Source organism: Cryptomeria japonica, chromosome 9 (assembly GCF_030272615.1).
Source record: "Cryptomeria japonica chromosome 9, Sugi_1.0, whole genome shotgun sequence".
Taxonomy (NCBI): domain Eukaryota; kingdom Viridiplantae; phylum Streptophyta; class Pinopsida; order Cupressales; family Cupressaceae; genus Cryptomeria; species Cryptomeria japonica.
In genome coordinates this window covers 619,189,587-619,261,675 of record NC_081413.1, presented here as the reverse complement: position 1 = coordinate 619,261,675, position 72,089 = coordinate 619,189,587, and the positions used below count along the sequence as shown (strand labels likewise).

The window sequence follows — 72,089 nt, the reverse complement described above, 5'->3', positions numbered from 1 at the left end:
TCCCCTAGAAGGATCACTCCTCCAAGAAAGCCTCCTAAAAATAAAAAATAAGATCACTTATCTATAATCACTCATGGGTAATTTTGAGATCCAAGCAAAGATCATACATAAGTGATCTTGGGAATGAAAATACACTTGTTCATTTTAAGTCCAAATCCAAATGTGTGTGGTTGATTTTAATCCCAATTTCAATATCTCAAAGACACACCAAGCAAGTTGATCTAAAGAAATAAATGATTTTATGATATATGAAAAAAATTATTGATCAATTTTTGAATGGAAATGAAAAGATTTAGAGCAAGTGCACCTTGATTTTAATGCTTCTTCTTTATTTGAAATCCTTTGATCCAATGTTGAGCTCCAAGCTAGTTTTTTATCACCCTCAAATCTGTGTGTGTTAAAACATGCCAAAAATGATAAACCTAAGCAAATAAATGGTATGCATGTGTTGATTCATTATGGTATTAGAATTGTTTAAAAAAAAAAAAAACATTTCAAGCATGATAAAGTAATCTTATGATGCAACTAAAACATAGGCTTATCACAAGATTATAATTTATTTATTTATTTCTTTTTTACTTTTATCTACTTAGATAAGACTCATTAGACCAAATAAATGATAAAAAATTTAAATAGTAAATGTAAGTGGTTATCTTTATGCTTGATGTAGAATATGACTTTCATAGATGTCCCAAATAGAATTGTTAATGTTGTAGAAAATTACGGCTTATTAGACAAACACATTAGAATTTGTATCACTTCTACTTTTATATTAAGTTCATTTTCATGACTATGGGATCAATCCCATGAACTTTAGAAATTCACTTTTAGCATGACTTGAAGTTTTTAATTTGATCTTTGTATACACATGACAAGGAAATAACTCAAGTGTGTCAAACCTTAGTAAGGATACAAAGTCAATGAATTTTAAACAAGATCAATGATAACATTTGTAGTTGTGCATAATGTCTTAGGATGCTAATTGGATATTATGAGATGTTTTCTTTAATGATTTGTGATGTGTGCTAGAAATTGTTCAATCTATGTATTTGTTAGATGTTTAAATGAATTAAGATTTGTCTTTAAATACAACATCTTAGTGTGGAATTCGACTACCCAACCCCTCATGCCCACTCAAATTATTTCATCTTAAAAAATATGTATACATAAAAATAATACTAAAATTTTCCTACGAAAATCACCATCCTTACACACTAGATATTACATTAAAAACAGAATAATTAAAGTGTACCACTGAAAAAGAAAAAGGAAAAAAGAAGGTTCGTAGTTTTCACCATTACGTAAAGATGTATTCACATAAAAAAAAATGAACTAAAGATGCCCATAATGCTTTAATCATTCTCAATATCTTTACATTTTTCATCATTCAATACATTTACATATATTTAATATTTTTACTTCCTATATTATAGGAAACCTCTTCTTAGTAGAAAATAAAAAATAACATAAAAATATCATAGAAAATATGAGTAACTTGTGTATACATCCTTAAATAAGAGGTATATAAAAATTGAAAATGTTATTGGAAGAGACATCAATAATAAAATATTAGGAGGTAGAAATATAAATAGATGTATTGTTTAGTACTTATAAACAAATGTAGTAAGTCATATGTATATATACTTGAATCCTTGTACCATCACCATTTTTTTATGTATATAAACTAGTGCTAAAACTCAATTATTAGACATGGTTAGAGTTTTGACTTTTTTTGTTACGCTATAGTGGTAATGGGAGAGTTGTAAAAAAATTCAATGACGATAGCTAGATTAATATGTAAAATTATTGAAATTTGATTGTCAATTATAATGTTGATAAATTACTTGAATTTTGGTACTTTGGTTCATGACAAGAATTGAATTTAGTATTTTGTAAATAACTCAAAATAATAGTTTGTGAAAATGATCAAAATAGGTAGTTCATATATATGGTGAAAAAAATTGTGTAAAAATTTTAATTCGAAAGAGCTAAAAATTAAAATAGCATTAAAATAAGGAGTATTTAAACTTTGAAAATGTTATTGGAAAATACATCATTAATAAAATCTTGAGAGGTAGATATAGATGTATTATTTTGTAACTTATAAACAAATGTAGTAGGTCATAGGTATACATAGTGAATACACAAGTCATCTATTTTAATTTCAACTATTAGTTTATTAATTCATGTTGTCATTTCATTACGAGTAATCTTATTAAAATAGATCACTATATTAGATATTTTACATAATTTGTTAGGACTATTTTTACAACCTTATATATTGATTATGCAATCATTAAAATTAATTTCACAAATTCAAATCCAATAAAACAATTTATCATATGAAATAATGTCTCATTTAATAATATGTATATCTACTATAATACCTCACTGTAAAATAATTCATATACTTTGAAACAATTTAATTAAATTACAAATATTTTATTAATTTAGTGGGAAACAAATATTGCTTGTCATATTGTAAATATATTATATTAAATAATTAGTTGATATTGTCTCTTAAATGTTAAAATACAAGTTAAATATTGTGCAGTTTTAAAAAATAAAAATTTAAAGATCTTGAAGCTAGCAATTTAAACTTGTATTTGTATAGTAGACTTTAAAAAATAATACTACAATTATCATCTATTTGTATATTTTTCTAAATTTTTTATTGATGTTTAATTATTCTCTAGTTTTAATTTAAACATGTTTAATTTTTTATATTGGGTTGTTGTAGTGGATATCATTGAGGAAACCAAAACTCTTGTGAGTAAACTTCTACATAAGGAAAGTAAATATATTAAGGTGGTGGTTATTTATGGACAAGGTGGGATAGGGAAGACAACTTTAGCAAATGTAGTTTTTAACAATTTCAACCTCAAAAATTACAAATATTCCAGAGTCGATATGAAACAAAATTGTTGAGAGGTTGATCTTACATTGCTGCAACAACAAATTTTAGAAGACCTTTATGACCGAAAAATTCAGTTGAGGATTTTGAATGAAGGTTGGGTACAATTGTCCAAGGATTTTAAAGAGTGCTCCTCTAAACCTATCTTCTTTTTTGTTGGCAATGCACTCAAGCAAAGTGGCTTGGAAAAGCTTCTACCTATAACTGACGTAGCATCACTTCCAACACAAAGAAAAATTCTTATAAAAACCAGAAATCTAAATGAGACTCATATAATTTTACAAAAAGGAGTTGAACGTTGTAATTATCTGGTAGCTTCTCTTCTACAAGAAGAGGCATGGAAAATTTTGTGTGAATTGGCTTTAGGCAATGCCCAAGTAAGTTCTGACCTAATTGTAGATATTAATGGCCTCCAAATATGTCCGAGAATTCCACTGGTACTCAAAATGGTGGGACCAAGATTACGTGAGCATTCTCAAAGCATGACAACTTGTAGAGATGTATTTGAAAGTCTTGTTTTTTATCAATAAAGGTAGAGACGAATCCATATATTCATTTTGGAGAATCACAGAGTATACATACATGAGTGAGGAAGGATCATAAACCTAATGTATGCGAATAAAACTATTCTCTGAATTTTTTGGAAGAGAGTAAAAATTTCAAAGCATAGAAAAATATCCTATACATTATCTTCATTCATTCCAAAAAACTATCATAGTTTATGGCAACGAAGATCAAAATTATCTTTCAAATATAAGTTTTAGTAGAGGATTATAATCAGTAGGTTTAGCAGAGATTATCTGAAATATCTTATAGACAAAAAACATTAACAAAAACCAAAAGCCAACTATAGGCTTCGAAATGTCAACAAAAAGAACCAGAATAATAAAACCTATCTTTCAATTTTCTTCAAGAGGCTCGACAAAGGGAATCGAATTTCAAACTCTTCCTTGGCCTCTGCATGGAGGCTGGCCTTGGCCGCAACCAGACCCACGACCCACTCCTCTGCCAACTCCTCTCCTACCCCATTCAGCCTGGGGTTCCTCTTCTTCAACTTTTGGTGGTAGGATTCCATTTAACCTTGCAAATAAGAGGAGTTCCTCCTCCCTACTCAGATCTTCTGGATTCTCGCCCATGAAACGCCACTTAAGGTATCTAAGCCCCATCCAAGAAAATGCTTTGTGTTTGTCCAGGTCCTTGCCTTTCAGGTCTATCACTTGGTCGAGGGGCTCCTGAGTCATGGAGCACCTTGTTGAGAATTTGTTGCAATTCTTGCAAGATTTTATCTGGGAATAACTTCTTTATAAGGTTCCAAATAGATTGTTTGGCTAGTTTCAAATCCAACAGAGAGGTGAAAACCTGGATGATATGTTTGTATTGTCGCGAGGATATTCCTCCCTGTTCAAATGTCTGCTACCCAGGATCATTTTTACCACCAAGATGATCATTGGCTCTAGGTGAAGTAATAGTCACTTCAATCTTAAATATGTTATTCTTCTGAAAGATACTTGATGTGTAGAGGCCGAGAGGGAAATAGGAGTGTCTAATCTGAAGCATGAGATAGGCCTTGGATAGACGCTCATGATAAACCCATATGGTTCCTCACCAGACATGATTGATGATTCCAGAGGCTTCGGTCAGGAGAAAGGTATGAATCAAGTTGATCTTCAATGATTCTTTTTGCAGATTAGGAAAATTTAAAGGCTTTAAGTGTACGTGAAGCAGAACCTAGATGACACTTTTTTTATTGCCTATTAATGAGGGTTGCTTGCATTAAATTCACCTACAAAGGTGGCGAAGGATATTTGTCCCAGAACATGCCAAATCTTCGTGACTCTAAAATGTTGTCTAACTTGTTGACAATGCATGCCTTGAGCTAGAAATGATGGCTATCACTAGCTGGTTTTTTGGAAGTAGAAAAGGTAAGGCTTGTTTTGAAATAGCAATTGAGTGACGTCACTGAAACCGGTCCCTCTTTATTGCCGAAAAAAGGTTAATATTTGAATTCAAAAAAGAAGAGTCGTTCCCCAAATTGAGCACCATAGTTGAACCTTAAAATTAATTAAGGAAAGAAGAATCAATAAGAACTGCTCGCTTGCTATGGGGGCTCTACCTTGCGCTCATCAAGCCCAAGGGATGCCTTTCTACAATTTTAACCTGTCCTAATTAGCCTTGCTACTTGACTCCTTGATCCCACCAATGAATAAAAGTGCCATGTGCTGTTGTTTTTGAGAGGCCATTTGCTACTGTGTTCGCCTCTCTGAAGATATGTTTTACTTCATATTGCTCCAATTTTGCCAAGCTTTCTCATATACTGTCTAGAATTGCCTGTAGCCGCCAATTTGGGGTTTTTTTCCTTTTGATTGCATTGATTGCTATCTCCGAGTCTCCCTCCACTGTGATGTTTCTTAATCCATGCTTAATGCAATCTATCAATCCTAGTTGTAACGCTTTAAATTCTTCTTTAAATTCTGCTATATTGTTAGTGTCTGGTGGCATTGGCTTTGCCATTTTCCCTATGATTGATCCTGAGTGATCTCTAATCACATATCATATGTCTGAAGGACCTAGGTTGCCTTTGGAAGCACCATCAAAATTTAATTTCAACTAGTCGAGCTTTGGAGGGGTCTAGATAGCTTCCTTTCTAGACTTGGATTTTTGCTGAAAAGAGGGAGGAATCTTGATTCCCTGCCAATTTTTCTTTATGCTTTCATCCCAAGAAGAGAAAATTTTGGGCGATTCCATTGAGAAAGCTATTTTGCAATTTGCTGAATTCACAATTATCGTTTCTATTGATTTTAGGATTGATTCAAACCTTTTGGCTTTGTTTTCAAAGAGCCTACGATTCCTTTATTTTCAAATTTCCCAAACAAGGCATGATGGAGACACTTCCATAATTTGGCTCAAAGTGTTTTCCTTCAAAGGGAGTGGCCAACATTTAAAAAGAGAAATTATGTCATTAGGCAGAATTGTGATCCACCCCAATTTAGCATAGAGCCATCGCTAGCATTTTGAAGCAAAGGAGCAATTCAAGAGGAGATGATCCACTCTCTCTACCTAAGCTTTACACATAATGTACCTAGATGGTCCTTCATAGCCCATTTTGGCAAACTTTTCTGTAGTTAAGATTTTTTTTTGAAAGGCTAACCATGCAAAAATCCCTACTTTTGGAAAAATCTTACTGCTCCAGAACAACTTAATTGGAATGTCCTATTTTTCTTGGTTTGAAGCACTGACAAGGACCCTGTAGCCATCTTTAGAATTATACTGCCCTGTTTTGGAGGAGGCCCAAATTAGAGTATCTTTCCCTCTTCTAAGATTGATATTTCTTTCTTTTACCTGGTCTAAGAGTTGTTCTAATTCTTCCCTTGGGATAGGCAATCCAACCATAGGTTTCCACCTCCAACTTTGAATATTGAAAGTGCTTTCCACTGCTATGTAGTCACTAACTCTGACTCCCCATTGTTATTTAAACCAATTCTCTATTATTGGAATGTTGAGAGAATTTGCAATGGAGGGATATCCTCCCCATGAGTCATCCCAGAAAAGGCTAGAAGCTCCATCATGGATATCCCAAGAGATGGAGTCTAAAATTAGTTTTCTGCAAGAGATAACGAAGTTCGAAGTTCTAGATCCCTTCAAATGATCATTTGTTCTTAGAAGATTATGAGGATCCTGATCTGGTAAATATTTAGTTGCCAGCATCCTGACCCATGTTGTATTGGGCTTTTTTATAAACTTCCAAGCTAGTTTTGCCCCTAGGGATTTGCTTTGCAGTTTTAGATCTTTGATGCCTAAACCCCCCATTGTCTTGGGTTTGATTATTTTATCCTAAGTAACTAAGGCAATTCTATGCTTTTCCTCAGTGTTTTACCAAAAAAAGTTTCTCATCTTGTTGATTATGTAGTAATTTGCACTAGTTGTTAGAGATAAGATGGATAATAAGTAAATAGGTAGGGCTGAAATCACTGCTTGAATCATTACTAGCCTTCTAGCCCATGACAGTTGCTTCCCCTTCCAGGAGTTTAACTTTTGCTCCATCTTTATCTTTGGAGGATCCCAAAATTTTCTATTCCTTAGTCCTCGATCTATTGGAATGCCCAGATGAATACATGGAAGAGTTCCTTCTCTGCATTTGAGGATTCTTAGAATCTTAGCCTGTAAGAGGTTTGGAGTGGGAAACAAGAAAACTTTGGATGTTTCTTTGTTACTTATTTTTCCTGAGGCCTTTCCCAAGGATTATAATAGTAGGTTTAGTTGAGTTTCTTCCTTGACTTTTGTTTCACCCAAGAGGAGATTGTCATCTTCAAATTGCTAATGTGTGACAACAAAATTTGAGGTTACTTTGATTCACTCTAGAAGGTTATTAGTTTATCTTGTTTTAATTACCCTCCCTAAAGCTTCCCCCATTATGATGTAGAGGAATGGAGATATAGGATCTCCTTGCCGAATGCCCCTTGAGGAAGAAAAGAAGCTTGCTAGCTTTCCATTTATTAGAATTGAAAATTTTAGTGTAGAAATGCATTCATAGACCCAGTTGATCCATTGTTTGGCAAATCCAAAGGCTTGCATAATTTTACAAAGGAAACTCCAATCTACATTATCATAAGCTATTGAAATGTCTAACTTAATTATCATACCTAGTCTATTTGTGCTTTGAAGAGTATGGATTGCTTCTTGTGCCACAATGACCCCATCAAGAATTAAGCAACTAGTAACAAAACTAGTCTGTTCTTCTGATATAATGCTATCCATGAGAGTATTTATTATGTTCTTCTGATATAATGCTATCCATGAGAGTCTTCATTCTTTTCTTCTAATATAATGCTATCCATGAGACTTTTGAAAGGATTTTATAAACTGTGTTGCATAGAGAGATGGGTCTAAAGTCTCCTAGATTTGATGCTTTCTCCTTTCTTGGAATGAGAGAAATAAATGTATTATTGATTTCTCTAAGTAGTTTACCTGATCTTCTTGTGAATTCTAAAGCTTCTGTAAGTTCTTGACCTGATATATTCCAACACTTCTTGAAAAAATCTGCAGGGAAGCCATTCGGACCGGGAGCCTTTCCAGAGGGAAGCTGATTTAGAGTTTGAGATACTCCTTCCAGATTGAGTTTCTCATTTAGTTTATGATTCTTCTCATCTGATATGATCTTAGGGATCACATCCAAAAAAAAATTATCTTCAGTCAAGTGAGAGCCTTCAGCATTGTTTAAGAGGTTGAAATAGTAAGTGATGATCTTTTTATTAATCTCTTCAGGGTCCTCTATGGTTTGATTTTTCTTTGTCTCCAATTTAGAAATCCAATTCTTTCTCTTGCGAAGCTTTATAACATTATGGAAGAACTTGGTGTTTTTGTCCCCCATTCCGAGCCAATTCTCTCTAGACTTTTGCTTCCTAAAGATTTCTTCTTTTGAAAGGATATCCTCATATTCTATAAGCAGGTTATTTTCTTGTTCAAAGGATTCTTGATCCATACCCACCGAGATAATCTTGTCATTTAGAGCTACCAATTTCTCTTCTACTGATTTTTTGGTTGAAAAAATATTTTTAAAATGTTGAGCATTCCATTGTAGCAATTTTTGCTTTACTAATTTCAACTTTGAAATAAAGCAAAAAAAAATTGATCCTTCAAATGATTCTTCCTTCCACCAATTTTCAATCATGGCCAAAAAATTTGGATCTTTCATCCACATATTCTCGAATCTAAATGGAGATCTAGAGGTATCTTGGATTCCTTGGAGCGAAAGCATCATGGGAAAGTGGTCTAAACCTGAGAAGGGGAGGACAAAATAGTCAAAGTCAAATGGAAAGGATCTAAAGTCACCTTGCCAGAAGAATCTATCAATTTTTTTTGAAATATTGCTAAAGCCTTTTCTTCTATTTGTCCATGTGAAGGAATCCCTTGAGTCTATTTATAATAATCCATTCCTTTCAGTCCAATCATTGAAATCCTGTTGAGATCCACCTAAGCGGATTATGCCTCCCCTTTTGTCTGATGCTTTCCTAATGGCATTGAAGTCACCACCTACGATGAGTTATTTATTGGCCAATTGAGATATGACTCCATCTAAAGAAAGCCATAAAAGTCAATTTTTGAGTGGGGACACTGGGCCATAAGTATTGATAACAAAAAAGGAAGAGTTTGATTGAAGATGACTGATTTTAGCTAGCAGCCAAATTCTGCTAGATGCAATACCCTCAACTTGGACTTGAGAAAGATTATCATTAGACCCCCAGATGCCCCTTCTGAGACCACTGTCATTTGCAGGGATGCATGGAACAAGGAACTAATTCCAATACCAAATGACACTCCTTGCTGACAATCCAATTTAGTTTCTTGCAGGAGGATGATGTTTGCACTAACCAAAATAATCCTTCTTTTGATCACCCTCTGTTTGTTAGGGGCATTGAGTCCCCTAACATTCCAGGATAGGATTTTCATTGTTGCTCAGGAAGGGGGTTTCCCTTCCCTACTTTTCAAAGGTCTATTAATTTTGATTGATTCTCCACAGCCCCATCTTGAGCACTAGCTTCAATGAGTGATTTGTGGCCCTTCTTACAGGGGGAAGATCCAAAGTCCTATTTCTCCATACCCTCTAGGTTCTGTTGAAGCCCTAGTTTCCTTTCCTCCTTAATCTAAGAATACAATACTACTAGAGGAGTATCTAGGACTGAGTCCAAATATTCATCATCTTTCATGAATTCCTAGAAGATTTTTTGGGCATTTTGATCCATAGACATATCCAGACCTTATGGAATTAATGAGGGTGACAACAGAAGTGGATAAGGGATCTATACCAAAAGATTAAAAAATTGCTTTGTTGGTAAGAGTTCTGAAGAAGGGAGAATCTCACCTTCAGATAAGTGTGGGTCATCTACCTCCTTCATATCATCTTTGATGTCTTTTGCAATAACATCCTCTTCCTGTAAGATATTGGCAAGATGCATGGGTTTACCTTTGCTAGATTCTATAAGTGTTACAGGACCCCTTGGTCGCTTTCACCTAAGTTTATTATTCCTTTTGGAGACCTTTACAAGATGTTGGGAGAAAATGTTGAAGGCACCTCTACTCAGAGAAGGGGTTTTATTTTGACCAAACAAGCTCCTAGTTGTCTTATGAGGTTGGATCTTAACAATCAGAGATAAAATGAGAAGGGGGCAGCTAAAAGGATGGAGCGGGAGGGACTGAGATCCCCAAACTAAAAGAGACTGAATTGAATTACCTGACTTCTCACCTGGATGTCATTTTGTTCTTGGGGTTTGGAGGTGCTGGGAGTCTACAAGAACAAGAGATACAGGCGGAAGAGCCAAGCCTCTGTTTTCCATCTGCAGAGTAGCATCCTTATTTGCAAGAGAAACATCTAATACGGGTAAGTCTGATAGGATTTCCATTCCGAAGTCCACCCTCTGAAGATCGAGTTCATCAATGCTTGGATCTATTGTTGGTTGTAGTGGATTCAGAGCTCCTCTAGTTGTTGCCAATGAACAATTTTTAACTATTTGGTTTCAGAGGATAAATTTTCCAGGAGTTTCCTTTCCCAATCTCAACACTTTCTATTTCTATCTACCCAGTTCTGAAATAATTTCTATTTCACTATAAAAACCTTGTTTTAGGTCAATCTCAACGTATATGTTGGCTACATCCCCTTTGAGACCATTCAAGAAATCCTCTGCAATCCCCACTAAAGATCCTAATGGATCATTAATCTTCAACAGAGCCTCCGAGCACCAGAACACAGATGGGAGACCCACTAAAGAAAGCCATACTGGAGACTTCTCAAATCTATGGTTCACCAGATCAAAGCCTGGTTTCCAGTCCAGGAAATGAAAGGTCAAGCCTTGAAAGAATAATGGACTGCCATTAATGATTACATTTTTTAGTGTTGAGTCCACACATTCTAGGAAGAAGAAATCATTTTGTCATGGTCTGGCTGAGATCAATCCTAGAAAGGAAGAAGTCCACCAGGATATTATCTCTTTGCTATTCCCTCCACAACCACACCATTGTGCAAAAAAGGCATTTTCTTTAAAGCGAGCAATTGTAGGATTTAAAGAGTTTGAAGGTAGCACAAACAGCTTACTCCCCATGGATTTTGTGTTCCATTTTTCAGGCTTATGATCAAACGGAGGGATTTTCTAGGGGGGAAAAGGGCTTTTTGAATCCCGAAGCCCTCTGATCCCTGAAGAAGGGTAGCGATCTTGAAGCTGGAAGGCGAGCTTGCAAGGCTTGATGCTGAGTATGTTGTTGATATGAAGAAGCTTGTTTGGGTGGAGTGAAGTTCAGTTTCCTTGACAGAATAGGGATGCTATTTGATCTTATTCCTAATTTTCTAGCCCAAGCATCTAAGCTTTGATACTTAGAAATCTCATTAATCATACGATTTTGATTACAGACTTGTTGGTTAACATCAGAGCAACAAGGAGAGACTGAACTTATTTATGGGAGACGTGAAGGGAATCCAGCCCAGTAATGGCTCTGATTATTCTGATTCTTATGAAACCCTAAAACTCTGTATTGGTTCTGTAAGTGCACGGTTTTCTGGAAACTCGTCCGATTATTCTGATTCCTATGAAACCCCTGGACTATGTGTTGGTTCTGGAAGCACGCGGATTTCTAAAAACTTTGGTTTCTCTGAATTTTCTAAAATCTTGAGTTTCTTTGAAGTGTCCACTTACTCTGAATCCTCTGGTTTGTACAGTGGAATGCATCTGACATAACTGGAGACCTCTCATACCTCTCCATTAAATTATCAAAATTTTGATGTAGTTGAAAGTCTTAAGTTAGAGCTGTTGCAAGGAAAAGAAGAGGAATTAAGTGAGCGTATGATGGATTTGTATATAATTACTCGAAAGCCTCATGTAAAGAAATGCTATTTATTTTATACTCGCATAATTGTGTTCTTATGATCATGCTTGTAAAAAATTTATGTGCATGACTAGAGGATTTTAGATTAAATGCCTATATTTATTTGAGTTACATGTGTGATCTGTTAGAGTATTTGTTTTTAAAAAATATCTCTATTTCTTAGTTAGTTAGTTAATTTCTCTATGGTATTTTAGTAGGCATTACATGTTTGAATTTTTTGCAAATTTTTCACCCAATCTCTTGACGGGGCATGTCATCTTCCTTATCAGGGGCAACCTATCATAACAATTTATTATTTTTCTTTAAAACAATGTGACAAGATGCATTGTCTTAAAGAGGGGCGAAATGTAGACACCTAAAATTGTCCTAACCTAGTTAAATAAATGTTTTATTTAATTAATTATTTTATCCTAAGATTTCTAATAATTAAATAAGTTTTTATTTGTTTAATTAGTTCACTTATCCTCTTCTAGCCTTTCCCCATTTAAATAAATATTTATATTTATTTAAATTATCATTTCCCCAAATTAAATAAATATTTTATTTACTTAATTGGCCCCACCTCTTCTATTAATTAAAAAATTCTTTTTTATTTAATTAATTCATTAGCTTTTTCATCTAATGACAAGTGTTATTCATCTCTTAATTTACCTTTAACCACCTCTCTAATATTTTCTTATACCTAGACCCTCTAATCTGAGATGACCATTTATCCTTCTACCTCTTAATCCTAGACCTCCATTTATAGGGTGCTCAAAAAAGAGATCTCTTCCTCTCTCTTTCCATATGAAGAAAGTGATCAATTACCCAAACTCTGTTGAATTGCATACACAACAACCATCTATTCACCACTGAGCTCTTGTGCAGACATGAAATCCCAAAGCAACTACATCAAACAAGATCAATGGAGATAGACGGACAATGAATACAAGCCCTTAGAGCATGTGAATGGTATAATCTTTCTTTATTTGATGTTTTGCATGTTACTTGGTTCTTCATTGGTTTTATGTTGGATTGTATTGTAGGACTAGGGTTTTAGTGGTTGATCCTCTTAGGTTTTACAATAACTTTAGCTTCCAAATCTAGCCTAAACAATAAGGTATTGAATGAGTTTTTTGAGCTTATATAAATTACTAGCTTTATGTCCAATATTCCTATTGTATTCACAAAATTCATTATCATTCCATTATGAGGGTTTGATTCTAGGTTCAAAAGGTCCACCCTTAGGAATTGTGATTAACTTAGATGGGACAAAAAATTTGAAGGAATATTTTATAGGTTCACCCAAAGGTGTGAATTTTCTCTATGAGTAAACCATAGGTTTTGATTTTGTCCTTCAAGTATTGACTCAGTTGTTTAAATTTCTAGTTACACGTATGGATTGATGATTGGGTAGAATGTTGTTTGGGGAAAACAATTTTGATGTGTGACTTAGGGATTTGGTCTAGATGATTTAACATCCATAACCATGTTTTCATACCAATCCTTAAAGTTTAGGTATGGGTTGTATGTATTTGTGGAGAAGGTGTTTTCTTGTTGTTGGGGTATGTAGTTTGGTTAAAGGTTTGAGACATGTGTGATATGGACTGATATGTTGGTTGGAGATAAAATGGTAAGTTCTCATATGGTTTCTCAATTGGAGGGATAAATTCTTCATGTTCTCTACTAATCTGTAATGCCACTCCATGATTTTTGATTCAATTTTCTTGGTTTTTTAAATTTTAATGCCCTTTTGGGTTTTATGATTTTTTTTTTTTGATTAAATATAAAACACATAAAAAATAAATGCAAAAGAAAAAATCTTATGGCTTAATTTGGATGGTGTACCCTTTTGATTTCAAGTGGGGAAGGTGGTCTAAACATTCAAACACATAAAACACACCAACAAGCCTACTAGGTGTATCAATCCTTGCATACACAAGAAATGTTGGCCAAAAATTTTAACTATAGGCTTCACAAGATCAACTAGGGGTATCGCTATATACCACAACGGTATGTGAGGTGGGCCTAGATTTATGAAATGAAAGAGAAATACTATCAAACAATCGAGAGGAGAGGGTAACCCTCTCTCCACCTTCACTTCTCTAACATATAAAGTTCTTAGAGGCTTAGCCCAGATTGATAATATTTCACTTCCAAGAGGTGTGTCTTTCAATTTACCCACACTATTTATACTATGTTGGAATATGATTGTTGAGGTCGTCCCCTAGAGTGATCACTCCTCTAGGAAAGCCTCCTAAAAATAAAAACAAGATCACTTATTTATAATCACTCAAGGGTATTTATGAGATCCAAGAGGAGATCATACATAAGTGATCTTGGGGATGAAAATACACTTGTTCATTTTAAGTCCAAATCCAAATGTGTGTGGTTGATTTTAATCCCAATTTCAATATGTCGAAGACACACCAAGCAAGGTGATCTAAAGAAATAAATGATTTTATGATATATGAAAAAGATTATTGATCAATTTTAGAATGGAAATGAAAAGTTTTAGAACAAGTGCACCTTGATTTTAATGCTTCCCCTTTAGTTGGAATCTTTTGATCCAATGATGAGCTCCAAGATAGTTTTTTATCACCCTCAAATCTATGTGTGTTAAAATATGCCAAAAATGATAAACCCAAGCAAAGAAATGGTATGCATGAGTTTATTCATTATGATATTAGAATTGTTTTTAAAAAAATAAAAAATTTCAAGCATGATAAAGTAATCTGATGATGCAACTAAAACATAAGCTCATCACAAGATTATAATTTTTATTTTTTTTTAATCTACTTAGATAAGACTCATTAGACCAAATAAATGATCAAAAATTTAAATAGTAAATGTAAGTGCTTAGCTTTATGCTTGATGTAGAATATGACTTTCATAAATGTCCCAAATAGAATTGTTAATGTTGTAGAAAATTACAGCTTATTAGACAAACACATTAGAATTTATATCGCTTTTACTTTTATATTAAGTTCATTTTCATGACTATGGGATCAATTCAATGAGCTTGGATCTACACCAAGCTTATTGATTTGATCTATACTAATATTTAGAAATTCACTTTTAGTGAGCCATGAAGTTTTTAATTTAATCTTTATATACACATGACAATGATATAACTCAAATTTGTCAAACCTTAGTAAGGATACAAAGTCACCAAATTTTAAACAAGATCAATGATAACACTTGTAGTATTATGAGACGGTTCTTTTTATAATTTGTGATGTGTGCTAGATATTGTTCAATTTATGTATTTGTTAGATTTTTAATTAAATTAAGATTTATCTTTAAATACAACATCTTTATGTGGAATTCAATTATCGTACTCACAATAATCACTTGGAAGAAAACAACTTACCAATTTTTGTTTTTGTTTTTAATATTTTAAAATCATTTTCATGAATATAAAAATCTAGATCAACTACAAATTTGACTGAATACAAAATAAATAATCTAAAAAATCAAATTATCTCATCTTTGAAAATATGTATAAATAAAAATAATACTAAAATTTTCCTACAAAAATCACCATCCTTGCACACTAAATATTACATTAAAAACAGATAAATTGAAGTGTACCGCTGAAAAAGAAAAAGGGAAAGGAAGGTTCGCAGTTTTCACATTACGTAAAGATGTATTCTCATGAAAAAATGAAGTAACTAAAGATGCCCATAATGCTTTAATCATTCTCAATGTCTTCGACTGGACCTGACTTCTATTAAAGGTATTCCATGCGGGGCCAAAAATATAATAATAAGAAAATAATCTTTTGCCTCAATAAAATCCCAATCGTAGTGGTGAACCGTCCTGAATGGGTTTTTGTCATTTAATTTTTATACAAGCCAACAGTCCAAATTCCTCTCTTTGGATGGAATTCATAATATTTAGTTTCAATTTCTTTCTGTTTTGATTTGGGATGTCCATGTTTTGTTAGAATTATTTTTTATTTATTAATTAAATTAAAATTCAAAATATATAGTTATATTATGATTTTTAGTTTAATTAATAAATATAAAATAATTGTCTTGTTACTACATTTTGATTTCTTTTAGTTTCTGTATAGACAATTCTTTGGTAAAATCATTTTTATTCTATAATTGTCTTTCAATTAAAAAATCAGAAAAAATAATTTATTTAATATTTGATCATTGTATTTTATATTATTTATTATATTATATATACACCCATGCATATAAGATTAAATACTTGGCATTCATATTAAATTGTATTAGAAAATAGTTTAAATATATCAAAATATTTAATACAATGATCTATTTTGAGAGACTATTATTAACTCTTTTAATTCATTGTAACAAATTAATTATAACAAATTAAGAAACACCATCACAACCATAATGTTCACAATTACCACATTGAAAATTAGTATATGTATAATGTTTTGTCACGTGATCAATTTCAACTTCCATACACATTATCATTCATTAAATATATTGAAGATTAAAAATGAACAGCTACAACAATAATTAAAAAAAATCATTATAACCAAATTGTTTACAGTAATCACATTCAACATTCCTAAATAATCTTTTATTAATCCTTTTAGTATTACCACTCACAAGTTTTTCAAAAGAGTATAATAATATATTATATCTATCCAAAACCATCATGTAAAATTTAATATAGCAACTTGCATCAAACATCTAAAAATATAATATATGGTCCCTTATAAATAGATGGTACATACAATCCTATACTACATAATATATGCTTTTTAGTATCATATGGACTTAGTCAAATGGTAGACTCAAAGTTGTTATCTTGCATACCTTACTAGATAATTAACTTTATACATATTAGGGTATGACCTCTTTGCATAAGATTTATAGAGATGGTATGATGAGGAGCATATTACGTGAACACTCACCACGAAAGATTCAGCAATGGGTAATATAGATAACTTAGATTTAATTACCTTTCAAAATCACATTGGTTATAGCACTGCTATCAAGAAGTTGACGAGTACAAAATAAAAATGATGTGCTAGGTTTGGATTGGGGTGATCTACACGGATGTTAAGGAGTGAGTGTAATATGAACTCCAAAAAAATTACTTATTCACGTTTGCTTTTATAGAAAAAAATTTAAACTTTTATTTGCATGGTAGACTTTCATGTAGATGTGTAATATTGTATTTCCATGGACAACTTTTATGTAGATGTGTAATTATTCTATATATTTTATTTAAACATGTTTTCTCAGGAGGGGATAGAGAACATCGACCCCAATGAGGATAATGATAGTTTAGACTTTGGTGCTAAAGCTAAAAAGAAGGGAAGGCCTCTCGGGGCTAAAAATAAGAAGAAGATTGCGGGCACCCCAGGTACCCCGGTTAGTAACCCAAACCCATGCAGGCCTTAGGCTGTTCACTATGTCTTATCCTAATACTGTTCTCCATGAAGTGCATTTCGTGGAATGTTACAGGGGTGGAATCACCCAATAGGAAGTTCATCATCAAGAGATTTCTTGATATGCATAGAGATGTTGACTTATTGCTATTGCAAGAGCTTAAGGCCACTGGGTTCACTCTTGACACCACCCTTGACTTTATCTGGAGAGATGCAGTTAAACTCTGCTCTAATCACCATAAAGGCAGAGGTGGTGTTGGACTCCTCATCAATCCTAAATGGACTAATCTAATTGCCAACAAGGGAGTATCCCCTTGCAATCATGTTGTCTGGATCTCAATTAAGGTAAATGACATCCAATTTGGGGTATGTGCAATCTATGCTCCTAACAATTACAGAGACAGAAGTATGCTTTGGGAATGGCTCAAATCTCTCCCAGAAATCCCTTGGATCCTTGCCAAAGACTTTAACATGATTGAAAATGAAGGGGATAAAATCGGTGGATTACCATTTGAATGGCATCAAACTGAAAGGACATATTGGAACAAGTTGAAAACAACCAAGTCCATGTTTGATCCTCTTGAGGGAGACAGAACTCCCCCCATAAAATCTGGCACACTTGGTGCAACTACCAAAAAGATTCCAATAGGATATACTCAAGGCTTGACTGGTTTTACGCCAACAAGGATTGCTTTTCCTTCCTCCCTAACAACCAAGGAATTTTTATCACTGTCTAGCCGACAACACTATCTGACCATCACCCTATTATTGCTAATATTAGTATTAGGAATGCGGTCTCTAGACAAACTGATAGGACTGAAAAATTTATGCTAAATACCTCCCTACTTAAAGATCAAGAGGTTTGATGGCTATGAATCTTATTAGAATTATTAATCTGCAGAATAAACTCCTCCCCTCACATATTGATAGATGGAGTTACAATATCAACTCCTAGCAGAAACTACTCCAGACCACTGGCCAAAAAAATGCTAGAGACTTTCGATTTACTGAAAAAGCCCTCTCCAATCGACTACATGTCCTTGAAGAGGACATCCAAAATAATCCCGGTAATACTCAAATTGCTATCCAACTTGTACAGGCCAAGGAAGTCCTCAGGAAACATCAACAGGTTAAAATCCACGGGCCATGATCAGAGCACGATCACATTGGCTCTAGTTTGGGGAAAAAGGGTCGAAATTCTTTTTTAATCTACTGAAACATAAACAGGCCAAAGAGAAGATTGATTTCTATCCTCTCTTTGTTAGCAAGGAAAAGTTGCAAAGATTGGCTAGAATTGATTTTGTTCCTCGTGTGCACAAACCAACATTGCGAGCACGTCCGAGTGGGCAGGTTTACACTAGGCATGCCCCCGTCGTGCATCCCAAAGTACCAGAACGTCAAGAGTCATACCCTACCAATGAAATCTCTCAAGTGCCCTGAGTCCAAAAAATTGTCAAAATTTGAAGAACTGTTTCTTCCAATCCACGACACATACGGTTGATCTGTTTGATCCTGTGGGTTCATGTGAGGCTCCTCTACAATGGCCTATCTCGGTTTTTGACGACTCGGAGCCATTTTCAATTAGTAGCATTTTTTCGCCTGCTCAAAAAACTGTCAGTTGCTAGCAAGGAAAAGTTGCAAGATTGGCTAGAATTTATTTTGTTCCTCATGTGCACAAACCGACATCGCGAGCGCGTCCGGGTGGGCATGTTTACAATAGGCATGCCCCTATCGTGCATCCCAAAGCACCAGAACGTCGAGAGTCATACCCTACCGACGCAATGTAGAAGTTGCTTGACAACTTTTTTGACAATAATGACAATTTTTGCTCAAATTGTATCTAGTCTCAATCTGTCACCCCTATGACCCGATAATGACTCAAATAATCATCCATGATTATACAAGAATCAAGAATGCTCATGATTGACCAGGGACACATCACATATATTCAAAACATAGTCACAAAACATTGACACACAAAATAGTCACAAAACATTGTCACATATTATTCAAAAATTTGCCTCTAAATATTATCAAATCAGCTCTTGGCTATTTGATTATACAAAAAATTGTCTTACAAATAATCTCATGGGCTTTTATACAAAATTTGGCATTACAATATATGCGATTTAACTTATCACCATTTTAATATACAAATCATCTCATGGGCTTTTATACAAAATTTGGCATTACAATATGTGCGATTCAGCTCATCGCCATTTTAATATACAAAATTTGGCATGTACATATGTACAAATCAGCTCATTGCCACTTAAATATACAAAATTATGCCCCTAAACATGTAAAAATCAGCTCATGGGCATTTATATATACAAAAAACGAATATAGAACAATTCGTCGACGATTTATACAAAATTCTCAAAATGATTCTACTCTGAACCGTAGAATCAATCAAGTGAGCCTTCAGGATCGGCTCTAACCCATATTGTGTCAAGTATTGCCTCGTGGTCAAATTCACGAACTTTCCATAAAATATTGTTATGAGGTCTACCACGATACTTCATCAAATGAATATTTGTTGCAACAACAAGGTTAGAGAAATGAAGAATATGTCTGTGTGTTTCAAAGTCCTCGAACAACCAAACATCAGAATTCTTGATAGGGTATCTTCGAAGCCATGTTCCTGTCACAAAAACAGACCCTATTGGGTACTCAATACCCTCTCCGTCAATGATTGTGGTTGTCAATTTTCTTTTAGGCTCAACACAACGACACAAATAGTAATATGTTCCTTCTTCATTGTTCTCTTCTGCAACAACTGCATACACATGACCTGCATTTTATAAAGTGTTAATTAATATAAAAAATAAAGTATGATGTACAACAAAATGAACCAAAAAGAATACTTGCAAAAAAATTAACTCAAAAAATCACCTGAATCCACTAGGTCGGATACATGGTCAAAATCCACTGATGTCTCCATCTGGCTTAATTGTAGTGCTTTGGGAATTTGATATGAATCAATGGGAACCGACGGTCTACAAGACCATTTGTCAACCCACTCTTTTGATTCACATTCTTCCCACAAACAATACATGCATGAAGAGAAAAAACATACCATCTGTCTCGTATAAATCACCAGTGAACTTGAATTTGAACTCATAAATGAGTGCATGTCACTCGATCCTGCAACTGTACAACAATCTAGATAGTTTTGAATGTTAGATTCAGTAATCAACCAAAAATATCTATGAACCAATGATGTACTTGGATTACCTGGACCCATCGTAGACTTACACAATCGCACAATTGTTTCTGCATTTACCAACTCAGCACCACCTTCGTACTTCAATTCTTCCCTGGCTAGGGCTCTTTTCACACATGCTCCTGCACCATCGTGCTCTCCCTTACCATGTCCAACCTCAGTGAAATTCCAAAAATGTTGTACACCACTTGTCACATGCATCCTTGTCAACCAATAAAACATCCTTGCATTCTTGAATTGTGCGGTGCAATTATCTGACCATATTAAGTGTCGGTTGTATCGTATGTTCCTTTCCCTTAAACTATCATAGAAAACTTTAAAGCATCCTTGTACAAACTCTAATGAATGAGTACGATCATCACTTATGTAGAAGTGATACTCTCTTACAACCTTTCTATCCTCCTCTGTGCTATCATCTGCATGCATGAATGCTATCTGTACAAAAATAGAAACTTGTGTAGAGTGATAATACATGGATTGCACTTCATTTTGAGGTTGTAGTGTATAATTTTTAGTGAAATCAACGATAGAGACAATGGTGCCAAGAGGAAATGTGTCCTTACACAACTTGAATTGCTCATCTAACCATCAAGCTCTTCTAAGTCATTTTGCTTGAGTGCATTGTCAACAAAAACGAAAACAGGTTTAGAAGAGTGTTTTTTAAAGTCTTTGGATAACTCTTCCCGACCTTCATTCAAATTTCTCAATTGAATATTACTGCCATAAAGATCTCTTAAAATTTGCTGTTGCAGCAACTTAAGATCAGCATCTGAACAATTCTGTTCCATATCAACTCTACAATATTTGTAGTTTTGTAAGTCGAGATTACTGAAAACTGTAGTAGCTAAAGTTGTCTTCCCTATCCCGCCTTGTCCATAAATGACGACCACCTTAACAGATTTATTTTCCATCTCCAGAAGTTTAGTCACCAAAGTTCTAGCTTCCTCAATACCCACTACAACAAACCCAATATATATTTCTTAGAAAACATGTTTAAATAAAAACTATACAATAATATACATCTCCAAAAAAGTTGTAGAAAATATACAAATAGAAGATAATTGTAGAAACAATATTCTAAGTCAACTATGCAAATACAATTTTAAATTGGTAGATTCAAGATCTTAAATTTTTATTTTTGAAAACTATATTATATTTTGACGTTTAAGAGACATTATCGGCTATTTAAATTTGTTTGCTATTATATTCTCAAATTTTAATTAAATATGCTATTAAATTAATTTAATTTTTTTAATGTCTATCAATTATTTTATGCTGATGTATTATTGTAGATAAAATATGCTATTAAATTAATTTAATTTTTTGTAATGTATATCAATTATTTTATGCTGAGGTATTATTGTAGATATGTATATTATTATATGAGACATATTATTTCATATGATAAATTGTTTTATTGGATTTGAATTTGTGTAATTAATCTTATTGGTTGTGCATAATCAATCCATAAAGTTGTGTAAATAATTCTAACAAATTATGTAAAATATCTTGTATATTGATATATTTTAATAAGATTACTTATAATGAAGTGATAACATGAATTAATAAATTAATAGTTGAGGTATAGCACTAGTTTGTAATAAGTCTGGAAAAAAAAAAATGGTGTCTGAAAATTAGTGATTGGTACAATCACTATGTATACCCACGGCCTACTCCATTTGTTTACAAGGTACAAACTAATACATTTATTTCCATTTCTACCTCCCAAGATTTTATTATTGATGTCTTTTTCAATAATATTTTCATGGATTGACTTATATTCGAGCTCAGCCTATTCTCTTCCCATATTTTCTCTACATTAGCGACTCTTCTTATGAGTTAAGATGTTTTGTTTTATTCTCAAGTTTGGAAGTCGGTGGTTGTCTTCGAGATCTTGGAGCTTGCAGATAGTTTGGTTTACGAGATGGTTTCTCATCTTTCTATTCTTTTCTTGGCTTCTCCTGTGGGCTATTCTTTGGCTTGGCCTCATTTTGGTTCCTCAAGGTCTACAACATCCTCTCCTTCTTCTTCTTTGGATTATCTTGTGTTTGTTCACAATGTTTGTCTTGGCAAGTTCTCTTGTAGTGTTTTCCCTTCTTGTTCTTGGTCTCATATTAATCAGTGGATTGAAGAAATGTGTTTTATAGACAGGGGTGGCTCGGACTCAAATTTTTGGCTAATCCTTTGGTTTTTTAGATGGATGTTGTTCTTCCTGATGTTTCACATTGACAGTTCCTCTTGTATGCCTCTTATGGCAGCTTCCTTTATATCTAATGAAGCTATTATGTAATTGGGGAATGAAACTATTATGTAATTGGGGAGGGTTTTTGTGGACTATGCCCATGAGGCTCTTGTAATGGGTAGATAGGCTTATATTAAAGATGAATGACAAAAGACCATTCAGGACAATTCACCAGTAAAGATTGGGATTTTAGTGAGGCAAAAAATTGATGTAGCTTAAAGTACAGAAGCCCAAATAAAAGAGAATATAGTACCTGCCCGGGGCGATTTCCCTTGGGAGGGAGGTAACACAACTGGAATACTATTCAAGACGGCGATTATCGCCTCCAATGAGAGCTCCGAGTACTCTTGCCTAAGTTGTCTTTGTAATCTCTGCAAATCTTCTGCCGCAACAGGAGCAGCGAAAAACCTATGTACCCCTCAAAAGCCAACAAATATTTACCATCATAGGAGACTTTAAATACCAATATCACACGAGAAATTAAAAAAAATAAAATTCACAATGCATAAATTGGATTTACTTGTGGAGCGCATGAGATTGCATTTGCGATATGCACAGTAGTGAACCTTCCACAACGAATTGAATAACCCGCTTCAGCTTCTCCTCAGGCAAATGATGATCCAACTGCTTGATGTATTTTGCAAGGTTACACATGTGTCTCAGCAGCTCTATACATTCCTCTCTGTTGGAAGAAACTTGCTCAATTCTTTCCAACACGAAACCTACAACTGAAAGCACTATTCCCACCCACTGAATTTGCGCTGCTTCTTTTGTTATATCAATCACCAATTTCCGAGTTTCTTGGTCAAGCATTGGCATGGTAACCCTCTACACGCACAAACATTGATAGATAGTTTTAAAATTGTAATTTCTTTCCACGTTAATACATTATTCCCCACTGATACTCAAAATGTGTGAATCAAGAAGCGTAATGATAAGGAAATGGGTTGCATCAATTAAAAATGGTTGAATACCTTGCATATATGTCTGTAAGATCGTTTCAATATCTTCTCCAGTAAAGTACCACCAGAAGTGATAAATAAACCCAGGTCCGTCTTCTCAAGGGCAATTGAATTAATGCTTCCCTGGTCAATGCTCTTCAATAGCTGATCGATATGAGAAATCAATTCTTCAATGTGTCTCATCTCTTTCACTGTGACCAGTTCATTAATAACATCTTGATAATCCTCTTGGGGGGCAGAGCATGAGCAGCAGCAGGAGGAAGTGTTGCCCATTTTTGTGTTACTGAGCGTATGAAAGAGGGAAGCGGGTAAATGAAATTTGAACAAGATATGAGTTGGGTAAGACAGATTGATCTGAAGCTTTGTGCACAAGGAGAGGAGATAGACAGCCTTTAACAGATTGCTCAGAATGCTGAAGCTGTGAAGGCAAAAGAAAAAGCAGCTACAGTCTTCAAAAGGCGGAATGTATTTGTGCAAAAGAGGAAAAAGGCCTATACAGGCTTTAATGGATTATTTTCTTGTGAAGGAAAGGTACAAAGACTACCTTTCTGCAACTGGTTCAGGGAATTAAATGAAAAAATTAAAGATGTGTTAGGAGAAAGCTCTGTAATGTCACTCTCAAATGGGTTGGCACGTCAGTCCTCGTTTACCTATATTTATTACTGTCTAGTGTTATCTTCTTTAACTGTGACAGTCATGTCAGTTTACGATGACCTTTACAGCTGTTTGTAAGTGTTTACAGTGGCTTGTTTGTACTCATCAAACTTTTTAAATATGTATTTATGTGACCTCCTTTTCATAAAAAATTACTTTCACACCTTGGGTCAATTGAAAGATGATTTTGGTTATTGTGCTGAAAAGTAGAAAGTAGCCATAATTGTTGTAAGAAGTACATCACACTTTCCGCTAAATTTTTCTCAGTTTACACAGAATTCAGTAAAAATATGAGTTTAGAATTTTTTTTATTTGTATATGATTTACCTAAAGTATACCTATATTTGATTTGTAGTTTTTTTTTTTTTTTTCATTTTTAATGTTGAATTAAATTCAAGGTCATGGGGTGATTTAGATTTTTTTTTTCATTTAAGGAAATAATTTCTTAAATTTGAAAATAAAATTTAAAATATGGGTCTACTTGTTTTCCTTTCAAGTGATTGATGTGAGCTTAACATGAGATGTGAAATATTTGAACTGAACATTGAAGTGTTGTATTTCAAGAGAAGTCCTAATTCATTTAAATATATACCCAACCTCATAAATTAGGCACCTTTTAGCATGAAACCTAAAAAGAACTCTCTCCTTTATTGATTCAGCAACCTATATTATACATGACCACTTATTGTCCTAGACCTTGTTTTAAAATGGCTGACTTAGCATCACGATGGAGTCAAATTGTCTTTATCATGTGCAAACTCCCAAGTACACAAATAAAATTTGTAAGAAAAGCTCAAACTAAAAACTTCAAGAGAGAATGTGAGTTTGTAAATATGAGTAGAGTCAAAATCCAAGTATGATTTAGATTTTCCTTTTTAAGATTGAAATTTGATTTCATGGTCATGCAAGTGACCTTATAAAAAAAAATTAAAAAATACATAGATTTCCTACAATATTAACAGGCTGATTTGGGAATCTAGTGAAGTCATATTCTATATTAAGTGTAAAGCCAAGAACTTTCATTTATTATTTAAATGTGAATGATTCATTTCATCATGTTTATCATTCCAATTCTTTCTCATAAGATATCAAATGTTAATAATGACTAATTAATTTATTGTAGTATTTCTATGCAAAGAAGTATTTTTTTAATTATTTTTTTTTAGAACCTAGATTTATGGTAATTCTTAGGTTTCCATCTAAGGTTTATGCCTTGTCTGTTAAGGTTGAATTTTGTAATTGTATACCATCAATTATATATCTAATTAGGGTCCATGAATATCATTTATTATATGTCATCATTATATATCTATTGTTTAGGTTTGATAGTTTGTAAAACTCACTCACCCAACCCTTTCAATTATGATATATTATGTGATCCTTCCTTATTGAATGTCATAGGAGTCGCCTCTTAATAGAATACATGCACATTATGTTGTTTTTAATAAATTTATTTATTTTGTTTTATATGATTCTTTTATTCTAGATAATCTTATGTCATATTCTATTGATGATGAGGTAAGTTTTATGGATATATTATTCCATCATACATGTAATATTTCTTTCTTTTACCAAGTTGGTGATTAATCATCTTTCTCTCTTGCATATTCTACCAGTATTACTAGTGAAGCAGTGAGATCAACCGGTAACCCTACCTGTTGATATGCCAAACCCTAAGCGATGGAGATTTGGTGAATCAGTTGTATTTATCTATGATCGAATGGTGATTGGTGAATTGGTTGTATTTATCTATGATCGAATGGTGATCGGAGATGATTATGCCACGCATGCATGATGCATGTGATTAGTTTCAAAGTGGTTTTGGCACGTAGAGATGAGTGTTTTATCTTGGGAATGAGTGAGTGCATAGCATGAAGTGGAAACTGCGTGATGAGTTACAGGATTCGATGAAGCGGTGATCAAGGAGCGGTTGAGGTTGTCTTGTACAATGTGCAATGATTGCTATGTAATCCAATGGTTATGTTTGAATCAATTTGTTTGTAATCTCTATGAGATCTTAGGTTTGTGATGTGTTACTGACCTATTATTTTTCTTATAAGATCGATGAGTTGTTTTGTTGTAGTGTTGGCAATTTTGGTCAAGTGTCAATGTGATTGATTGCCGAGCCAGAAGGAGTATGTGCAGAATGTTTGAAGGCAGATAAGAGCATGAAAAGGATCTGATCAAGTAGAGTAGTACTATCTACCAGATCAACAAGACCCTATTGTTCTCTGACAATTACAATAGTTAAATCCCTTAATCGGGTAACCTTTAATAGGCTTAGTGCTTTCTAAATCCTCTAACCAGGTGATCCATTAGCTTGGATTTCAAATCCTCTATCAAGGTTACTCCTAACAGGGTATTTCTTTTAACAGGGCATTATAGTCAATCCCTTAACAGGGTGGTCCTTAATCGGATCTGTTCCTAACAGGACATTTTTGTAAATCTTTAACAAGCTTGGCTCCTAATAGGGCAAAATTTAGAAGAGTTCAGAATACTTGTGGGTATTCATCCCCACTGTGGTTTTTCCCATTTGGGTTTCCACATCAAAAATCATTGTGTCAAGTGGTGAATGGTTTTTGTGGTTATGTTTTGATATGGTTAATCTGTTTAACTGGTAAAGTCACTTAGATGTGTTAAGATGACCGACAGTAATCTAAAATGTGCTTTTACTAATGTTAGTAAAATGATTTGATGTTTTGGTTAAATGGTTTAAGAGTTTCAGATCTGTAACACTATTATTCTGTTATGACGGTTAACCTATAAACTTGGCAGTGCAGTTGCAGTTTGTAGTTCAGTGTTGAACCAGCTAGTTCGGTGATTGATTTATGAGTTGATTTTTGAGTTTGGTGAATGGGTCAGTGCAAGAATATGAGTCCACTTTTTGGCCAAAAAGTGGAAGTGTTTTCCCTATTTTTTAGATTTTGTCTCATTTGAGCTTAAATTTTGAAACACTTAGAGATTGAATCTTGGAAAAAGTCAGTAATATAAAAGATAGCTCTCTGAGTGTACTTTTCAAATATGTAATTTATTTTAATACCCACATAATAAAAAATAACTTTTTGAATGGAGTTCTAAAAACTATGTTTTAAAAATGCTTGTTTCAGGACCATACCATGCATGTGTACGACCCACACTTTTTGACACAATTAAAATTATTTTCTCAAACCGTTTTGGGAAATGGTTTGTAACACACTGAAGATTGATGAGCATATTTTTCTATATTTTTTTTTCAAATATTTTTTTTTAATTAATTTTTTAATGGTCGTAATTATCTTTTTAAAAATTTGATGTTTACGACCCACATAATTTGACGTAAACTTAGCATTTTTTGATTTTTTTTTTTAAATAGAAAAGAATTTTGTGTAGATTGATGACATATTTTTCAAAATTCATTAAAATAAAAAAGTTATTAAATTAAGAAAATTAGTTAATATTTCAAATTTATGGTCCTGATTTAGTATAAATTAAATGAAAAATAGTTAAAATAATCAATTTTTAAATTAATTTACATATTTAGAATCTAGACAGTATAATCTGAAATGGGTTTCAATTTCGTATAAAAATTCTCTGATTAGAGGCACGTAAACTATTTCATTTCATCATATTTGTGCTTTCATTCATGGAGCTTTGAATTTGCAGGTTCATGTCTCAGGTGTGGCCATCCCAGGCCTATCCCGGGCCTAATCCTGAGGCAAGTGGCGGGTTGTAAATTCAAATTTTACATAACAGGCCCTCGTTTTAGAAATAGGGGCCCATTCCATTTTTTGCCCATTGGATTTAATAACGAGCCCCCGTTTTAAAAACGGGGGCCCGTTATTTAATTAATGGACCCCTGTTATTAAAATGGGGACCCGTTATTTAAATAATGGGCCCCCGTTTCTAAATAACCGTTACTGTAAAAAAAAGATAGATTGCATCGATTTACCACACTATCATTGAAATTCGTACTGACAAAGATTTTTTACATCATTTGGTAGTACTTTTTAATATTTTTTACACGATTTTTTGAAGAACGCAGTAAAAAGATATTATTTTTTGAAGACGAGTTTGTAAAAATGGGTTCTAAGCAACGTCAAAAGAAAAAAAGAGGACAATGACAGTGGACGAAATTCAAGCACAAAGAGAGAAGGAGGCAAAAATTGAATAACACTTATGAAGCATCTAGTTCAGTGCCCGTTGTAGATGAGACCATTGAAGACATCATGATGGATGCAAGAAATGTAAAACCACACATGGGTATGACTGTTGATGCAAATGTTGATGTGGATGCGAATCCTAGTATGTTTTTAAATCCCGATGATTATGATGCCAATCAAATTGCTGATTTAAATGAAGCTGGATATAAATTTCATACACCAATACGAAAAGAAATAAAAATTGAAAATATTACACCACCCTCTCTGAAAGAAAATGAATGTAATTTGTTTACTATTGATAGCAATGTGCTAGATAATCTTAATGGGTTAGTTTCTTGGAGACAAATCAAAACACATGCGAACAGATTATATAAACAATTTTCTATAATAAAAAGTTAGGATTCCAATGTCAATTAATGCTGCAATTAATAAAAATGTTAAAAATGCGTAAAGTCGTGAAAAAAATAGGTATTTATGCAAAACCAAAAAGAAAAGATGAATCATATAAGCAAGTTGTATCTACTGTTGCCAGTGCCATCGAATCTATAGGAAAAACAAGTCAATCTAAAGATAAGAATGCAACACGTAGAGTTATAACGACTGCTATAGTTGACAAAATGATTGTTAGTAAAAGAATGTTAAGTGATATAAGTGGCTATTTGAACTTACATCGTAGAACCTTGTCAAGAGTGGCCAAAAGAAGAGACACAATTGAAATTGATCCACTAAACCATTGTTGGAGTTTTAGTGGTAGACTTCAAAGGTCGGACATGAAATTAAATGATGAAACTAAACAATTAATTGCAAAATTTTGGCATGATAACACTAGAGTTTCATCAAATGCTAGAGATGTTTTAAAGTTAAGGGTGGGATCAAAAATTCGTGATCCTCATCCAAAACATCTTCTTGACATGACTCAAACTGAATTCTTTAAAAAATTTAGTGATGAATATGTGTTAATGAATTTACAAATTAGTCAAAGATCATTTGAAAAATGCAAACCCTGGTATGTTAAAATCAATAAACAAAGAATATCTTGTTGTTGTAAAACTCATGTTCAATTTCGTTACTATTATGATGTTTTTCGATATATACGTTGTATGTTGCATGGTAATGATCTTATGCAAGATTGTGGTGTTTATGTTCCACCTGAAACTATAAAAGATTTTATTGGAAGTTTATTTTGTAAACCACCTAATGAGCAATTATTTCTTTCCAGTTCATGCATTTATGGCCTTTGCAATTTATGTGGGAACTATTCTTCGATAGGTGAATGTTTGCATGAACATGTTTCATCTGAGTTTGGACAAAAAATGGTTGATGTTAGGAGATTTAAAAATATAGAATACCCTCTAAAGGATGGAAAGATGGGGAAACGTTTAGAATTGATTACAGAACAGAATAGTGTGAATGCATTTATTAGTGGGTTTAAAACTCATATTGTTCCAAAATATGTGAAACATTCCCAACATGCCCGATGGCTTGATGGACAGTTTCGCATATGCAAGAACACATTTCCAGTTGGAACAATAGTATCAGTTGTGGATTTTGCAGAAAATTATACTCTAAAACCACAAGAGGAAACTCAATCACAATACTACAACTCAGTGCAAGTGGCCATATTTGTGCACATTATATATAGACATGACCATGACAGTACAGAAGATAACATAAATTTTTTGAGGGAGTATCATTTCTATGTTAGCAATAATCGATTACACTCTTCAGAGTTTGTTCAACATTGCTTCGAGGTATTTTATGATAATCTTAAGGAAAGAGAAATTGACAAGAAACAACATATGATATGGTCAAATAACTGCACTGGACAATTCAAAAATGCAAGAATGTTTTATTGGCTATGCAAAGTTCACAAGATAACCAATGCCCAACATTTATGGAGTTTTTTTTGAAGCGGGACATGGTAAGGGGGAACACGATGGAGCCGGTGCCTGTATAAAAAGAGCTCTTGCTAGAGAACAATTGAAATTCGAGGATGCAGTGAAATTCAGAGATGCTCGTGTAGTTGTAGATTGGTGCAATTCAAAGTTGTCAAAAGGATCAACTGAAAACTCTACAATTCGACGTTTCTTTTGGTTGATAGAGGAAGATAGTATTCCTATTTGGCATGATTGCAATACCATCATTGGATCAACTAAATGGCATTTGTTTAAGAGTTCTAATTCAAACACATGGACTATATTCATAAGGCAACTTGCTTGCTTTTGTCAGTTTTGTGTTTCCGGAGATTGGGAATTTTGTGAGAATAAAGAATGGGTTGAAGAATGGCAACAAAGATCATTGACACCCATAGATACAAATGATCCGCATGAAAGAACTGATGAAGATATGGATCAAATGTTTGCATCAAATGACTATGATCGCATTTCAGATCTTATACAACAAGGTAAAATTATTTTTGAAATTTGTTTTGATTTATTAAATAGTACATATTTATGAAATCTTCCAGTGTATATTTTTGTTTTTATTTCTCATTAAATATTAAAATAAAATTGTTTTGTGCATAGGACATGTCTATGTTGTTGTTGCACCAAAGGACAATGAAGAGGGGACAGAGTATTCGTTGGCTCGATGTGTAGAGCCAAAACATAAGCTAACCACTCCTCGAGTAGATGATGATGGTTATGACTATCCAACAGGATCTGTGGTTGTTGTTGGCACTTGGCTACGCAAATATCTAACAAGAAAGAATGGATTGCCCGCATTTGAAGATTATGAATTAGAGAAGAAGATTATACATTACTCGCATTTGGTAGTGGCAACTAATATAAAATTGGATAGATATCGTGGCAGGCCTGCTAATAAACAATTATGGACTCTCTCTATGGAAGAGCACGAGACAATTATAGATGCTTTGCAAAAGAGAGAGGATGCAGATGGTATAACGGAATGAATATCAAGTAAGTTATAATTTAAACCCTTAATCCACCTCCCTTTTAAAAGTCATGATGCATATTATATATAGCATTTTATATCATGCATCATAATTATAAAATCTAATCTAGTAAAATTTTGTTTCAGGTCTACCACAAGTAGAAGGCATCAATGAAAACAAAGTTATTTGTGCATACTTTATGTTTCATTTTGAATAATTAGAAGTAAGTTAAATTTTGGTACCCTTGAGGCAAATCCCTTTGTATTTTAAATTCAATGCATCCTGATTATAAAAATTAATCATATGTATTTATTTTTTCCAGGTCTCTCGGAGTAGACTTGGCCTCAATGACTGCTATTGTTTGTGCATACTTTATGTTGTATTTTGAGAGATATAAATACTTATTATTATAATTTAAATAGACTATTTATTTTATTTTAGATATGTCTTCTTGATTACATTTTGTGTACAATATACATAAATGAGAGACTATTGGTCAAATTTATGAATGAGATAATTATGTTTTAATCAAGTTCTATTCATTATATTTGTTTTGATACTTTTTAATTTAGAATGTGTTATAATTATAAGATATGTTTCGATACTTAGTTCATGATGTATGCACCTTTAGTTTATCTAATCACAAGAACTATTTAAATGAAATTCCAAAAATAAAATTACAAGTCCACATAATTCCTATAAAGTTGTTTAAGCACAACTTCCATAAATAAAATTTCAAGTCCACATAATATATATAAAGTATGCACAAAATTTCAAGTCCACATAATTTCAAGTCAATATATATGATCTAATGTGCACATAATTTCAAGTCCACATAATATCTAATGGGCACAATACACATAAAGTATGCACATAATATATATGATCTAATCCTATTATGAAACTATCCATATATATAAAGTATGTGTGCACATGTAAATAAATATGTAAAGCCCATAAAATAGTACATATCAGAGCCAAATAAAGTAAAATTTCAAGTCCACATAATCCATATATATATCTAGATGGTAACATGATGTTCACTCCACATAATATCTAATGTGCACAAAATATATATGATCTAATCCTATTATGCAACTATCCATATATATAAAGTATGCGTGCACGTGTAAACAAATATGTAAAGCCCATAAAATAGTACATATCATAGCCAAATAAACAGTAAAATTTAAAGTCCACGTAATCCATATATATATCTAGATGGTAACATGATGTTCACTCCACATAATATCTAATGTGCACAAAATATATAAAGTATGCACAAAATATATATGATCTAATCTTATTATGCAACTATCCATATATATAAAGTATGTGCACGTGTAAACAAATGTGTAAAGTCCATAAAAAAGTACATATCAAAGCCAAATAAATAGTAAAATCTAAGTGCTATCATCAATAACATCTCGTGGTCTCTTGTCCCCGGGACGTGGTCCAGATCCACCTGTCTCATGCTGTACAAGAAAAAAATAATATTAAAATATTACTTGAAATTAACTATTAAAAGAATCATTTATCAAATATAGTAGAATTCATAAATTAAGTTACAAACTTACCATATGCTCATCAGATCCTCTAGCAGTATCTCTCTTGTCCCCGGGACGTGGTCCAGATCCACCTGTCTCATGCTGTACAATAAAAAAAATATTAAAATATTACTTGAAATTAACTATTAAAAGAATCATTTATCAAATATAGTAGAATTCAAAAATTAAGTTACAAACTTACCATATGCTCATCAGATCCTCTAGCAGTATCTTGTGCAGTATCAACACCAAATGTAGTGCTAGCTAACTGCTGTACAAGGTCAAATTCAAAGTGTCCAATTAAATCTTAAATTAAGAGTCAAAATAAGATCAAATTAAGTATTACATATTAATACCTCAAAGGATGTCGATGTGCGTTCAAATTGGCTCTGATCAAAATTATGAGGATAACCTATCCTAATGGTAGTGTCCACTTGCATACATGCATTTAATGAAATCATATTTAGTGAACATATTTATGTGTACTAAATAATTTCAAGTTAAGTTACAATATTGTAAGAGTTCATATTTAATTTAAGAATTATAAGATACATACCATAGATGGTGTCACAGTAGTCAGACCCTCTTCTCGATGTGATGTAGAGGGTCCCTCATGACCTGAATCCCGGAGAAAGAAGCATTCAATGTATCAACATGAAAATTTATATAGTATACGATGATAACATATTAAATTAAAAAGATAGTACAATGTCTAGATATAAATTTATACTATACCCCATAAGGTGTGCTGAGTTGTGTTCCAGTAGATGCAATATTGACTCTAATATTAGGTGTAGTCCTTATCTACATAAACAAAATTTATTTAATGAAGTATTAGATTGTATAAAAAAAAAGAGATGCACTTAGTTTATACCTATATTTAATGAAGTATAAAAAGATTGACATGTACATGTATATATATCTATACCTGGTCAAGATGAACATCCAAGCAAAGAAAATCCATATAAGATGTCATCATACTATCATCTGCTGCATCATGCTCAGCTGGAACTGAAGTAGATCCTACAGTAGATGTAGGACCTACACACGTCTCATGACAACTCGAACACATATGTGGCATCCATTGAGGAGTAGATGCCATGTGAGCAGCTTGCTCACTCAGGTTACTTGTGAGGGAAGCCAAAGCATCTAATGTCGAAATGAATGATGTATTTTGGACATCTGCAGGAATCGATGGAGCAACAAGTGGAACTGTGGGTGGATCTGGTAGGGGATTATTACTTCGTGCCCCTAATCTATGCTGTGGCATTCCACGACCAACACCCTGGAATGACTTAATGTCAAAATAATTTGGTTTTTGGTTCATTACAAACTCACAGTATAATTTCTTCAAAAAATAAAAAGGGACCTCATAATTACGATGTGGTGGATAATCAAAAACCATCCACCATCTATCCCAAAAGTATCTAGCCATTTCTGGATGCACACACCACCTAATTGAAATTCTTTTCTGGTTAGGTTGCATTGGTTCTCTTGTTTTTGGGTTGGTAAAATATGGACATAAATGAGCTTTGGTTATTTTCAAATTAGTGATTTGCCTATAAGTTAAACCATCGGCATAAAAATCACGCAACTCTTGTTGTCATCTATGAAATTGATCTAATTGAGAATCAATAGATCTAACTGACTCGACAATAGTTTGCATTGATTTTGCAAACTCTACAAGATGGGGTGGCGTGATTTGCTCATTTTGGATAGCAACAATGTTTTGTTCAATCACTTGTAGGTTTTCATTAATTCGCTCTAAAACAAATTTCATCCACTCTAGGGGGTGGAGGTGGAGGTGGTGGTGGTGGTGGTGGAGGTGGAGGAGGAGGAGGAGGGGGTTGTGGTGGGGGATTTTCACCTAATAGTTCATCTATGTCAAAGACATCCATGATAACAAAGAACTCCTGCATATATAAAGATATACATGAATTATATACAACTCTATGTCAAAGAAGAATCTATTTTACTAAATTAAAAAAAAACATTTATAAATAGTAACATTTCTATGTTGTTGAATGAGATACACATGAAATATATAATATAATATTGAACTTAAAAAAATATACATGTACATACTATTGAATCTTTAAATATAAAATTTGCGCACAAAACTTAATAAAACTTTCAATGAAACATCATAAATCTATTATATATTCAATTTAATAATTCATTTCTTGTAAAATGCATCAACTATTAAAATCAATATAAAATATTTCATACATAAGATCAACAAAGAAGTGAGAAATAAGATGATCCTCCTTCTAGTGTAAGAATATATAAGGATTGATGATAAGTGTTTAAAAACAGATATTGAAATGTAAGATCATTACGCTCTATAAACCAAGATATGATCATAAAATTGTCATGTGAGGCACAATCATATGATATTAAGATGCAAAAATGCGTGATCAAATAGTGATAATCTATTATATTCTCTATAATAATAGGCCAATGTATGAACATAAGATAATACTTTAAGAAGATAGATTAACCAATATACAAACATAAGATAATGCTTTAATAAGATAAAAAAAACACTATATGAACATACATGTGAAGCAAATAGTCTTGAAGATCATAAGCTAGAACAAAGATTAAAGTATAAGACATCAATCATTATGGGAAATTAGTAGTTACTAATAAAGATTAGATTTTATGTAAAAATAGGAGATAAAACACATGAAGTAATAGAATATGAAGTAAACATAAAATATTAAATCATGTGATATCTAGTGGTTTCTCTTTTATGTTATGTGTCACCTCAATGTGTACATTCACTTTGTTGGTGCATCATTATTTTCTTGCATTTACCTAACTATTGTATTGCATATTTGCACCTAGAGGACAGAATAAGATTACTTGGGTAGATATCTACCTAGGTAGGCATCACATGTTCAACTCATCCCTACTTTGGTAGAGATGTGGATATATGTTACTCATCTTCTCAATTTTTTTGTAACAGTTCTCTGTAAATAGGATTTTATATATTAGAATTTTCCTAAAACATGTCTCAAAATGATTAAAAGACTTGAATCAAGGTCAAAAACTAGGAATGTGAGATACATGATATGGATGATGACAAGGATGGTTGAGAATAAAGAGAATTTGAATGGATTGTGGTATGCTCCAAGTGTAGGGTACTTTAAAAAAAAATTATACATGATGCCAAGATACTTGTCCAAGGTGTCATAAGAATGGTTTTCACCCATGAATAAAAAAATTATGTTTACTTTTCTCTCTTTTTTAATTTTTATGCAAAAACAAATCCTTTAGGTGTGGATATGTTAAATGATACACATGATATTTATAAGTTTCTAAAAATCTAATAATAGGACCAACTATGGACCTATTATGCAATGTCATGGCATAATAGGTCCATAATTGGTCCTATCATACTAAGTAAACATGTTGAATTAGCATAGTTTTGGTGTTGTGGCTTAGTAGGGCATAATAGGTGGACTATTATGCAATGTCATGGCATAATAGGACCTATTATGCCATGATGGCATAATAGGTCCTATTATGCCATGACATGACATAATAGGACCAACTATGGATCCATTATGCAATGTCATGGCATAATAGGACATATTATGCCATCATATTATGTCATTACATGTCTCATATTTCTTGAGTTGTTAGTAAGATAAACTCTAGTATCAATTGGTGAAGTAACTACCAAGGCTCCCAATCAAGAGATACCAATGACACAACCTAGATACATAAACATTATGTCTTAGCTTGGCTCAATATTCCCTTATATTGCACAAATTAAAGTATTAATGAGAATAACCAATAATTGTGGTATGCCTTTTCATAATCCAAATTTTTTGAAGAGAAACGGGCTCAAGGATGACCTATCATCACAAATATCAATAATGCCAACCAGAGGAAAATGAGAGGATGCTTAGAGCTCATAAAAATGTGAAGTGATAATATGCAAGAGAGCAAGATGAGAAATCACCAACTTGGTAAAAGAAGGAAATATTACATATATTATGGCATAAGACTTACCCCATCATCAATAGAATAGGACATAAGATTATCTAGGATAAAACGATCATATGAAATAAAATAAAAAAATAAATATATTAAAATCAATAAAGTGTGCATGTATCATATAATAGACAATTTCCTATGACATTCAATAAGGAATGATCACAAAATATATCATAATTGAAAGGGTTGGGTGAGTGAGTTTTAAACAACTATCAAACTCAAACAATAGATATAATAAACTATGTTCATAGATCCTAATTAGATATATAATTGATGATATGTAGTTAGGAAATTCAACCTTAATAGAGAAGGCAAAAACCCTAGACAAAATCCTAAGATAAATTAATTAGTCATTATTATTAACATTTGATATCCCAACAGAAAAAGTTAGAAATGATAAACATGATGAAATGAAGCATTTAAAATTTAATAATAAATGAAAGTTCTTGGTTTGAAGTTGATATTTAATATGAGGTCACTAGATTCTCAAATCAGCTTGTTAATATTGTAGAAAATTAAGGCTAATTAGACAAACAAATCCACTATGTAATTTTTATTTTTCTGTCAAGATCACTTTCTTGACCATGTCCAATCAAATTTCAATCTTATGAAGGGAAATCTAAATCATACTTCAAAAACTTGGTTGGAAAGTGTGTTAGGGCTTCAAACAACAACAATTAAGACTAATTTTCAGCACAATATCCAATATCATCTTGGTCTCTTAGATCATTAAGTTTTGTGGATGTCATTGAAATTCTTTCATTCATTCATCTTTCAATTATTGACCCAAGGGATGCTCAAGGCCAGAAAGTGGCCAGAAAGTAGTTGTGTCTTAATGAAAATATTCAGGAAAATACAAATTTAAAAGTTTGATGAGTACAAACAACCCTTACAGACAGCTGTAAAGACATGGCTGATTGGTCAAGTCAATAATGAAGCAAGAAAATACGAGCCAAAAAGGACGACAATGATAAAGATTGACAAGGAAATACATATTTAAATAGGTTAATGAGTATAAAAAAGCCACCGTAACACTCACTAACAGCTGTAAAGATGATATAATAGTAAACTGACATGACCAGTTGCAGAAAAATGGTCTTTGTACCTTTCCCTTTACAGTTTGAGCGCACCACAAGAAAAGAATCTATAAGAGTCTGTGTAGGCCTATCTCTACTTTTGCAAAAGAAAATTCTGCTGTCTAAAGACTGTAGCTGCTTTTTCTTTGGCGTTTACAGCTTCAGCAATCTATTAAACGCTGCTATCTCCTCTCTTGTGTGCATACATTCTCAGCAATCTGTTTTACCCAAATCATATCTTGTTCGAATTTCATTTACCAGCTTCCCTCTTTCATACGCTCAGTAATAGAAAAATGGGCAACACTTCCTGCTGCTGCTCATCCTCTGCCCCCCAACAGGATTATCAAGATGTTATCGAGAAACTGATCGAAGTGGGAGAGATGAGCCACATCGATGAATTGATTTCTTACATCGATGAGCTCTTGAATGCCATCGACCAGCGAAGGGTTAATTCAATTGCCGTTCTTTCCAAGACGAATCGAGTCACCTCTTCTATCACTTCTGGTGGTACTTTATTGGAGAAGATATTGCAGAGATCTAACAGACATATATGCAAGGTATTCAACCATTTCTAATTCATGCAATCCATTACGCTTCTTGATTCACACATTTTGAGTATTATTGGGAAAGAAAGTATTAACGTGCAAAGAAATTACAATTCTAAAACTATGTACCAATGTTTATGCCTGCAGAGGGACACCATGCCAATGCTTAACCGTGAAACTCGGAAATTGGTGATTGATATAACAAAAGAAGCAGCGCAAATTCAGTGGGTGGGAATAGCGCTTTCAGTTGTAGGTTTCGTGTTGGAACACATTGAGCAAGTTTCTTCCAACAGAGACGAATGTATAGTGCTCTTGAAATACATGTGTAATCTTGCAAAATACATCAAGCGATTGGATGATCATTTGTCTGAGGAGAAGCTGAAGCGGGTTATTCGATTCGTTGTGGAAGGCTCACTCCTGTGCATATCACAAATGCAATCTCATGCGCTCTACAAGTAAATCCAATTTATGCATTCTGAATTTTTTATTTCTTTATTTCTCGTGTGACGTATTTCGTATTTCAACTCTTCTATGATGGTAAAAACTTTTAATCTTTTGATGGGTACATAGATTTTTCGCTGCTCCGGTTGCGGCTGAAGACTTGCGGAGATTGCAAGCACAACTTGGCCAGGAGTACTCAGAACTCTCACTGGAATCGATAATCACTGTGTTGAATAGGAGTGCAGAAGTGTTGAATAGGATTCCAGTTGTGTTACCTCCCTCCCAAGGAATATCTCCTCAAGCAGGTACTAATTTCTCTATTATTTCGGTCATTGTTTATGCCGAAGAAAAATCCCATTCTTAGTGTTGAACTGTCCTGAATGGTTTTTTTGTCATTCAATTTTTATACAAGCCAACAGTCCAAATTCCTCTGTTTCGATGGAATTCAAAGTATCTAATTTTCGATTTGGGATGGTCATATTTTTTGGTTAGAATTGATGGACCAAAAATGCACCATTATTTTATATTTATTAATTAAATTAATAAAAATATATAACTTTATATTCTATTTTTTAATTTTATTAATAAATAGAAAACAATTATCTTGTTAGATGCATTTTGATTTGTGCATAAACAATTCCTTGTTAGAATAATTTTTGTATAGTTTTCTTTTAATTGGAAAATAAGATAAAATGATTTATTTGATTATTGTATTGACAATTTTTATTTTATTTTTCGTTAAAATCATTTTTTTTTAATAAATATCTTTCAATTAAAAAATAAGATAAAATATTTTTTTTATATTTAATTATAGTACTTTATATTATTTATTATGTTACAAATTAATAGCAATGTTAGTTTCAAAATTATTTACATAGACATTGAACAAAAAATATGTATTTCTTTTTTAGACATGTTTAGAGTTTTGATTTTTTGATATGCTATTGTGTTAATGGGAGAGTTGTAAAACTTTTACATGGCAATAGATAGAGTAAGATGTAAAATTTTAGGAATTTGATTGTCAATTATAATGCTGATAAATTACTTAAATTTTTGGTACTTTGACTGGTGACAAGAATTGGGTTTAGTACTTTGTAGGTAACTCAAAATAATAGTTTTGTGAAAATGATCAAAATAGGTAGTTCATATATATGATCAAATTTTTCTATATAAATTTTAATATAAAAGACGTAGAAATTAAAAGATTACTTTGTAGATAACTCAAAATAATAGTTGTGAAAATGATGAAAATAGGTAGTTCATATATATGATCAAAATTTTCTATATAAATTTTAATATAAAAGACGCAGAAATTAAAAGATAATATAAAAGATATAGAAATTAGAAGTTAGCATAGAAATTAGGGTAAAAAACATGAGTAGTTTGGGTACATTGTTAAACAAGTGCCACATAGTGACGAGTACTTGCCTTGTTAATTTGTAATTGAAATAGTAATTTATTAATTGTAACTAATATATTCTTAAATTTTATTTTATTTGTTTTATATTATTAGTTTTTGTTAATTTGTAGTTGAAATTGTAATTTATTAATTGTAACTAATATATTTTTTATTTAATTTATTTAATGTTTTTTTTATCTATATTATAAACTTTGTCATGATACATGCAAAGTTTGGGGAATTTTAAAACAATAATATCTATAATTATAAAATATTTCATGAATAACACATTAATAACTATATTTTAGTTATGATAAATGTTATTTTGAGTTTTTGCGTGGTGATTCCGAGAAACCGCCTATAAGAGGCAAAACGATATTAGTCAATCGTTTGCAACAAAAATATTTTTTGTAAATTATAATGTTAACAAATGTGCATCTATACTATAAAATAAATTAAAAAAATTTAAAGAAAGAAAAATAATTGTTTTTCATTGGTGTAAATAATTTTTTTTAATAACCATATAAGCACAACAAATGAATTTTCATTACAATAGTATTGCCTAACGGCAAGTACTAATAAGGGCTATTTAAAGATGGACAATGTTATTGGAAAAGATATCAATAATAAAATCTTGGAAGGTAGAAATGGAAATAGATGTATTATTTTGTATCTTATAAATAAATATAGTAGGTTATAGGTATACAAAGTGAATTCTCAACTATTGATTTACTCATTCATGTTGTCATTTCATTAAATGAATAATCTTATTAAAATAGATCAATATACAAGATATTTTACATAATTTATTAGTACTATTTACACAATGTTGATTATGCAACCAAAAAAATTAATTACACAAATTCAAATCCAATAAAATAATTTATAATATGTATATCTATTATAATAACTCAGCATAAAATAATTGATACACTTTGAACAGAATTTAATTAAATAAAAAATATTTTATTAATTTAATGACAAACAAATACTAATAAAATTTGAGAATATAATGTAAATTAGCTGATATTATCTCTTAAACAGCAAGATACAAGTCAAAATATTGTATTGTTTAAAAAAATAAAATTTTAAAGGTGTGGAAGCTTAACAATTTAAATTTATATTTACATAGTAATCTTAAAAGTTTTCTATTTGTATATTTTCTACAATTTTTCTGTAGGTGCTTAATTACTCCATAGTTGTTATTTAAACATGTTTTCTAAGAAATATTTATTGGGTTTATTGTAGTGGGTATTGAGGAAGCCAGAACTCAAGTGACTAAACTTCTAGACATGGAAAACAAATCTGTTAAGGTGGTGGTCATTTATGGACAAGGTGGGATAGGGAAGACAACTTTAGCTAGTGCCGTCTTCAGTAATCTTGACCTAAAAATCTACAATATTTGTAGAGTTGATATGGAACAGAATTGTTCAGAGGCTGATCTTAAATCGGCCCAACAACAAATTTTAGATGACCTTTATGACCAGAAAATTCAGTTGAGAAGTTTGAGTGAAGGTCGGGAAGTGTTATCCAAGGACTTTAAAGAACACTCTTCTAAACCTGTTTTCATTTTTGTTGACAACGCACTAAAGCAAAGTGACTTGGAAAAGCTTCTTCCTATAACTGGCTTGGCATCCCTTCCACCACAGAGCAGAATTCTCTTAACCACCAGAAATCTAAATGAGACTCGTATAATTTTGGAAGGAGGAGTTGAACGCTGTCCTTATCTGGTAGCTTCTCTTCCACAAGAAGAGGCACATAAATTCTTGTGCAAGTTGGCTTTAGGTGATGACCAGGCAAGTTTTGACCCAATTGTAGATATTAATGGCCTCCTCCAAATATGCCAGGGAATTCCATTGGTACTAAAAATGGCGGGAGCCAGATTGTATGAACATGCTCAAAGCATGCCAGATTGTAGAAATGTAGTTGAAAGTCTCAAGTCAGAGCTCCTACAAGGAGAGGAGGATGACTTAAGTAAGCGTATGGTGGATTTTGTATATAATCGTTTGAAAGCCTCGTGTAAAGAGGCATTTCTTGACATTGTGTTCTTCTTTTGTAATTGGAGGCGGCGGAGGGTGGCGTGTAGTGTTGGAGAGACAGAGTTTGAAGAGCTTGAAAGGGCTGCACTTGTAAATATAAGTGATGAAGGCAGGGTGAATGTACATGATATAGTGAAAGCGCGAGGGAGAATGCTGTCAGGAGTTTGGGAGAGAATCACTGACCAACAATCTCTCAATGATGTTCTCCAAGATAAAGAGGTGAGTTTTCTATCTCGCTGTTACCAGATATCTAGATTCTGTCTCCTACATACAGACGACTTAGTAGAATTAGTTTTATGAAAGATTTAAAAGATCAATTAGTGCGCTATATTTGGATGAACTTTTGATCTACAACCATTTTTTGCAGAGGATAAAGAGAACGAAGGGGATTGTTCTAGTGGATGAAGCATTCGAGCTGGAAGCAGATCATCTCAACTTGATGAAGATATGTTTAAGAGTTTTGATCTTGACAGGAAGAACTAGAATAGTGAATGGAGAATGTAGAGGAGTCTTTGACAATCTAAGGTTGGTCAGCCTCGACAACTATAATAATTACTCACGGATGGATGTCAGTAAGCATCCGAGATTAGCAGCATTCATTTTGAAATACGACGGAGACTCCAACTTTCCTGAGGCAAACTCTACAATCTCTGCCTAATATTTAGTTTTATTTTCTGAAAAAAAATCTTTTTTTTTTGGACATACTAATTCAAAACAAATGATTTTTTTTTGCAGTTCACAGGCACCATCCCATCTTCATTGAGATATATGTGTATTAAAGATGCTACGTTGGTTAATCTAACCACCACCCTTTCCCAAAATAAATCTTTGCATTCTCTAACATTGCGGGGCTGTAGAGGGTTGGATAGCTTGCCTAAAACCATTGACAACATACTTGCTTTAGAAAAGTTGAGTTTAAAGTTTTGTGATAGTTTGGTGAACCTTCCATATAATTTTGGAAAAATATCTTGTTTGAAAAAGTTGAGTTTAAGCTCTTGTTCCAGCTTGGTGAGCCTTCCAGATAGTGTGGGCAATTTATCCTCTCTGAACAGCTTGGATTTAAGCTCTTGTTCCAGCTTGGTGAGCCTTCCGGACAGTGTGGGCAATTTATCCTCTCTGAACAGCTTGGATTTGAGGTATTGTTCCAGCTTGGTGAGCCTTCCGGACAGTGTGGGCAATTTATCCTCTCTGAACAGCTTGGATTTGAGGTATTGTTCCAGCTTGGTGAGCCTTCCGGACAGTGTGGGCAATTTATCCTCTCTGAACAGCTTGCATTTGAGCTTTTGTTCCAGCTTGGTGAGCCTTCCGGACAGTGTGGGCAATTTATCCTCTCTGAACAGCTTGCATTTGAGCTTTTTTTCCAGCTTGGTGAGCCTTCCGGACAGTGTGGGCAATTTATCCTCTCTGAACAGTTTGCATTTGAGCTTGTGTTCCAGCTTGGTGAGCCTTCCGGACAGTGTGGGCAATTTATCCTCTCTGAACAGCTTGGATTTGAGCTCTTGTTCCAGCTTGGTGAGCCTTCCGGACAGTGTGGGCAATTTATCCTCTCTGAACAGCTTGCATTTGATCTTTTGTTCCAGCTTGGTGAGCCTTCTGGACAGTGTGGGCAATTTATCCTCTCTGAACAGCTTGGATTTGAGCTCTTGTTCCAGCTTGGTGAGCCTTCCGGACAGTGTGGGCAATTTATCCTCTCTGAAGAGCTTGGGTTTGAGCTCTTGTTCCAGCTTGGTGAGCCTTCCGGACAGTGTGGGCAATTTATCCTCTCTGAAGAGCTTGTATTTGAGCTCTTGTTCCAGCTTGGTGAGCCTTCCGGACAGTGTGGGCAATTTATCCTCTCTGAACAGCTTGGATTTGAGGTATTGTTCCAGCTTGGTGAGCCTTCCGGACAGTGTGGGCAATTTATCCTCTCTGAACAGCTTGGATTTGAGCTCTTGTTCGGTGAGCCTTCCGGACAGTGTGGGCAATTTATCCTCTCTGAACAGCTTGCATTTGAGCTTTTGTTCCAGCTTGGTGAGCCTTCCGGACAGTGTGGGCAATTTATCCTCTCTGAACAGCTTGCGTTTGAGCTGTTGTTCCAGCTTGGTGAGCCTTCCGGACAGTGTAGGCAATTTATCCTCTCTGAACAGCTTGGATTTGAGCTGTTGTTCCAGCTTGGTGAGCCTTCCGGACAGTGTGGGCAATTTATCCTCTCTGAACAGCTTGGATTTGAGCTGTTGTTCCAGCTTGGTGAGCCTTCCGGACAGTGTGGGCAATTTATCCTCTCTGAACAGCTTGGATTTGAGCTGTTGTTCCAGCTTGGTGAGCCTTCCGGACAGTGTGGGCAATTTATCCTCTCTGAACAGCTTGGATTTGAGCTCTTGTTCCAGCTTGGTGAGCCTTCCGGACAGTGTGGGCAATTTATCCTCTCTGAACAGCTTGGATTTGAGCTCTTGTTCCAGCTTGGTGAGCCTTCCGGACAGTGTGGGCAATTTATCCTCTCTGGTATATCTATATTTAATCAGATGTACACAGCTGTCTTTGTTGCCAGAAAGTTTCGGAAACCTCGCTTCTCTGGAGCTATTGGTGTTGGAAGATTGTGAGAAGCTGTCAAATCTACCTCAAAATTTTGGTCAGCTGAATTGCTTAAAATGTGTGAGCATACATGGATGCAGTGCATTACAGAGCCTTTCTGGTGATTTTGAATGTTTGAGTTCACTAATTGCTGTCAAGGCTTCAGAATGTCCTCAACTGGAGGAAACTACAATGGACAAGTTAGCCAAGTTGAAGGGATTGATTATTGTTGATATAGATGGAAGCCCTATCTTGAAAAAGCGGTGGGAACAAGTGAAGGAGAAATACTCTTTAGCAGTAGTGGAGTGCGGAAGAAAGGTAATCGTTCTTACACATTTTCTGTGCTTAACTAAGAATTTTATTTTATTGGTTATCACTGCTCAACCTTGTTCTTAATTGAGGGTCTTCGTTGCATCGCAGGAATTCGAGGATAAAATGTACCCACATGCGGATGTAATGTGTAGAGCATTTTTCCACAGTGAGTCAAGATTCGTGTCTGTTGATGAGGATGGGCAGCTCGTGGAATCGCCCAGTCCGGCAGGTGGGGTAAATCTGTGGTTCTTGTTAAAGGAGAGGGATGTGAGATCATCATCATCATCAAACGGCAGTTGTTGGGAAGCAGTGAAGAAGCAATGGATGGAGTTGGTGGCTTCGGATGGGGGACAAATGATTTATGTGGATATGGGAGGGTCATGGGAGGAAAGAGAAACACGTGCTCAGCAAGTTCTCCACCATTTACCCAGCAACACTCGTGCGTGGATTGCTCCTGACAATAGGGCGAGGTTAGCCTTTGCCTATTCCGTGCGGCATTATTACTACAGACATGTCCAAAAGCGGCACGTGGAGGCCAAATTGGGGGTTGGTAATTGTGTTGTGAGCACATCAGCGTGTGTGGATGAAGAGGGAAGGCGGAAGCTTGATGACCTCAACTTCATACTCCCCGACCTCAGTACACCTCCTTTTGCAGAGACTAAGTATGAAACCATTTCTGATGAATTACTGTCCCCTATTAAGAAAGCAATGAGGTCACTGTCGGGCGTTGATAACGCCGAGGGCGTTTATAAGCTGAAATGGAAATTCTATGGTTGATAGTTAAAGAAAACCAATGCAAGACCATTGCATTCATCTTGACCATTCGTTATTGCTGTTGAAATTTATTTTGCCATGGACGAAAACTTTCGTATTTGTCAAACTTCACATTTATTATGAATGGGGAACCGTGGGCGTCATTCATTATTAATTGGGAATTGTGGGCGTCACACCGAGCAATATAAGAGGCAGCGCACATTGTGCAGAAAATGACTCGGGGAACCCCAGCTTGTTACCATTTGCAAGAGAATTTTACTGACTTTTAATGAATCTTCACTTGCCAGCAATTTTTTTATTATACAAAAAATATCTACCTAGTCAACACGCACGCCCTTCGATTCACCGTGCTAAATGAAATAGAATGTAGAAGTACACATTTAAAATATTAAAAATTGGTTGCAGTGGTAAAATAATTTTAAAAAATGGTAAGCTGTGTGCAGCGTTAATTCCTAATTTACCGTTTTCATTCTCACTTAATATAAATGTATATATAAATAAAATATGATATATTATAATAAATAAATTATATATTATTAATAGTCAGGTAGGAGGAAAAATCTGAAATCATTATGGAGTGTGTACTTCATGAATTTAATTAATAGCATATAAATTGTATTAATTATATTTATAAATATAGTGTTTATATATATTTGATTTGAAAATTTTAGTGTCTATATATATATTTTGTTCTCTTGGCTTGCTCTTCGTGATGATGGAGCATGTAGTTTGATATGAAACATTGAAGGAATAATTACACACAACTTTTATGAGATAAATTTAGATAATAATAAATTTAGTAAATTGTAATTTAACTTTTAGAAAATATTATATAGATAAATAATTATGTTTTAGATAATAATATTTATATTTTTAAATTTTTTTTTCTCACAAGTTTAGCAACCCAGCTAATAATATATAAGTTTTACAATATTAATAATAATAATTATTCATATATAAATTGAATTACATAAATTTATAAACTAACTTTACTTTTTACCTTTTTAATGAGTTTCATTCGATTTGATTTTTTTTTTGTAAAGTTTCCTTTTACCTATAATTTTTACATTATAGTAAAATTTTATCTTTAACAATTTGAATATAATTTTTCTAAATTTTAATATTCTATTTGAAGTAGAATTTTATGTTCAATTTTATAATAATTATAATTGATTAATATTGAATTTATCTTTCAATTCATGTTAGTTTTTTTTAATACAAAAATTATTTTTTTAGGTACATATTTCATTAATTTTTAAAATTTGATATATTTAAAAAACAAGTTTTATTTTTAATTTAATTACTTGTCAATTTAAAATGTTTATCATTTATTATTAAATTTTTAAAACTATTATAATTCTATAAAATACAACATATGCAAAATATGTTTTTGTTTTTGTACTTGATTTTTCTTTCTTTGATTGATCCAACCAAAAATAATTATGTTGATGTTAGGATATTAAGGTTATTGTTAAGAATTCTTCTATGATAAAATTTCATATAGAGAAAGGGGCCTAATTACTGCCTATAATCATTCATTGAATTTTTCTAATTAAAAACCGACTAAAAAAATTTGCTAGGCCAACAATAGTCCATTAGTAAACCCAAAAATTGGAAACAAAGTTAGTAACTAGACTAATTGTGCAACTTTATTAGTACCTTAGCATATAATTACTAGGGCATTTGTGCATATTCAATTAGTTTTGCAAATTTTGGGGTGGTCAAAGTGAATAGTTAATAGGAAAATAGAGTATGTATTGAATGTTAAATCAAAATGACCACTTTTTGGCCCTTACATGCAAAACAAATCCCACCATCGTAACTACCCACAAGCCAAACAATATGTATAAGCACTCAAGTCACATACGAAGAAGACCAAAAAAAATTAATCATCAAGACCCAATGTACTATTTAGGAGCTATAAGGTGCATGAAGTTAGCCACAATGGCTATTGATTCCCTTACCCTAATATAATTTAAATTATTATTATATCTTATATTTTATATTATGTAAATTCATTTTGTAAAATACTATAGTTATATTAATAATTAATAAATATATTTTATAATAGAAATTATTAGATATAAATATAATATAATATTCAATTATTATTAAGTCAAAACCCTAAAATTAAATTCTCTCTATTTATAAATATTAGAAACATATTGTCGATTCTTATATTGGGTGGTAGTAATGAGGTTTTGTTCTAAGTTCCATGGTTATTTTGAAAATGTTAGAGAGCACTTGAGACATGAATAAAGCGATCAAATTGCTTTTACTTCTTCTCCTGCTGAGCAATGAAAAAAAATGGATACAAGATGATTTGTTGGTTTCCTTCTTAAATAGGTACATTGCATGCAAGACATTAGATCATCAAATGGGCATAGCTACAATACGTTGGTCAATTGAATGTTATAAAAATAGAGCATACTATTTTATGAGAATGGAGAAACTATTATATGAAAGAATCAAAAGAATTGTGCAACATATTTTTTAGACTATTCTTAACACTAAATTTAAGCATGTAGGAGTATGATCCTTTATGAAATTTTCACAATAAAAAAAATAGAATTTGAGGCTTTTCATTTCTGTAACTTACACTAAAACACAAGAAGAGAACTAGAGTGAAGATAAAATGTATATGCCAATATTAACTAACTCAAAAAATTATTTGCTTCATTGGGAGTCACTACAAACCCCTAATTAATTGAACTTAATAACTTCCAAAAATAAATATTTGTCATTTGGGATGCCATTAACATTTCCATCCATCTCTCTCCACCTCTCCCCCTCTTTATATATATCTCTTTCATCTCTATCCACCCCTCTCATCTCTCTCTTTATATCCCCCCCCTCTTTCTCTCTTTCTCTTCCCCTCTCCATCTCTCCTATTGAAAACCTAACATGTACCTATTGGTAATGGATGCATAGTTGATTTTAAGCTATCAATTTCCTCTTTTTCCCTTCATATCTCTATCTCTATATCTTTCCCTCTCTCTACATCAGTCTCCATATCTCTATTACAAGTTATCTTTGTCACCTTCTTTCTCTCTCACTCTTTCCCCCTCTAAATCTCTCTATATTTATCTATATCTCCCTATCTCTCCCTCTCCTTCTCTATCTATCTCTTATTATCTCTAACCCTCCCTTATTCACCACATCTCTCTTGCTCTATATCGCAATCTATTTATTTGTCTCTCCCTTTATCTCCCTCTCACTTCTATGTCTCTTTCTATCCCCATCTATCTCTCTCCCATCTCTTTATCTCTTTCTATCAATACATTTGTCTACCTTTGTCTATATCTCTCTATCTCTCTCCTTATCTCTCTACATCACCCTCTATCTCTCCCTCGCCCTCTATCTCTCCCTCTCTCTATCTTCTTCATCTCTCTCTATATCTATCTCCCCCTTTCTACCCCCCATCTATCTCTCTAACTCTACCTCTCTCCTTTTATACTCTCTCTCTCTCTCTCTCTCTCTCTCTCTCTCTCTCTCTCTCTCTCTCTCTCTCTCTCTCTCTCTCTCTCTCTCTCTCTCTCTCTCTCTCTCTCTCTCTTTCAATATCCATCTCTATCTTTATCTACCTCTCTATGTCTATATCCTTATCTCCCTTTTTTTGTTCCTCCCTCTATCTCTCCATCTCTCTCTATTACAAACATGACAATATGAGCCTTATTGTCTATGTCTATGTACGAACAGTCCTTAAGGAAGAATGGGATGAAAGAACTTGTCTTTTCTACAATAAAAGTGGTGTTACTAACTGATAGTCTTGTGAATGCCATTGAAACTCATTCATTCACAAACAATACATGGAGAACCTTGTTACGCCGAAGGCATTCCCTATATGAGATGAACAAGCTGAAATTGAAAATCTATGGTTGATAATGAAAGAAAACCAATGCAAGACCATCAAAGATATCACGTCCGTTCATTTTATTCTATTTTCTATTACTACCTTTTTCTACATGGTTGCTCTGTTTTAACCGATGGTGTTCATATTTCATTGTTCACTCTTAACTTATTTCTGTTGTCGTATGAAGAGACGTGTGTCTGTCAATGAATGGACAAGATGATTGACATCCATCAAATCACATTCATTTTTCAGCGGACAACCTCCACTGCTCTCTTTTGGTGGTCACCTCTCTCATCTTGCTCAGACCAGTAGTTGGAGAAATCAATGTACGTATCACTATTGTTTACCATAGAATTGTTTACTCATTTTATCTACGCATGCACAAATAGTCGTACAAACTTACTTCAAGTTCACTGGGTTGTTCCTTGGCTCTATTCTCATGCAGAGGACATATATAAAGAGGCTCAAGCTCAAGCATATTTTTCTATCCCTTACTCCCACAGAGGACGTATAAAACCTCCATAGTTTGGAACGAGTGAGAATATTGGGACGTGGTAATGGAGGCGTTATGTACTTATCATATATATTTATTATATTATCATTGATTAAAAAATATAATTTTAATATTAAAATATTAAATTATTAAAATAGATTATTTTTAATACTTTGTGAATTAATCATCCACATACATAGTGATAAATATTATATTGTAAAGGGCGCATGAGTAGCCGAGTTGGTGTGAAGGTGAGTCGTGAGGCGTAGTGTTAGGCTAATTTTCCCGGTTCTACGCATCAACTCCGGTTTGATTCTAACTGGTTACCATAAACCCTTTTAACCTATTAATGGGTCTTCGGGGGTTGATCCAGCTCTTACTTCAGAGAAGATTAAATGGGAACCACCTAGCAAATAGTGGATAAAGATTAATTTCGATGGTGCATCAAAAGAAAATCCGGGAACCTCAGGTGCTAGAGTGGTGGCGAGGGACGACAACAAATCTATCCTACTCAAAGGAGCTTAGTGATTGCAGGATGACACCAATAATGAAGGAGAGGTCCAGGCGGCTTTTCTAGCAACAAAACTAGCCTTAAACATGAAAGTCCAACGACTACACTTAGAAGGAGACTCTTAGATAGTTATTAATGCAATAGCTAAAGGCAACACATCATGTTGGAAGCTAAACTGATGGGTGGCTATGAGCCAAGAGAAACTCAACACATTTGTGGAGTTCCGTGTCTCACATATTAGGAGGGGAGCAAATGCAGTGGCATATTTGTTGTCTAACATTGGAAGTGAACTAGATAGTTGCACGGCCAAATGGTGGAAAGGTGATGGTCGCATGTGGGAATGGTACTAATTGTAGCCTTTTACAAATGTGGAGTCTTCAACTTGTTAATGAGAGCAAAATTTGGCAAGTACATATGCGAAGGTGGCGCCTACTCTTTGAAGAAGGAGTTATCTGTGGCAGGTTGCACGATCAGAGCGAGTGGAGGATGGCAGTAAATCCTGCTCTTGATCTCATGGCATTAATGCCTTATCCTTGGCACTCATTACCCATCCTATGCGATGGAGGAAGAATTTATTACCCTTTGAGTTGTGTGCCAGGGTTTGTTTGAAGTAGAATTAATTGTATCTTTGTAGCTTTGTATGACATTGCATTGCAGGAATTGCTGTTTCAAAATTGTAGGTGACCATGGAGGCTAATTTCACTCTGCGAACAGACAAGAAGTTGGTGCCCTTTTGGGAAAGGTATCGGATAAACGGATGCAGGGACTCTTCAGGTTTAAGACGGAGAAGTTGTGGGCGGCAACTCATCTCATGCTTGCTGAGGAGGTGGTTTATATGGGGAGTTTTTGATTAACCTGGATTCAATCTTGGAATGGGTGGTATCGTGAGTTGGCATCTGAATTAAGGAAGGGGATGACCAGGAGGAATTGCTTCCTTTTATTCGTGGTCCGATGGATGAAATCAAAGACCAATACCATGAATGTGCTCGAGTGGAGTGGGAAGCGATGACACTCTATGTGAAATTAACCAGAGCAGATGAAGTCCTAAACGCTCTGCATGTGGTGGCAAGGATGGAAGTTGACAAGGACCTGAGAGATAGATTTGAAGAAGGAAGAGCCATTTAGTTACTGGCGAGTTTGGAGGGCGACCTTGACTTTGGATGTATGGACTGCATCCCAAAGATGAAAGCTGAAGCGGCAAAGGGGAAAGCATCGACTTCTGAGGAGGGAAGGGAGGAGGCGACCTAGGGGGATAGTGAGTGAGTGGCCTGTCGGCGAATGTTTTTCATCTATTTGTTTTTACTCTAAAACTTTTATTATTTCTGGAACATTTGGTTTGGAGAACCAACAAAGAACTGGCTTTTTGTTTCTGCTATAAGCTGTAGGGTAGGGTAATTCATAAGTTTGGACTGTGGGTAGTATGGGTTTGATATTTTCTGCGTTTATGCATAGTGGAAGACTGCAAATTTTGTATATTTAAATTTCCATTTTAATAGAATGAAAAAATATTTACCGATAAAAAAAATAAAATTATATTGTAAGGTATTCTTAAAATTCATAGTTGTCCATAAATTTACACTCATCCATATTCAAAATTCCAAACTTTTTTGTATATTTTACTATGAAAAGATTCTATGATAATCTTTTTCACTTTTCTTATATATGAAATGTTAAATCAATGTACATATATATAGCAATACATTCAAACAATCATGATTCTAGATATATTTTTTATGATATTTTTTTAGTTTTATAATTTTAATATTTAATTAATTATTATAAATTGTTTATCTTGATTTATATATTAATTATTTTTAAAATATTTTTGTAATAGCATAAATTTTTACTTTTATATTATGAATTAATTTGTAATCTTATTTTCCTTTTTATTATAAATAATTTTAAGATAAATTAATTATTAAACTCATAAAAAATGGTAAGAGGTATTAGTGCAAAAACAAAACTACCAAGGCTGAATTCGAAAAATAAGTTAAAAAGGTGAAAATGGGGTTAAATTGTGAGAAAAAAAGAAGAGAGAATAGTTTTATCCATAAATATTGGGAAATATCTCTTCAAAATCAATTCTTCAATAGGCACTTCAACATCAACATGATATGTGGCAAAATATAATCAAGATTTATAATATATATTAGAAGAAGTTAGCTATATCTTAAATATCAAGGATAAGAAATTTAGGTTGAAAGTTCTAAATTACCAGATTTTCATTTTGAATGTCAATGTGGAAATGGATATAAAATATCAACTATCAATATATCAAACAATTTTGAATATCTAACAATAAAATATTTGAAAAATATTATATTAATGTTTAAATTCGATAGTATTTGGCATTGGATAGATAAGATTAAACATTGGATGGAACAATTCTAAGAAAGAGATTATTTTTTAACATTAGGTTTCTCCAATTTGAAGAAGATAGAGACAAGATTTCTAAGAGACCTTGGCCACTTGACTTCAATTTAATAAAATATTTCTTTCATTCACAATTAAATTAGGTATGCAGTTGATGCAAGGGCATTTGCACCACAGTCGAACCTGCATTCTTCAACGAAAAAAAATAAAATAAAATATATCCACTTTTTAATAGAAACAATTGTTTCAAGAGTTTTTCTTGAACACATTTTACCAACACTCCTAAAGGTTTTGTAGCTACATCTCTCACCATTTGGGAGAATTTATATTGTTAGTTTTATGGGAAATTTAAATTTTCAAAATCTTTTGAAGGGAAGCATCATAATGTTATTCGTTTATCTTGGTTAGTTTTTCAAGCAAGATAGAGCTTCGAGTAAAATGTTACACCAAAAATTAGTATCATTGCACACTTTCAAAACACCAAATTGATGGAATTGATGATGGAGAAATTGACACACCTCCTTAGCTACAAAAATATTGCAAATTGAGAAGAGTTTTTAATGCCATTTTTCAGGGAAAATAGAATGTGTGTAGGGCACCAGCTTTGGAATTAAAGTTGCAGATTTAAAGAGGAGATTTAATGTCTCCTAGCAAGGAATAAATAATGCCTTTTGGGAGTGCCTTGCTTATAGTATTAATTTGCTTATTTTAAATCAATTTATAACATATTTTTATTGAGCAAGAGAGTATACCAATGATTAGAATTATTTGGTGAAATGAAACACCATTTGTAGGGAAATTGAGAGAAGATAAAAGAAAAATAGAAGAGCAATGTTGGAATGAATAAAGGAATGTTGTATAGGTGAATTGAGATTCCTTTTTGTGTAAAATTATAAAATTTCTTCTTGTTATATGATATTTTGAAATATTGTCGGTTTAACTAAATGAATACATGAAATTTGTGCTATTTAATGATGTTGGAGTAGATTATTATGGTTTTTCTATGTGATTGAGAATATCTTTATATCACTTCTATACTAACATCCATCTAACTTTGTCATATTTAATGATGTTGGAGTAGATTGTTATGGTTTATCTACGTGATTGGGCATATCCCCATATCACTTCTACACCAATACCCATCTAATTTTATGTAATATTTAGCACTTTTTATGAAATAAAAGCCATAATTTATTTGAATCCCGTGTGAATTTTGCCCATTTGGATAATAAAGGAATTAGGGTAAAAAAAATATTCATAAGAAGCCTTAGATTAAATTGAAATCAACATAAACATTCAAACCTGAGCTTTGCAAATGGGCAATTGGAAAAATTTCATGTCAATGCAAAGAAAATGAGAAAGATAATGAAAGAGATGAAGGGAGAATTCCAAGGAGTTTCACCATCATCAAATATCTAGCCCACATTTCAAATTATTTGAGACACCGACTTAGGGTATTTTGATGTAGATGAATTTCACTAGAGGCTATCAATTGAGAATGCTACTCCGTGAGCAAAAAACATGCAAGAAGTGGGTTACACCAAGTGGTTAGATTTACTACATCCATGGAGGCTCCTGAATTGGTATTAGAATGCATACGTAACTACAACATGAAGAGAATATTAGTAGTCAAAGAAGGCAAGTATCAATAGAATTAACCTAGAAAGGAATCACTAAAATCCTCAACATGCCAATCTATCTAATTCTATGAGATTTTGCCAAGATCAAGAGGTAATGGAAAGCACAAATAAGAGAGGACAAAATAGATGATAGAAATATACTGTATTCTATCAAGATGAAAAATATGATCAACTGGATCATTAAGCCTTACATACAATGAATATGAGCCTGCTTATATAGGCAAGGCTATATGGATATGTGAGCACACAAACATGACATGTGGCTCAATAAGAAACAAGAGTAGGTAGGAAATAGGTGTGCGTAGGTAGGAGAAACAATATAATATTCCACATGAGGTGGATCACCCACTGAATGTGGAGTGTAACAACAAGCTAAGTCCACAAAAGGTGGAAATTCTCCTACACACACTATCCCAATGTGGCACAAACACCCAAGTGTCTCATACCCAAACTATTATGAAATGCATTTCCTAAGTAAACTTAAGTAATGTGTAATAATATCCAAGATGAATAATTATTTACACCAACACCCCCCCTTAAGTGCAACTTAGGGGAATGCACTAAAGTCTACAATGCAACTAAGCAATGCAAGATGGGTCCCGGCTATTAGGCCATGTTAAGTACCCATGTACAAATGCAAATGCATGAAAACCAATGCAATGAAATCTCTCACAAAGTGGGGAAAGAGAGAAAAACCCAATGGGAAAAAACCCTCCCCCAAAAGATAGATGGAAGCTATACAAGAGAAATCTCATAGAAGAATGTGAGGAACAAAACCCCATGTGAGGAAAAAGTGCCCCCCATATGAGAGAAGAAGAAGAAGAAGAAGAGAGACTAGGAAACCCCCCCTCAATGTGGAATCTGCACCAATGATAGAAGCTCTATGTATGGAGAAATTGCTCCATGATCATCGAACAACATTCCTCCCCTTAGGAAGAAACAAAACCAAAGGTGTATCCATGAAGTCTCCCCAATCATGAAGGGAAGATGTATGAAAAAAACTCATGATGAAAGGAATCTCTGAAAACTGCTCAAGTGTCCCCATGTCAATGCTGAAAGATACCCACTCCAAAGGTGGTAAACTGTGCCACACTACTGAAAAAGGCACTCCAAGATCTAGTGGAGATGGATGTAGAACATGTCCCAAAGACTCACATGTCTCCTCAAAACATAAAGAGACCTCCTCCAACTGTTGTACATAAGTATCCACAATCATATCAACCTCAAAAGAATGATCATGTATGAACAAGAGGGTCAGAGTGTTCCCTCACAACAATCAAAGAAGGATCATATTCATCAAAGAGAAGATGAATGTCATCAATGATGTCTCCCAAATCTGCAATGTAGGATTCCACAAACAAACCTGCAATGTTTGTCAAGTAATCATCCCATGAATTTGAAGCTGGAAGACAATGAATATCCTACTGCACTGAATCACATGAAGGCAAAATTGTCACACTATCTGCATCATCAAGTGCAATAGGTGATGTGATATCAATATGAGGAGATGAAATACAAGACTCAAGAACGGGGTCACATGTGAGAATCCCCATGTTCAAGTGCCCAAAGTTCTCCTAAAAAACTGAACCATCACAAGAAGTGTAATCATCATCAAATGTGAAATCATCATCATCAACAAAATCTGAAAAGGAGTATAACCGAGATGCATGATCAATCACCCCAGTCACAATGATAGCTCTAGTCTCCAAATCTCTAATGAAAACTGACTCAGGTGTGAACTCCACAACTCTTTTAGTTGCGCCATGTGTGATTTGATAGATAGAAAGGAGATTGTTTGTCAAGTGGGGTACACACAAGACATCATTGAAGGAGTTATCCCCAATGCCAATAGATCCTTTCCCAATCACATCCATGTATGTATGATTGCCCATCAAAATCTGCGCCATGGTGCAAGGATCAAATATAGAGAACATAGACTCTAAAGATGCCATATGATGAGAAGCCCCTGAATCTAGAAGCCATATTTCTGAATCATGAGTGGTAGTAGCACAAAGAGCTTTTCCTTTTCTTGTCCCAAAAGAGTGAGTCTTCCCACTTGTAGAAGCCATGAATGCTTGCCCTTTTCCTTTTGAATGTGAGGAAGTGGAAGTTGATGGATCATCCTTCTTGTAGACATTAGGCAAATCAATGTTATGCTTTTTGATGATATATGTGAGCTCATCAATCTTTTTAAAATGGCAACGACGCTCCTCATGACCAAACTTTTTACAATAGGCACAAGTAGGTTGCTCCATCTTTGGTGAATTATCCCTCTTGGAAGAGGATGTATCTCCTTGTTGTGGAGAGGATGATGCTTTGTCCTTAGGCTTTGATTACCATTTCTTCTTGTTTGAGTTGTCATTTCCTTGATTTCCTTTGTTTCCTTGATTTGCCACTACTGCTTGAGACTTAGAAGCCTTAAGAATGCCCATGCTTATCAACTTAGTTTTTTCCATCATCAACATTTCATTGAAAGCATCAAATGTAGGCATTGTGTAGCTTGAACCCATTATCATCCTATGGGTTTGGAAACTATAAACAAATTTTGCATATTCTTGTGGAATCTTGCCCATCAAGTTGAAGATCAATTGAGTATCCTTCTTATCAATGCCACAATCTTTGAGTTGTGCTCTCAACTCATTTGCCTTGGTGACATAATCTTGCATAGTATCCAAGTTCTTGGGATCCAACATGGTGAGATCACTATCAATTTGATATCCCCTAATCTCATCAACTTGACTATACAAGTCTTGAAACTTTTGCCAAGCATCCTTGATTAGAGTACACTTCTCAATATGAAAAATGAGATCCTTTGATACATACTTTCTTAAGGTACCAATTGCCATGATATTTTTAGTGAGCCAATCCAAGTGACCAACTGGATCAACCTTAGGATCAGCGGGAGCAACAATAGTTCCATCAATGTAATGAGTTAGTCCTTTTTCCATAAGTTTACTCCATGCATCAATTTTCCAAGTAGCATAATTATGAGGAGTTAAGAGAGGAAACTTAGAAGAACCCATAGCAGCAAAAAGGAAGGAACACAAGAGCACAAAAGCACAAGAGAGACCCCCCCAAATTCACTCAATCAAAGTACCCCCCCAAAAATGATGATTTTGGCACTTTATATGTAGTGTGTGTACAATAGGCCACTTGCAAAACAAGGCAAAGTGGACTTCTAATTTCAATTTACAACTTCTCAAAATGAGATCTAAGAGACTTCAACAAATATTGCTAGTGATCTAAATTGAGATCCAAGCAAAATGCAAGTACCAAATATGCCAAAAATGGCCAAATAATGAAAGTACAATTTCTACTTAAAATTACTGCAAACAAATGGAAGATTATGAAAGTAGATGAAAAAATATGTACTTTCAAAAAAAATGGCACTTGAAAAGGAGTCCATATGAACCCAAATGAAGCCTCCAAAGTTGTAAAAATCGGGATTTCATGATTTCCGAAAAATCTATATCTGAGAAATAGAAAAATCCTGCACCATTGTATAGATCATGAAATTCTACCCCAAAACAAAAAACATTGCTCGAAAAAAGGAGTTCGGATGAGTGAGATATCATTATTTGAAAATCGCCTGCAAAATTATAATTTCTGGAAAATTTTCGTCTCGGCTTCAAACTTCAAATACCTCTAGATTTGGCCTCCGAATTCTGATTTGGATGAAACAAAAGACAAAACTGACTTTCTTGGACCTCTTGAATCCAATGGTAACCTCAGATTTGACCCATCAAGCTTCAATAAAAACCTACAATAGAAAGATCCAAAATGCAAACCCCAAATAACATCAAATTTCTCTGAATTGGCAAACCAATGACACTCTAATGGCTCTGATACCATGTGAGATTTTTCCAAGATCAAGAGGCAATGGAAAGCACAAATAAGAGATAACAAAATAGATGATAGAAATAAACTGTATTCTATCAAGATGAAAAATATGATCAACTGGATCATTAAGCCTTACATATAATGAATATGAACCTACTTATATAGGCAAGGCTATATGGATATGTGAGCACACAAACATGACATGTGGCTCAATAAGAAACAAGGGTAGGTAGTAAATATGTATGGGTAGGTAGGAGAAACAATATAATATTCCACATGAGGTGGATCACCCACTGAATGTGGAGTGTAACAACAAGCTAAGTCCACAAAAGGTGGAAATTCTCCTACACACACTATCCCAATGTGGCACAAACACCCAAGTGTCTCATACCCAAACTATTATGAAATTCATTTCCTAAGTAAACTTAAGTAAAGTGTAATAATATCCAAGATGAATAATTATTTACACCAACAAATTCAAAGAGTTCATTTAACAAGGAAGAGTCTACAAAGAACTATAGTGAATGTAGAGAGGGATGAAAGAAAACTTGACACGCTAGTTGGTTCTTAGATGACAAGAAACCAAAGGCTATCTCTAAGTTGCCAAACACATACAAAATTGACTTCAAAATAGAGATTAATGATATAATTGCACTGTTGGGTAGAGTTGTTGGACTACATAGTGCAAGCACATTTAAACCTTGGATGCACGAGTTTATTAGAATTGTAAAAGATGGAGATGCAATGGTTCATTGGGCTTAAATTGTTAGAAATTTTATTTACACATAGATGATCAGTTTCAAGAAAAAGTGATATTTTTTCATGACTTCTTATATAACATATTCATGTGCATATAGAGTATATACTTTCTTGGGTTGAATAAGGGTGGTGTACTAGGGAATGGTCTAAGGTAGAATCTAGCTTATCGTTATTATCCTCAATTGAACCTACAGGAATCAATAAAATATTATAAAAGGATAAATGATGACTTTGTTATGCAGCCTGTGAGAACAATTAAAGGTGAAAAGGCTAAATGTAGTTGCAACTCGAGCTAAACTTGCAAGGATGGCAAAAAGGTTTGACTCATTGTCACAAGGAACCAAACACTTATCTCCACTGTCATTATAGGCAATGGTTGTGGTACCTATTATCAGGTATTTAACATGTGACAATAAACAATCCCTACTCTATACAATGTATTTCAAACTATTAAATCGTTTACATCATAATAGATTGGTTTTATATTCCAGATTATTTGTAAAATATGCTTAAAAGAATGGCCACTGAGTTTAGAAGAAGAAAGAATCAATATTCCTTTGAGTCACCATTTCTTAGTAGTTTTTCTTATTAATAGAATCTTGGCTACTTAATTTCCCAATCTCTTGGAAAAAAATTTGTGCGTGTAATGATATTCATGGCAAACCTTTGAGGCCTTCTCTAAATTAAGAAGCTATGGTAGGGGAAGACATTAACCCACTAGGGGTGATGAGGAAATTGAACCCTCAAAAGAAGAAATAGAGGGAAATACACTTTCTCCTCCATCATGAGCCTATAGCCCTTATGAGCTTGTAGAAATGAATTACAAAAGGTTTAGCCTGGAATATCTAAAAATCAACTCATTGGATCTAAGCCAAAAAGACTTGTTTCTCAACCAAAACCTAAGTCCCATAAGATAAATCATGCCCCTTCTCCCTCCAAGAAGAAACCAAAGAATATGGAACAATTGAGGCAACATTCACATCACCTCAAGAAAAAGGGACTATGTGGAGATATATGTCTCATGAACTAGAAATTATTTTTATTGTTGAAATATATTTCGAAAGGAAAAATTTGTTTAGCAATATGGAGCATGAAGCAATGAAATAGAACATACAAGAAGTGTACACAAAATATAGTTTAGAATATAAATAAGACCTATTCATAGCTAGAAAAAAGGTTAAAGTTTCTTAGAGACTGGGTCAACAAAAGGAATTAGTTTCCCTTAGTGAATATGATGAAGGATTAATGTTGGGGGATGTCCATAATTATTTTTAAAATAATAATTTAATTGAAATTGTGAGCTATAAACATCACTTAAAAGAATCAAGGACTTGGAGGATTAGCTAAGAGAATATCAACAAAAAAACATTAGTATTGCAAGGTAAGGCCAAGGATTTGGAAAGTTAGTTGCAAGTCCACTAGGAATAGAGGATATGATTGGACCAACTACAAAAATAACCATAATAAAAATAAATAATAGGTTCCAACTGTGTTCATAATATTGACCAGGTCCTATGCCTCTCAAAACTCCAACAACATTAACTCTTAGATTCGCATTAAGTAATGAATTGAATGAAATTGTTTAATTAAAGCAAGAATGGGCTAAAGAAAGGGAAGAGACTTGCTTAACTAAAGAAAGAATGGGATAAATAAAGGGAATACACTAGAATGAGGCATAAAACTAAAATTGAAGAAAAGGATTCAAAAATCAAGAAACTAGTGGTTCAATTTAAAAAACTAGCTACTATGACAATTAGCTTGTAAGTTGCAGACCTCCTAAGTTAGAGTTTCTACTTAATATCTATAGGATAAATTCTTGTATTTCCATATTATCCAATTGATTAATGATCTTTCCATTTTTGTGATAACACCCAGGTCATTCTTAACTAACTACCTTAGATCTACCCCAAACACGCAGGATCAACTTTGTGAGTTTTACAAGTTTACAAAATTTTGTTGTTCCTTATCACACTACATGGAATTCTTTAATGTACATAGAAGATGTTCAACTCAAAGCATTTACATTATACATTAAAAATGAATGTATCGATGAGGCTTACTAATAAAAAATATCGAGGGAGAAGTCAATTCCCCTCCAAATAAGAGTAGAAGCCACAAATCCAGATATTGTTGTAGAGGAATAGATTGGGTTAATCAACAACTCATAGTTATAAAAAAAAAATCCTAGACTGCAGATAAGAAAACTATAAGAAATTAAAAAATTCAGTTATAGGACTAGATAGGGAAAGATTGGGATTTTTTCAAGCTAGGTGGAATAAGCACACACTAGAGTTGAAAAAATAAATATCCTCACTCCATTTAAACTATATTGAAGCAACATCTAGCGCAAATAGATATATCAAGAGATCCATGGGCACTCAAATTACTTGGATTTCCCTTACATTTCATCCACATATTATCCTTTACCCAATTTTGCATTGCTTAGGGAGAAAGGTTGTTGATGCAACAATTGAAAAGAATAGACCTGGAAAAAGATATCAGCACATAAAGGATTCTATCTGAAGCATTGGGGTGAGGGGGTGAATGAGCTAGTAGACTACAAGATTACAACACTACAATACAACTTAAGACCTTGACTTTATTGAGAAAAAGCAAGATAATAGATAAGGGGAGTGATGATCCTTAGGGTTGACTTTGTTTATCCTATTTTATTTGTTTTAACTCATAATTTTCATGGCATTTCATATGCTCTTAAGACAATATCTGAACTTTACTGGCTATCTAAGTTTAATGGATAATATATATATCATATGATAAATGAATGTGTCTTTATGAATATGTATGGAATAATATGGTTTTGTTATGTTAGTACGTTAATGTGTATAAGCTATAGAACAAGGAGAGATTGTGGAATATTAAAGAACATGGTTCATAATGATGTCACCGTATTCTTGCTTGTTTTCCATTTCAACTATTCTTTGGTGTTGTATGAGCTCAATTGGGACTATGACACCCTTGACTCCTTTTAGTTGTGTCTTTATTATCAGTTATGAAAGAATAAGTTGTATCCTCATTATCATGGAGAATTAACAGTTCTTAGGATAGATATTTAGAGTCATAAAGCAATCCAACTCTCAAGATTCATGTATAAATCTTAGATCCTGTCAAAGTTGGAGGGTAACCTAAAATATATCAATCAGCCAGTTATTATATTTTGTCATAGTTTTCTTTGTCAAATCAACAAGCTATTATCAATTTTATACATATTTCTTTTGAATTTAAAAATAAGTCATGGATTGTTGGTGATGAGATTCACAGTTAAAGACCAAATTTGATAGTCAGGGATACAACACCCATGCAAGGGCTATTTGAGGTATTGTAACTATATTCATAGTGTAGATTAGATTCTTGTTGTTTATGATAGTTATATTATTGGTTAATTTGGTAGACTAATCATTGATTTAATTTATTTAATATATATTAATATAACTAGTGATTAATAATTTAAAAGATAAGGTGAGTATAATAAGGTGGAGAATAGTTAAAGTTCACTAGAAATAGTCACTTGCAATCACTCTTATCTTGTTGATTAGTCACTCACAACCATTGTTGTGTAGTTATAACTAATTTTAGTACTATTTTGTTTTCAATTCATTTTGTTACTTTCAATCAAATTCTTATACACAACTAATAAAATACTTAGAGAGTGTAAGGACTTGATCATAATATCAAATTATGATAATTCACATATTTCATAATAATAGACATAATCAAACATAATTAATGGGTAAAAGCAAAAAGTTGTGTCACACCTTTATAAAGGAAATGGACAATGTTGATTCAACTTTTTAAATGGAATCAATAGAAAGTGAAATATATGTTTTGAATTTTGAAACGATGTAAAATAAATAAATGTATATTTTTTGTGTATTTTATATTTTTAATTTTTTAAAAACTATTTGAATATAGTTTTTGTATAAAGTAAACATTATAATTTATTTGCTGATAAAAGATAAAAAAATTCTTTGAATTGATATAAACATGGTGGAATGAAGCTAGCTTTAAAGGTTCAAAACTCTTCTATTTCATTAAAAAAATCAAACAAAACCTTCTCAAATGGAATAGAGAAAAATTCTTAAATATTTTTCAAGTCAAGTTAAGAGTGGAAGAAGAGTTGGGGCAATTAAACTTAGAAGTGCTAGCACATGGGATGGACCAAAGAAAATTCATAAAGTTGAAGGAGTTTCTTCAACTTCATGAAGAAATTTTAGCAAAAGGAGAAATCTTTTGGAGACAAAAATTTAAAGATGTCTAACTTTTAGATGGATATAGAAATTCAAAGTTCTTTCATAACAACACAAAATAGATAAGAGAAATCAATAAAATTCAAAGGATTCAAGATGATCAAGGTAAAATAATAGAAGATTAGGTGGAAATAATAAAAAAATCAGTATCATTCTTTTTAGACACTCTAAACAATTAGGATGGGTCAGATCTGAGCTCTCAAAAAGAGCTTTTGAGAAACATCCCTGGTATATTATCAGCAGAGGATAATGTATTTCTTAATAGTAAATTTTCTAAACAAGAAGTGGAAAATTCTCTTAATCATCTCCGTCCAGACAAGTCTCTAGGGCCAGATGGATTCCTTGCCTGTTTTTTTCAGAAATATTGGAATATTCTAGGCAATGAGCTAATTGAAGCCTTAGAAGTAGCCCGAAACTTAGGAAGATTTTTGAAAGATATCAATAATACATTTTATCTCACCATTAAATAGTTAGAATGATTAGTCAACACAAATCAAACTATTTAAAATGAGATAACAAGAAAGACTAAAATAAAATCATAATGAGACATGAATGGAAAGACAAACTCCCTCATGATGCTCCCATTGCTAATAGACTCTTTCTTGTCCTCCTCCTCTTCAAGACCCCGACCTCCTCTTCATGATCTTGACACTTCGAGATTGGCAAATGAAGATTTGGAGAGATGGATGATGGTGAATGTGGATTTCTCTCACAATCACATAACAAAGTGAGGATGTGTGGATAAGGATTCTGACATGATGAGGGTGTTATGATAAATGGATTATGCACTCAAGAAGGCAACATGATGGATGTAATGATTATGGATATGCAACCAAAATGGCAGCATAAGGCTATGATGAAAAATGGATAATTTGGTGTGAGTAGAGACTTAAATTTATAGAGTTTAGGGATTACTAATGGATGGTAAGGATCAAAAGTGGGATGAAGGGCTCAGATTGAAAGGGAATGTGGTGCCATATCTGAAGGTCTAGCCTTGTGACAAGTGTCACAAGATGAAGAGCGGTGCAAAAATAAGTATGGTCCACATCTTGGGAAGAACAAATATCCTAGGGAAAAGGGGAAGATGTTCTCACACATGTGTGAGCAACCTTGGGAAGTCCAAAGAGTTGACAAGTGAAATACTTGTGGAAAGGGGTAGGGAATAGGAAAAGGGGGCTTATGACATATGGGCTAAAAGAGGAAAGTGTAGGGTGGCTCTATGGGGAAGATCACCTTCACACATGTGTGAGAACCATTTGGTCAAAGGTGATGTGGAGATGTTGAAGTGACTTGTGCATGCAAGTCCTTCAAGAGGGGGTCACATGTGGGTTTTGGATAGATGTGCAGTATTTTTAATTTGAATAAATACTAATAGGGATTAAGCCTTGGGTTAATTAGCTTAATGGGGGGATTAAAAGATAGGTTTGTAGGAATCATAGAATTAGCTTAATTAATTATGAATGAATTTAGCTAATTGGGATTAAGAATAAAGTCGTTATATTCCATAAAGGTGAGCTTGATTTATTGAAATATATATGGAAGGGGAAAATTAATTAAATATAATTTAATTAATTTAGGGGAATAATAGGCTAACATGATTGATTAAATTAATCAAGAAATAAAGGAAAAAATAATTAAATATTAGTTTAATCAATTTTACGTGTTTGCACATTTATTGCTCTAATCCCAAAAAGAGAGAAGTCGATCGAAATGAGGGACTTTAGACAAATTTCCCTTTGTAACACCATATATAAGATCTTCTCAAAAGTCCTAGCCAATAGATTGAAGAAAGTACTTTCTCTTATCATTTCTGAAGAGCAAACATGTTTTGTCCAAGGGAGATCATTCTTGGACGGAGTGATCATTGCTCAAGAAGCAATTCACTCAATTCAAATCAATAAATGTCCAAGTATGCTCATAAAATTGGATATCAACAAGGCATATGACAAATTAGACTGGAGCTTCTTATGCAAATGTTTATAGGCATTTGGATTTTCCAAAATATTGATCAATTTAATCTTTTATTGCATTTCAAATCCATGATTTTTAGTTCTTATAAATGGATCTCCTCACAGTTTTTTTTGAGTCATCTAGAGGTCTTCGTCAGGGAGACCCAATTTCCCCCTTTCTTTTGATCATAATGGTAGAATCCTTGGGTAGTTCTTTCTATAGCTATCAACATAATGGTCAAATTATAGGAATTAAGATCACTACTGCAGTGGAGTTGGTCACTCATCAACAATTTGTAGATGATACTATGATATTTGGTCAAGTTGACAAAAGAGAAGCATCAAAATTTAAGAAGATTTTTAGTAAATATGTTGCAGCCTTAGGCCAACTTAAAAATCAAGAAAAATATGAGATCTTTTTTAACATCATATATCAAGGATTGAACATCAGATTCTTTCTCAATTGAATTTTAAAGCAAGGGAACTACCTTGCCTTTATTTGGGTTTACCTCTAGATAAAGGTATAAGAACAACTAAAGTTTGGAATCTGATGGGAGAAATGATGGACAAAAAAATGGAATCTTGGAAAACAAAATGGCTCTCATGGGCTGGCAGAATTATTATGTTGAAGATAGTTCTATCTACTATCCCAATTTATCTTATGTCATCTCTATCTTTATCAATTGGTTCTAATTAAAATCTAGTGAAGAAAATGAGATCATTCTTCTGGCAAGGTATGGCAGAGAAAAGAAAAATGGTGTTGATAGCTTGGGAAAATATGTAAACCCAAACATTTGGGAGGTGTGGGATTGAGGAACCGACTATGGCAAAATAAGGCTTTAGGAGCCAAATTAGTATGGAAAATATATAAGGATTGTAATTGGAAATGGGTAAGGATCCTAAAGGGTAAATATTTGGAAGATATGAGCCTAGAAGGAATTTTTCAGATTCCTAATCCTCCAAAAGGGTCAAGAGTATGGAACTTTATTCTAAATTGTAGAAATGTCATCATAGATCAAATATCATGGAATGTGAAGGATGGAAGGAAATCTCTCTTTTGGTCATATTCATGGGGAGGGTATTAGGCTTTACAAATAGAGATGGGTCAAAGTAATTGAAAGGCAATCTTAGAAGCAAGGTGGGGTCCTTTTGTGAGTGACTATATTGAGATTGTAGATAAGAACCTTCTGTTGGGTTAGAAATGGAAAAGTTTTGAAGTTCTTCTAGCAGATAGAGAAGAAATAAAAACTCTTACGAAAATTCTTAATAAGAGATCTTTGGTTCCTAAAGAAGGGGTTGATTTGATTATTTGGGCTGAAGCAAATTCAGGCAATTACAATTCAAGGAACAAATATAATTAATATTTGATAATAATTTTTTTTACAGAATTAAAATTCTCATCTCTCTTTGTTGGGACAAGAAACGTCTTCCAAAAGCAGGTTATTTTACTTAGGCAGCTTTACAAGGCAAAATTTTAACAATAGAATAGTTTAAAAAGATTGGCTTCTCAGGACCATCAAAGTGTGTTCAATGTGAAATTGAAGAAGAATCAACAAATCATATTTTATTGACTTTTCCTTTTTCTTCCAAATGCGAGCAATGATTATGTGCTAAATTAGGTTGGAAGACTGCCCTGCCAAATGACATTTTGAGCCTTTTCAAAAGTTAGCCTATGTTGGTATTTGATTGAAGATTGCATTGATGAACTATTGTGTTGTTATTGATGTCAATTGTAACCAGTAATGATGTTGTTTTGCAACTGGTAGGTGAACAAGTGAAGGAAACTGGTATTACTTTAGAAGCAGTGAGATCAACCGGTAACCCTACCTATTGATGTGCCAAACCCTAATTGATGGAGCTTGGTGAATCGGTTGTATTGATTTATGATCAAATGGTGAACGATAATGAGTATGCCACGTATGCATGTTGTATGTGATGAAGTTTCAATTGGTTTTTGGCACGTACAGATAATTGTTTTATCTTGGGAATGAGTGAATACATTGCATGAAGAGGAAACCACGTGATGAGTTACAAGAATCAATGAAGCGACGATCAAGGAGATGTTGAGGTTGTCTTGTACAATATACAATGATTGCTATGTACTCCAATGGTCATAATTGAACCGATTTGTTTGTAATCTCCATGAGATATTAGGTTTGTGATGTGTTACCGACCTATTGTTTTTCTTATAAGGTCTATGAGTTGTTTTGTTGTAGTGTTGGCAATTTTGGTTAAGTGTCAGTGTGATTGATTGTCGAGCCAGAAGGAGTATCTGTAGTATGTGTGAATGCAAATAGGAGCATGAAAATGATCTATTCAAGTAGAGTAGTTCTATTTACCAGATCAACAAACCCCTGTTGTTCTCTAACAATTACAATAGTTAAATCCCTTAACCGGGTAAGCTTTAACAGGATTAGTGCTATCTGGTATAGGGTACTCTAGCAAATTGTTTTCTTTGGTTGTGTAGTTTCATGTTTGTAATAAAGATGAGTCCAAGGGACCATCAATGATATGTATGGATCCACTTGTGTGGTCAAGGAGCTTCTAGGTGCCAATATGAACCTAAGTTCACTTAGTCCACTTGGATTTGCATTGATTCTTAGTACCTTAGGTCATAGGATAGCCTAAGGCATGTTTTGATTGAGGTGTTTTCCATCTCACCAAATGACTAAGAGGTGGTTAGCTTTGTTTAGAGTCTTAATAATCAAAATTGGAAAAGTTGCTTTTGACAACAAAATGTGGTATGACAACTTTTGGTCCGAGAGGTTGCAACTTGAAAACCAACGGTCTTAACTATTCAAAATTTAGTTAAACCAGTTGGAATAGATGTATTTAGCCCCAATAAACCTCTAGTCACTTGTTTGGTGATTTGATGTATGGGTTGACCAGTTTTGTGACAAAATTAAGTAGATTTTCTGAGCATTTGTGAGTGGTATGGAGTTGTACGGATTGGTGGATCAAATAAAGTGTCATGTTTGCATAGTACTTTGAGTTTATGTTCATTTACACTTGATCTGACTTCATTTTGTTTTGATTTGAGTGAGATATTGCAATTTTGTTGTCACTGGTTTGGAAACCCTGACTTTCCGGGGTTTGAGGATATTTTTGACTCTAACTTGCAATCCCCTTGCAGGATGCCCACGACCTTCTAGGGTTTGAAAGTTAAAAGCATGTACTAATAGATTCCAAAGTTGCGGGCTCATCTCAGGATATCTAAGGGTCCAATGAACTGGCTCTAGGTTGAATATCTCCATGTATTCAACCAGATTTGTGAGGGTTAGTAGGGCAGATGCAAAAATAAAGCCATAAGGCTTGGTGAGTGAGTGATTTGTGTTGAAGTAAGTTGGTCAAGACTTCCCAAGAAGGTTTGGAAAACCTAGGTACCCATCTTTGCTCATTTCCAAGTGTTCCACACCTAATTTGTCCAATTAGGTCTGTGAGCCTTGTGCTGGATCAAGGGTGCAGGAGTAGGTTGGAGACCTATCCTTTCGGGATTGAATATAACTTGATAAATTAGGGTATCTAAAACCCTAGATTTTTTGCCAAGTCCTTTGGAATAAAATTAAGTTACTGCCCTAAAACCTGTTTCAAAGGCCTAATTCTAATAGTGCATTTTGGTATTGTGTGGGTTGGAGGAACCAAACAAGTGTTGAACCTGGGTCCTTGTATGTCCCTTGAAGTTTTCCAAGTGTTTATTGGAGTCAAGGAGTGGCGTTGTGGTCATTTATCAACTCGTGCCTTGTTTAGAGATTTGGTCCCTAAAACTCATTTTGTGATCAAGTTTCTTGACCCATAAGGATGGGGTGAAGACTTGTGAGGGCTTTAAGGGTGATTGGGAGTGAGTCCTTATACCCTTAGAAGGTATGGGTAAGGTTGGCCAAGTTGGAGGAGCCACCTTATAAGTCTTATAGACTTTGGTCCCATTCTAGCACTTCTTGCAGTGCACTCTGCACCAAGGGCAACCTAAAGATGGATCCCTCCAAAGTTGAAGCCATATTAAATTGGCCTACTCCAAAATCTACTGGTGAGGTAAAAAAATTTCATGGACTTGCTAGTTTCTATAGAAGGCTTATAAATAATTTCAGTGGAATTAGCACACCTATGATTGACACTATCAAGTGGAGAAGGAAATGTCAATTTGTTTGGACTAATGATGCAAATAGGTCCTTTGAATACTTGAAAACAAGGGTAGGACAACAACCTATCTTAATACTTTCTGATTTCCACAAAGTCTTCACTATAGAATGTGATGCTAGTAAGAGGGATATTGGTGGTGTTTTAAGTTAAGAGGGTAGGCTTGTGGCCTTTTTCAGTGAAAAACTTAATGAAGCCAAGTAGAAATACTCTACTTATGATCTAGAAATGTATGTAATGGTTCAATCCCTTAGGAAGTGGAGGCACTACTTATTACCTAAGAAGTTTGTTGTTCATACTGACAACCAAGCCTTGAGTTTTTTGAACAGGCAAGAGAAATTGAACCACAGATACATCAAATGGATGGAGTACCTACAAGCATTCACCTTTTCTATCAAACACAAGAAATATGTGGCCAATAAGGTAGTTGATGCCTTGAGTAGGAGGAATCTGGCCATTCAAGAAGTTCAGTTGGAAAGTGTAGGTGTCTCAGCCTTGAGAGGCATGTATTCCAATGGTGAAGATTTCCAAGAGGCCTACCAAGTTTGTTTGGAACTAGGAGATAGGTATCATACTAATTTTGTAGGATATATCATCCAAGAAGGTCTATTGTTCAAAGGTAGCCAACTATGTATTACTCAGTGCTCAATGAGGGAGAATCTTGTGAGAGAAAAACATTGTGGAAGCCTATCTGGTCACTTTGGTCTTGATAAGACCTTGGAGTTGGTGAGAAGGTTCTACTTCTAGCCAAGGATGAAATCAAATGTCAAAAAGTTTGTAGAAAGTTGTTTGATCTGTCAAAGGGACAAAGGAACAAGTTCCAATACAGGATTGTATACACCATTGCCCATCCCTGCCAAACCTTGGGAATCAGTCAGAATGGACTTTGTTTTGGGTCTCCCAAGGGCCAAATCAAGCTATGACAATGTTTATGTGGTTGTAGACAAGTTCTCCAAAATGGCACATTTCCTACCTTGCAAAATAACTCATGATGCCTCAAGTATTGCAGGACTATTTTTCAAAGAGATTGTGAGACTCCATGGGTTGCCTCTCACCATTGTTTCAGACAGAGATCCCAAGTTTGTGGGACACTTTTGGCGAACATTGTGGAAAAGACTTGGAACAAACCTTGCTATGTCTTTTGCATACCATCCACAGTCAGATGGGCAAACTGAGGTCTTCAATAGGTCACTGGGAAACCTTCTCACATGTCTCACCAAGGAGTATGGTGCCACATGGGACACTGTTTTACCCCAAGCAGAGTTCTCCTACAATGACTCTGTCAATAGGAGCACAGGACTTAGTCCATTTCAGATTGTTTATGGCTCTCACCCAAGGGGTGTGTTTGAACTCAAAGATGTAGAAAGCATTGGTTAGAGGAGTACCCTTGCCGATGATTTTGCAGAGGTAATGAGGGATATCCATCAACAAGTCAGGGAAAGATTGCAAAATAGTTCAGAGAAATACAAACAGGCAACATATGTTAAGAAAAGAGCAATCTACTTCAAGGGAGGGGACATGGTCATGGTCCATCTCAAGAAGGAGAGACTCCCTAAAGGGAAGTCTACCAAGCTCCACATGAAGAAGATTGGTCCCTTTCAGATCCTCAAACAATGTGGACCTAATGCATACATGATTTCCTTACCACCTGATATTGGTCTCTCTCCCATTTCAATGTATCAGACATTTATGCTTATAAACCTTCTGGTTCTATTAATGCTTATGATACAAGTCTTTCTGATTCTTTGTCCTTAGACTTGCTCAAGGATCTTCCCAAGTAGGCTCCACCTAGCATTAAATGCATATTGGAAAAGAGAATCAATAAGAAGACCAAGAAACACATCTACTATGACTATTTGGTCAAGTGGTAGAATAAACCCTTAGAGGAGGCCACTTGGATGTCTGTTGTAGAGATTGAGAAGACTGGAGTATGCCTGGCAGATGTCCCCACTCAAGGGACTTGAGTTCTTTTTGGTCAAAGGAGTATGGTGCAAGGCACTCTAGAAAATTGTTGTCTTTGGTTGTGTAGTTTCATGTTTGTAATAAAGATGAGTCCAAGGGACCATCAATGATATGTATGGATCCACTTGTGTGGTCAAGGAACTTCTAGGTGCCAATATGAACCTAAGTTCACTTGGATTTGCATTGATTATTAGTACCTTAGGTCATAGGATAGCCTAAGGAATTTTTTGATTGAGGTGTTTTCCATCTCACCAAATGACTAAGAGGTGGTTAGCTTTGTTTAGAGTCTTAATAATCAAAATTGGAAAAGTTGCTTTTGACAACAAAATGTGGTATGACAACTTTTGGTTCAGGAGGTT

General features: G+C 33.8%; 2 protein-coding genes across 3 annotated transcripts; one reads left to right on the top strand and one right to left on the bottom strand.

Moving 5' to 3' along the window:
* Nucleotides 1-19,240: 19,240 nt before the first annotated feature.
* Nucleotides 19,241-23,766, bottom strand: LOC131063679 (uncharacterized). 2 transcript variants are annotated; one of them, XM_057997571.2, is made up of 5 exons: nucleotides 23,587-23,766; nucleotides 23,133-23,440; nucleotides 22,866-23,020; nucleotides 20,040-21,325; nucleotides 19,241-19,938 (listed from the first exon to the last, which is right to left on the bottom strand). In XM_057997571.2, exons 1-4 carry the CDS (start codon nucleotides 23,755-23,757, stop codon nucleotides 20,952-20,954), a joined length of 1,008 nt encoding a protein of 335 aa, XP_057853554.2. In that variant the 5' UTR covers nucleotides 23,758-23,766; the 3' UTR covers nucleotides 19,241-19,938; nucleotides 20,040-20,951. The 2 variants fall into 2 exon arrangements, with proteins under 2 accessions (XP_057853554.2, XP_059067198.1); XM_059211215.1 differs by lacking the exons at nucleotides 22,866-23,020; nucleotides 23,133-23,440; nucleotides 23,587-23,766 and having other exon boundaries at nucleotides 20,040-20,952.
* Nucleotides 23,767-37,926: 14,160 nt separating this feature from the next.
* On the top strand, nucleotides 37,927-46,240 carry LOC131858215 (disease resistance protein RPV1-like). Its single transcript, XM_059211369.1, has 7 exons — nucleotides 37,927-38,448; nucleotides 38,584-38,891; nucleotides 39,007-39,182; nucleotides 41,525-42,534; nucleotides 42,683-42,949; nucleotides 43,051-45,183; nucleotides 45,286-46,240. Exons 1-7 carry the CDS (start codon nucleotides 38,185-38,187, stop codon nucleotides 45,952-45,954), a joined length of 4,827 nt encoding a protein of 1,608 aa, XP_059067352.1. The 5' UTR covers nucleotides 37,927-38,184; the 3' UTR covers nucleotides 45,955-46,240.
* Nucleotides 46,241-72,089: the final 25,849 nt, after the last annotated feature.

What these genes read in the sequence shown, in the direction of transcription:
- LOC131063679 (XM_059211215.1), bottom strand. Translation starts at nt 20,844, where the DNA reads ATGTATTATCACTCTACACAAGTTTCTATTTTTGTACAGATAGCATTC. An exon ending in ATCCGACCTAGTGGATTCAG is followed by an intron (nt 19,939 to 20,039) that starts GTGATTTTTTGA and finishes TATAAAATGCAG; the next exon opens with GTCATGTGTATGCAGTTGTT.
- LOC131858215 (XM_059211369.1), top strand. Translation starts at nt 38,185, where the DNA reads ATGGGCAACACTTCCTGCTGCTGCTCATCCTCTGCCCCCCAACAGGAT. An exon ending in CAATCTCATGCGCTCTACAA is followed by an intron (nt 38,892 to 39,006) that starts GTAAATCCAATT and finishes ATGGGTACATAG; the next exon opens with ATTTTTCGCTGCTCCGGTTG. An exon ending in GAGACTCCAACTTTCCTGAG is followed by an intron (nt 42,950 to 43,050) that starts GCAAACTCTACA and finishes TTTTTTTTGCAG; the next exon opens with TTCACAGGCACCATCCCATC.